At 32.8% G+C, this 60,787-nt stretch overlaps 4 protein-coding genes and 2 pseudogenes across 12 annotated transcripts; 2 read left to right on the forward strand and 4 right to left on the reverse strand.

Annotated features, from left to right (window-relative positions):
- Positions 1 to 2,672: 2,672 nt before the first annotated feature.
- On the reverse strand, positions 2,673 to 11,337 carry LOC146897189 (uncharacterized). 4 transcript variants are annotated; one of them, XM_085737285.1, is made up of 9 exons: positions 11,146 to 11,337; positions 10,061 to 10,223; positions 8,233 to 8,407; positions 7,767 to 7,810; positions 5,928 to 6,896; positions 5,191 to 5,328; positions 4,133 to 4,429; positions 3,955 to 4,011; positions 2,673 to 3,107 (listed from the first exon to the last, which is right to left on the reverse strand). In XM_085737285.1, the coding sequence occupies exons 2-9, from the start codon at positions 10,187 to 10,189 to the stop codon at positions 2,931 to 2,933; spliced, it is 1,986 nt and encodes a 661-aa protein (XP_085593411.1). In that variant the 5' UTR covers positions 10,190 to 10,223; positions 11,146 to 11,337; the 3' UTR covers positions 2,673 to 2,930. The 4 variants fall into 4 exon arrangements, with proteins under 4 accessions (XP_085593411.1, XP_085593410.1, XP_085593409.1 ...); XM_085737284.1 differs by having other exon boundaries at positions 5,928 to 6,908; XM_085737283.1 differs by having other exon boundaries at positions 7,767 to 7,825.
- Positions 11,338 to 16,487: 5,150 nt separating this feature from the next.
- On the forward strand, positions 16,488 to 19,239 carry LOC146897190 (uncharacterized; annotated as a pseudogene). The gene is made up of 7 exons (XR_015023265.1): positions 16,488 to 16,829; positions 17,293 to 17,395; positions 17,509 to 17,574; positions 17,837 to 18,010; positions 18,103 to 18,199; positions 18,586 to 18,692; positions 18,777 to 19,239. The product of XR_015023265.1 is annotated as an uncharacterized LOC146897190 (transcript).
- Positions 18,901 to 29,649, reverse strand: LOC146897191 (disease resistance protein RPV1-like; annotated as a pseudogene). Its single transcript, XR_015023266.1, has 6 exons — positions 29,038 to 29,649; positions 21,682 to 22,786; positions 21,228 to 21,539; positions 19,784 to 20,944; positions 19,488 to 19,550; positions 18,901 to 19,329 (listed from the first exon to the last, which is right to left on the reverse strand). The product of XR_015023266.1 is annotated as a disease resistance protein RPV1-like (transcript).
- Positions 29,650 to 33,583: 3,934 nt separating this feature from the next.
- LOC146897192 (putative disease resistance protein At4g11170) lies at positions 33,584 to 44,688 on the reverse strand. Its single transcript, XM_085736392.1, has 6 exons — positions 44,144 to 44,688; positions 41,099 to 41,967; positions 39,628 to 40,300; positions 35,765 to 36,872; positions 35,379 to 35,681; positions 33,584 to 35,017 (listed from the first exon to the last, which is right to left on the reverse strand). Exons 1-6 carry the CDS (start codon positions 44,671 to 44,673, stop codon positions 33,752 to 33,754), a joined length of 4,749 nt encoding a protein of 1,582 aa, XP_085592518.1. The 5' UTR covers positions 44,674 to 44,688; the 3' UTR covers positions 33,584 to 33,751.
- Positions 44,689 to 46,739: 2,051 nt separating this feature from the next.
- Positions 46,740 to 52,810, forward strand: LOC146897193 (developmentally-regulated G protein 2). 2 transcript variants are annotated; one of them, XM_085739173.1, is made up of 12 exons: positions 46,740 to 46,798; positions 46,884 to 46,960; positions 47,157 to 47,224; positions 48,711 to 48,787; positions 48,916 to 49,096; positions 49,325 to 49,381; positions 49,979 to 50,053; positions 50,172 to 50,291; positions 51,208 to 51,378; positions 51,539 to 51,652; positions 51,928 to 52,098; positions 52,430 to 52,810. In XM_085739173.1, exons 2-12 carry the CDS (start codon positions 46,891 to 46,893, stop codon positions 52,523 to 52,525), a joined length of 1,200 nt encoding a protein of 399 aa, XP_085595299.1. In that variant the 5' UTR covers positions 46,740 to 46,798; positions 46,884 to 46,890; the 3' UTR covers positions 52,526 to 52,810. The 2 variants fall into 2 exon arrangements, with proteins under 2 accessions (XP_085595299.1, XP_085595300.1); XM_085739174.1 differs by having other exon boundaries at positions 46,740 to 46,960.
- Positions 52,811 to 56,326: 3,516 nt separating this feature from the next.
- Positions 56,327 to 58,086, reverse strand: LOC146897194 (protein ELF4-LIKE 4-like). Of its 3 annotated transcripts, none has more exons than XM_085732845.1 (2): positions 57,846 to 58,086; positions 56,327 to 57,279 (listed from the first exon to the last, which is right to left on the reverse strand). In XM_085732845.1, exon 2 carries the CDS (start codon positions 57,240 to 57,242, stop codon positions 56,898 to 56,900), a length of 345 nt encoding a protein of 114 aa, XP_085588971.1. In that variant the 5' UTR covers positions 57,243 to 57,279; positions 57,846 to 58,086; the 3' UTR covers positions 56,327 to 56,897. The 3 variants fall into 3 exon arrangements, with proteins under 3 accessions (XP_085588971.1, XP_085588972.1, XP_085588973.1); XM_085732846.1 differs by lacking the exon at positions 57,846 to 58,086 and adding an exon at positions 57,437 to 57,574; XM_085732847.1 differs by lacking the exon at positions 57,846 to 58,086 and adding an exon at positions 57,372 to 57,486.
- Between the last annotated feature and the right edge of the window lie 2,701 nt (positions 58,087 to 60,787).

The raw sequence follows: 60,787 nt of genomic DNA on the forward strand, positions 1-60,787 counted from the left end.
TTCTGTATGGCGCTTTGGGCCGTCTTCCATCTTGACCAACTGAGCTAGATAAACATCCTCTATTAATATGTTATATTTTTTTTAAGGACTATGAATATGTTATATATTTTAATATCTATAACAAAATTGAATTTATTATGCATTTTTGTTTCCCAAAATTTTGAGGCGTAAATTCCTTATTTAGTTTGCTTGGTCCTTAGGTCAGCCACAATATTTAGGGCGACCACTCAACATAGTTTCTTACACAAACTTATGGTTCAAAAAATAAAACAATATTTCATTTAGAAATTGAAGGTAAAACAAGATTAAATTATTTTTTTGCAGAATACAATGCTTGAACAACAATCATTTAAATCAAAAGTTTAAACCATGATTCTCCAACAAAACACCAACTCAAATACACATTATTAACTCAAATAAATTAGAAAATGTAAAAAAAAAAAAAAAAAACTCAAATACAAATTATTTACTCAAAATTGTGAAGTCAAAATAAAAAGATCATTATAGGTAACTTACCAACAATTTAGAAAACTCGCTAAACATAAGAGGGACGTTACTGTCACTCGTTTTAAAACACTAATGCAATGCCATGTTTTCATTAAACTTAAACATAGTAATTGGCAACGAAGGAGCTGATTAGAAGATTGAAACGCACATTTTCTATCAAACAATCTACCACTAACGTCACTCAACCTAGTCCATCAAGAATCTATCAGCAATGGTCATGTCGTGCCGGTACTACCTCCTCTGAACATCACCACAAATACTTGATCTCATTAGAGGAAGATCAGAAAACAGGGCACAAATGAAGGTGGCCGGTCGGTCGTCAAACCAAATGTAACATAATAAACAATCAAAATCGATTTTGTATTGTTGTTTAGTTGTATTGTAACTGAAAAATCGAAATCACTCCAAATTCACTAGAGCTGACTTTGCTACTATTTATAATAAGATGTCGTTGTATTGTAAGCCTTCCAAAAAGCATTCGATTTTTTTCTCTTATACCTAATCAAATCAATGTTTTTACTGTTTTGTTTCAATAGGAACTAAAACTTCAAAAGGTATTTATACAACTCTCGATAAAGAGAGTATCATGGGGCAAACTAAGAGTAGTTTTTTTTTTTTTTTACATAGAAATTAAAATAAAAAATTGAAACTTTACAAAGAGTAGAGATATATTACAACCTATGAAAAAAATATTTCAAACTATTTTGTAAAGACATTAAACATAATTTTTATTTTTGAGGTAACATTAAACATAATTTACGATTCTTATTTAAAAGAACATAATTCACCACCTCCATCCGGGAAGAGTTTCTTTTCAAAAACAAATTAAACTTTTCCAACAACCTCAAACATAGACAAGTTTCCAGGAAGACCCTTTGGCTTCGATCAAGATATTGGTATCATGGGCAGTTTGCATAGGTGAATAATAAAAAAATTAGATAAAAATAAAATAAAAAAAATGTGTTAATAGATAGTAGCGATAAACAGGGTGATAGGTCAGTAGAAAAAATAGGAAACGTGGCACCATGTAGAGTATAACGGCAAAAACAACAAGAACAAGAGAAGAAGAAATGATTAACATTTTTTTTTTTAGGGAAGAAGAAGTCATTAACATTGAAATTACAGAATTATAATGAGAGAGAGAGAGAGAAAGAAGTATCTTAGATAGCATGTTGACGAAAGCATTAACATTGGAATAAAATTGATGATTGCAGTTTTTGGAGGTATGTGTGAGGAGTATGGTTTGTTTGTGTTTTTTTTTTTTTTTGTTTAAATATTATTAAAAGAAAATCTATTTTTTGTTCATAGACAAATGATAAACATCACTTAAAATTCAGACATACAACGACAATGTTTTAGGTTCGAATTCACACACTAACAATATGGGCATTATTAGTTCAACAATGATGCCACTTTGCACAAGCAAAGGAATATGCGAGCATGGACAAGTTCTCTCTCTCTCTCTCTCTCTCTCTCTCTCTCTCTCTCTCTATTTGAACTAAATGATGGTCAGTTAAGATTGGTCTTGTAACTCTTGTTAGTAAGGAGTTTACTCATATCCTTCATGAGCGCAAGTTCAACTCTTGTTACTGATTTGATGACCTCGTTGATGAATAATATATAATCTTTTAGCACTTGAACATGAATTAAAATAAGACATATCATGATTTTGGTGAACCCCGAACCCAGATTACTTAAAACTTTTTTCCACAAAAAGTGTAGATGATTTAGAGTTAACTTGCAAAATACAAAAAATATTTTTAAAAGTTATATATGTTTTCTAGTTAAATTTTTAGACTAAATTTAATTTTTCGTAGAAATTTTCTTGAGAGTAAACATTACCAAAATTAAACATTAAATCATAGGAAATTTTCTTGTTAAAAAAAAAAGAAATGGTAGAGCCTCTGGAAATGTTTAAAGATAGCTAATTTTAGATTTGCTAGTAAGCAAGAAGCTATTATTGAAAGACTCACAATCATCATGCGATTGGTATTTGTTTTTTTAACAAACGGTCACAACATGTACCTAAAGACACATGCTTAGGATTTCACTAAAAGCAAGTATTTATTAAGAAAAATTAAATTTTAATCTTTTGCGAAATAAATTGGCGCAATTTGTAATTTATAATTTCTATATATTAGCATTTCCCTAAAAAAAAAAATTACTTGTTGAAAGATGATTATAATTTTTTATAAAACACATTTTACAACCATTGAAATAACCATGATGAATAACTTAAGACATTGTATATTATACGCTTCCTCAATACTTCGAACATCTGATCAATCTCTTAATTGCCTACAACATTGCAAAACTCTATGCATCTAAAAAAGGACTGGTTTAAAGAAGCGCACAAGTTAAATACTTTTTTTTTTTGGGATTTTTTTGCAGTGTTAAGCAATTTGGTAATATTTACAACATTACTACAAGTACCCTGCTCTGTCTCCATGCATACTCCTTGCACCATTAGTTGCACCATTAGCTGTTAACTTGCTTGAACTGGAATTTGAAGGTACTTGAGAATTTATCTCTGCTAGCTCTCTCACACGTACTAAAATTGGCTCAGGAATCGGGGCGGAACCATGCTTCCGCGAATTCATCTGTCATACACAAAAAAAATGTCAACGTAATCATCAAAGATGAACTTTTAACTTCACAAATTTCTAATTGAGACTCGTAATAATTTCAAAGTTTTAAAAACTGAACCGGACGGTTCAACTGATTGAACCATGATTGGGTTGTTTAAGCGGTTCAACCGTGGTTTCGTCCCAGGTTGATGTCTGGTTCAGTTTTTAAACATTTGAGGAATTTTCATTTCTGGAAAGTAACTTGAGGACAAATTCAGGGAACGTTAGTAAGCAAGAACCAGTGGATTTGCAACCCACAAAACATGCCAAGTGAAAAGCATTGTTCAGATAAAACATGGGAATGATAAAAAGAGTTAATAGGATGATTCAGATTTTTTGATATATAAATAAACAAGAGAATCACCATATTAGTCGCTAAAAATTGTAGGCGTCGAACAATTTGGTACGTGATATGAACAAAAAAAATAATGGGAGATAGGAAATCCTCAATCATACTAGTCCTTTTGGGCATGTCAATATAGTCCCTGTAACTGTCCCGTAACAACTAAGAACTAATTTGATTGAGGATTTTTAATTACAATAATCATTTTGGAATATAATTATTTCCAGGGTCTAAATTGACCCACCCCACAATTTTAGAGAAAAACCGGTGATTCACTCGTAATATATGGGATAAGACATTAATGACATATCAAGTCTCAAGTATGCATGGTGTATGACATATCAAGTCTCAAGTATGCATGGTGTAAATATGCCAACACATTCCACGGCATGTACAAGAAGACACAAGAGTGTGTTAGAAACTAACTTAACCCACTTCAGTGAGATCAAACTGAAATTTTGTGTCATAAACTCTTACCCCCTCATCAGCAGGTGTTGGTGCAAAGCTAGCTTTGAGCAAATTCCTCCACTTGTCCTGCAAAGCAAAATATGGATTCAACGTATGCATGCAAAAAGACCAAAATCTAGCCTTATATGTTCTCTACCAGTTTTCACAAGTTCAACAGTTCACATGACAAGGATTTATTAATGAGTACCTTGAGATCAACAGAGGTACGATGTGAGTACGAAGAAAAGGAGAGCCGTTTGATCTCAGACCACCTCCCTGGTCCACACCGCGACACACCATCAACCAGTTTCAATACCTCAACAAGGGTCCATGCTCGATGATGCTTCCTCCTCATTCCACCCTTAGCAGTGGGAATATTAACTATATTGCCCTCTGTGGCATGACTTGAGGGATCTATCTTTTTAGGCCTCAATTCCTGCCTTGGATCAGTTGTGCCAATCATTACCGGATACTGCTTCTTATCTTTCTTAGACTCAGAAGTAGACTATAAGAAAGACACCAACCCACAAAATCAAAATGACTATAACATGGTTCTAAGTTGAATTAAATAGAAAAAAATAAAGGAGAGGAAATGATGCCATATCAAAGCAGTCAGTTATCTCTATTTCAAGCGTTAAGAGTCAATTAAGGCAATTCTTCTATCTGTCACGTTGACACTGAAGTAAGAATGCATATGAAAACTAACATAAACTGCATAGTCAATTAAGCTAATACTTCCATTACTTGTTATCACTTCCTATCAATACTTCTAATAGTTATAACACGTGAAAGCCACCATAAAACATCATGGTGCCGCTATTCTTTATGAATTGGCCACGGCAGTTGTGAAAAATCCGCCATGGCCGATATTTGAGAACACTGTTACCCACCACATTGAGTTCGTGTGTTTAATAAAGGAAATATACAGAAGCAAATTACAAAACATATTAGAAGCCAACGACATCTTAAACAAGTAAAAAAGAGTTGAACAAATCAATTCCTAATGCAATCTCTCAAAGGTGATGTGATATTTTCCAAATTCCTGTGGCAGGTTAAGAGTTATTAAACACTGACCACACAGACATTGTCATAAATTATAATCCTATAATTGTACTTTGTTTTTGCCTTTGTAATAATATTCATCCTTTTTATCTTAATGAATTTCTTCTTCCACAAAGACAAACATACATACGTTCTTTCATCGCAAAAAAATAAAATTAAATAACCTTATACGAATATCACTAGCAAATGCTTAGTTGGTCTTACCGTCTGATGAACCTTCACAGGCATTGAACTTGGCTTTATGAATTTGTCCTCAATTTCACTATCAGCATCAGAACCATGATTGCTAACGACTTTATTGCCTGACTTTGCAGCCTCGCCCATGCCAGTTGGATGGAATTTCTGAAACAAAATCATTATGTTTTCTGTTTGTAAGAAAATAAAAACAATTGCCAGGACTATCATATATCAGTTATTTCTGGAACATTCAAGAGACTTCTGGAAAGACACAACAGGAGTAAACCAATGCATTTCCTAGGCATGCAATCAAACATGGCAAGGCCTAAAGACAACATCAATAGGAAGCATTAGATTTGGCCTTAAAATAACCAGAGAAAAGCGTCAAAGGTCGTATGTATCTAACTCACAAAAAGACAAACAAATGCCCTAACTTTCTAATTGTGTTTATCTCATAAAACATCATGATCGTCTAGTGTTAGAATATCTTATAATGTCAATTATAACTTAGAATAATTAAGAACATTTTAGACGATCGCTTAAAATGGTTTTTAAGAACATTTTGTATTTTGAAACACATCATTACACACCATATACTATAAATATTTTTATTCTATTATGCAGTATCAGTTTGCTCTTTTCCTCCATCTCTACCTAAACTCCTGTAATTTCAACAGCTTGCATCAAGCACCAATAGGGCAAGGATAAAAACATAAAAGTAAGTCTTACTTTCATATATTTAAGCAAGAAAAGGCATTACTTACCATAAGAGATGTGATATTTTTCCGTGGACGACTTCTTCGCACCCGAGTAACACAAGGAATTTGGAAACCAGAACCTCCAAGAGAGTCTAACCTGGTGGTAAATGTTCTTGTCTCTGGATAAGCATTCCTAGCAGGCCCGGCATAACATGTTGGAGAAGCCTGTATGTGTCCCGTACTTTTATTAGAACTTGACGACCTAGGAATTTGCTCTCTAGATTCATTTTCAGAGAGCTCTTCAATATATCGCTTAGTGGGCTTACGCATTCTTTTCGCAGCTCTTTGTTCTCTCAGCTGATCCTCATCTTCTAATTCATGTTCCATATTAAGATTTTCCAGTCTTGTTTCAGAAGCAACTTGGTTATTATCAACTTCGCAACCACCCACGGCTTTTGAATCATTATACTTGATATCCCTTTGTACAGCCATATTTTCCGCAGAGGTTACAGCTGCAGCATTCACATTTCTAGAACATTCTTCTTCAAATTTTCTAGTTATTTTGTTATCTTTAACAGTGAATGTTGTCGCTGAAACATCGCATGAGTTAGTTAAACTCATAGCAATCCTCCTCCTCAACCACTGTTTGTCTTTCACAGTAGTTTCCCGACCAAAAGTGACCTTAAACAGTTCATGAAGTTCTTTGATCGACAACTTATCCAAACATATTTCTCCATCTGTCATGGAAAAATCATGCTTCAAAGCGGAATTGACAGCAGAGGCAGATGAACCACTTTCTATCACTCCTCCGGAAGGTCTGGAACACTGATCGATACTCCCAGATTGATTACTAAGACTATAATTTAAACTTGATGCTATAGAATGTGCTTCCTGGAATGGAGTTTCAGACAGAACCTTCTCATTTCTGACAGGAAATTTATCAGCAGAACACTGGCTATCTATTTGTACATGAGAATGAACAGGTGACCGAGATGACAAGCGAAGTTTCTCTTCCTGTTTAACCTTTTGCAGCATCTGTTCAATATACTAGAAGAAATTTTAGAGGTAAAGAAGGACCCTAGAAAACAAAATACTACCAATGTCAGGATATGAACACATGCAACCCAAAAACCATAACTATGCACCCATTAACCAAGAAAAATAAAAATTCACAACATGCTAGTAAGAAAATATGAGATCATTAACCACTTTCCAAATAAAACTACACATAACATTGTAAAGGATAAAAAAAAACCAATTTAAGAGACTCATAAAAAAATTTAAACCCAACCAAGCATGTATATATGTACTCTGGTCAAGGAAACAATACATGCTCCATGTGATACTTAATATAAATATATGTTTATTGAGTCCAAGATGGAAAAGTTGCAATACACGTACCATGTATTATATCCAGTAACAAATATTTGACATAGTTCTTCCAAACTATAGCATCACAAAGTAGTGAGTGTCATGTTATAATTCTTAATTAGATAAACATTACTCAGTTTGTCAAAAATGAAGTTTGGTCTAACATTGTTGACTATTTTAAACAAAAAAGACTAATGACACAAAAGAGATAAAGGACTTGTTTGAAAATTTAAATTAAGTTGAAGGACCCCCCTGATGCAGTTATGTCATTTATTTATTAATAAATAGGCTCATCACTGGCTCAATTGATCTACATTTCATAATTTAATAAGGAGGAATATCATATATAGCAATCCTTTATTATGTATCTCTGATAGAAGGCAGAGTTTTGTTAGTTTTACCAACTTTTCCCAAGCATTCAAAAGAATCGTGATACACATTTTAAAATTTATAATGCCGAAGAAACAACAAAAAGGAATCAAAGTGTAAAGAAAAGCAGACGAGATGAGATAAGAAAAAAAAATAGCCAATCACCTGAAATTTTGCATTTAGCTTCCCCAAATCTTCCTCTGCAGTGCCTAATTGTGAAACGCCTGGGTATTAGTTGGAAGAAAATAGGAGAAAATATGAGCAAGAGAAATAAGTTAGCTAACATGGAATTTTCCTAAAACTTAACAAAATTCAAAACCATATAACTAAGCATACATCACGAGTCCATCAACCAAAAATCTCAAGTGATAAGCGAGAGAAACAAAACTTCAGGCATTCAACAGCTTCACAAACAGAAAACATTGACCCAAAAGACACCAACACACAAATTTGAGTCATAAAACAACTAAAAGAAGGACATAAACAACATTCAAATCCCTGGTTTTTCAGAGATAAAACTATAGTAACAAGCAGCAAAGAAATCCCTGGAAAAATAGTTGACTCTAATGTGACCAGCACAGCACATGCTAAATGAGTAACGATTTCTGCAACTCAAAGATTGAGCATTCACCTTCCGAGCACTCCAATCGAAGCTTCCCAGAAGATGATCTTTCGATTGATATGCATTCCATACTCTGTCCAGTGTCTGCAACAACACGCATTTCACTGTTTTCATATTCAAGAAAATCCTCGACCTCCATTACTTCATCATCTGTTGCAGGCACTAACCTCCCATCACCTTCAACCTGAACATCATATCAGATATCACACAGAATTATGTACAACCCTAGATAAAAGTACAAATCACGGAACAAAAATGTAGAACCATGTAACAAAAAATTAGGGAACACAAATATAATGTAGCCAAATTACCTTTCAAATATAATTCCTTTTCACCACACAATAAATTCCATTTTCAAATTTCAACATTCCATTTTATTATCGAAAATTTGGAGACATGAATATAATGCAACCAAATTACAAAGGTGCACCATGCAATTCACTTAAATATAAAAACGCAGCAATGTTTTAAAAATCAAGAGTCAGCACAAGTTTGAAAGATCGTAACCCGAGGATCGTAGAACGAATCATAAGATCCTACTAATAAGGTAAAAATATACTAATATGTTGTTATATACACATGCATAAAAATTATCATAACATTAAACTAAGTTCATAACCATAAGTTAGAAACCATATATGTACTCTATGCAGAGGAACTAGCACAGCAACTTTGGTGTCTAAGAGAAACACGCTGAGTGGCAGACGCAGGAAACAGTGAAACAGAGGTCATGCCACCGGAAAAACAAAGCGACGACGCCGTTTCAATGGCAGTAGCAGGTGAGGAAGAAGGGAAGTGTTTTTCCTTAAACAGGGTGTGTATCGGGCAAGTAAAGATGAAGAAAACTGAGTATTTTTTTTTTATTTTAAATTTAAAACAGGAATTTTTTTTCTCTAAACCCGACCCGAACCCGTCAACATTAAAAAATTACGGCTTTCGCCAAAAACTAATCCCAGATTGGGGAATTTTTTGCAGCGATCTGACTCGTGATTTCTATGATCCTACCACCGATCCTAAAAACTACAATCTTAACATCATCGTAGCACAGAAATTCCCGTTCTAAATCGTATGATCGTGAGATTACATGATCATGCTCGCGATTACGCAAACACTGCAATACAACGATTAAAGGTAATCAATTGAATAACTAGACTATAAAAGGAAGACTGGAGCCATCAGATATTTTGTAGTAGATTGCAGGCCAATTCTGGAAGAAAAGGAAAAGAAAAAAAAAAAGGTATCAAGGCGTTATGAATGCAATCATAAATAACCGGCAAGAAAAAAAGTTATGCTGCTAAAATGACAAGCAATCATTCTAATAAAAATGTGTGGATGATTTTATTAAGTTTATTTATTTGGGCTTCTTAATTATTAGATTGGGCGGGGATGTTTTAGAGTTTAAACATTTTGTCATCAAAGTAACAAAGACAGATTGGGTGGGATGCTTTAGAGTTTAAACATTTTGTCATCGACATGATAAGACACCAACAAACAAAAAGAATATATGATTAGAACACTTCATGGACAATGATTAGGGCTTTAGTGTAGTAGATCTTCCTTTGCCACTAGTGATTTGACTATCCTCCACTGATCTACTCTCCTTACTACATAATCTACGTGTTTTCTCTCAACATGCCCAAACCAGCTAAGCCGAGATTCCACCATCTTTTCTACGATTGGTGCTACCCAGCCTCTCTCTCTCTAATGTTGTCATTTCTAATCCTATCATGTCTAGTCTTATCATCAAACAAAATAATTACAAATTTTCCCCACACCAGCACACAAAACTATATTAAAAAATTTGAAACACTGAATCAGTGAGTAACTAGATATATACCCGAACAAGTTTGTACACAACTGGATTGGAAATCCGCTTCGGTGAAGACAAAGCATGACTGCTTCTATCAATCCCACTGTCTCCAAGCTTCCCATCATCATAATCCTCAATTCCAACAACTGTTTCCATTGAATATCAACCTCATGCACCTCAAGTGCACAACCTATAAAACAAAGAAAACAAATTAACAAACAACAATCCTCTCTATTCCAACACAAGTACACAATCTGTAAAACAAAGAAAAACAAATTAACAAACAAAAATGAAAAAAAAAAACCACCAAATTAGTTCCTAACTTTGCAGTGCGCTCTCAGATAAATCCCTGACACGATGTACATCTCAGAAAGTTAGTCCTTATATTTCACAACTATCAATTTCGTCACTACCAATTATAGTCCTTACTATCAATTAGATCCTATATTTTAACAATATACAATCAATTTCATTCCTATATTTAACCACTAACTATCAATTTCGTCCCTACCATGTTGTTAGAATGACTAATATGAGTAAAATTTGACAGAATCAGATACCTTTTCGAAATATTCATAATGGCAGGGACTTATTTGATTGTACGGGACGAATTTGGTTGTTTACTCAAACAAAAATCCTCTCTGTTCCAACACATGCAACCCAAATAGCAAAAAACTCAATTTACATTGCACACATCCTAAAAATTCAAAAAATTAAAACTTTTTCAAAAAAATGAATCACACTCACACCTTAGAAACCAAAACTCCAATTATCCACAAATACAAAAACTGAAAATTAACAAACAAAATCCTCTATATTCCAACACATGCAACCCAAGTAACAAAAATAAAAAATAATTTGCATTGTACACATCCAGAAACTTATAAAAATCAAAACTTTATAAAAAATTGAATCAAACCCAACAACCCAAAAGCACCAATTAACCACAAACACAACACAAACACAAAAACATCAACACAAGCATAAAAATAAAAAAAATAGAAAACAATTTACAAATGTTAACTACTGAAACAACGAAAATGCAATAAAGGGGTTAGTGAAAACCATAATTAAAACAAACCCAGATGATAAAAATTAGAAATTGAACTAACCATAGAGGAAAGAACGAGTTGACTCAGAAGCTGAGTTGAAGAGAGAAGAAGCTTCTCACATACGTAAAAGAAAAATGAAATTGAAACTTTTTTACTGAAAAATGAATCTAAATATTATTTTTAACTGATTTAATTTATATATTTGCTACGAAAATTGAAAAAATGTGGGTTTGGTTTAGTGTAGGTGAGAGTGGCTTATTGGTTACGCTCTGTGGCGAGATTTTAGCAACGGATTTGAAATTTCAGTGAATTGTGGTTTAATTTTGAGACTTGATTCCGGGGTTTTGTTTCGTTTTTTGGACTCTCTCTGTCTTTTACATCTCACTCACTTTGCACACTTTTCAAAAAATATATAAATTGTTTCCCAGAAAAAAAATGATTTTAAAAATGATATAAACTCAAATGTTAAATAAAGTACTGAATTTTTAAAAGACACAATGAGATTTTTGACATCCAAGTTTGACAATTGAATAAAGAGGTAATAAACATTTTCACAATGGAATAAAGAGGTAATAGAAATTTTGATTTTAATTGTGTAACGATTAATTATAATAGTCACTCAATGTATCAAAATTATAAAGTAGTTTCTGACTATGATTGTGTACTATGTTAATTACAATAGTTATTGACGTTAAAATAATATTGGGTCATGTTAACTTGTGCCCTTAGGGCACATGTTAAGCAACCTAAATAGAGTAATTTTGCATTGGAAAACACAATATAACAACTTTTAAGAAGTTGAATGCACGCCTTTTGATATGTGTATTTCTATAATGAGTAACTTAACATGTGCCTTGAGGGCACAAGTTAACATTAGCCAATAATATTTCATTACCCACAATAACTCTTTTCATACACAGACCGACCAAATTGACAGTAAGTATTTATTTTTTGACAAATAGTAAGTAAGTATTTATAAAAACCGATCTGACAATACGTAAGTATATTGATTAATATGACAATATTAGCAAAACATTTTAATATCATAAACTATTTTGACTAACAAAGTGCATAATTAGATATTATTTTGGTTATCCGTTGCATATTCTTCGGAGATTAAAATGACTATTATCCTGAATAAATTTAGCTCTACAAATTTAAAATGAGTGAATTTGAACCCCTAATTTTTATCACTTTTACATTTACTAGTTTCATCAGTTAATGCACATTTTGAAACAAATTTATTGATGTGGCATCTCCATATATTTGCGTAGAAATTAACATTAAATAAAAAAATAAAAAATGAAACATATTTTAAAAAATAAAATAAAAATTATATGAGGTTCCCTTAATTCTCCTTCTTCTTCCTCCTTCCAACTCACAAGAAACCTCTATTTTTGTCACTCTGACACTATCATCTTCAAGTCAAGTACAAACCTTCTAGGTACATAACAATTTAACAACCCTTGGCTCAAGTACAATGTACAAACCTCCGAGGACAGAGCAGAGCAATATTGAAAAGGAAATTGGAAAAACAAATAGATGAAAATTGTACTACTAATAAACATCGAATTGAAGCATGAAAACAAAATTGGGAGATCCGCATACAACATTATCTCTTTATTCTTTCCATATCCATAACCAACCACGAGCAACTTACTTCAACTCCATAACAACAATATACATCCACTTGGTTCAAAATCATTTAAATGGTTTGGGCATGAGTAATAAAACTTATTTTGATACATAGTACGTTTAACTAAATGGTTGAATTTAAGTAATTAACTGATTTTTTAGTAAAAAAGTAATTGATTAATTTTAGTTAAGAACAAATTAATAAAATAAAAAAATTAGTATTAGACCAAAAATAGTGTGAGTCATAAAACTTGTTGTCCAAACTTTCCACTAGCCAAACAAGAGTAAATGGAATATTGAAAAAGTAATCCTAAAAATCTCTTATTCTTTTGGTATACGATATAGAATAAAAGTATTAGAAAATTTATTTAAAGGTATAATTAATTATTATTTTTTAATGAAACTAACGATATAACAAATCTCTTATCCCTTATACATACAATTCAGAATCAATAAAATGTCTAAATATACATGACAGGTACATACAATTCAGAATCAATAAATGCTTAAATACACATGGCCAGGGGCGGTTCTAAGGCCCGGCGAGCCCGGGTACTCGCCCGGGCTCCGGCCCAAATTTTTTACAATTTCTTATGTAAATCCCCTTGAATTTCTTATATAAACCCCTATAAATTGGGCAATTTCTTTAAATTTTTTATTATTTGCTTGCAATTTCTTCTGTAAACCCTTATAAATGTATTGCAAATTTTTTTTCGCCCGAACTTTATAAAGAAATCATGGCTCCGCCACTGCACATGACATGTCTCCTTAACGTTCTTAACAAATTTTACACGTGATATTTATTGAAATTGTTTAATCTCTTGTTACTAGCTAGTTGTTGTAACAACACCCAACATTCATCTTAAAACTTTTTTACTCATCATTCTTCCCAAAGATTCAAAAAATTCAACCTTATGAGCTTAATTTTGTGAAAAACTGCAATCAGGGGTACAAGTACAACTGCAATACTCCCTCCGGTCTCAAATGTAAGAAACAAAAAAAAAATGCACACATATTAAGAAAGTGGATTGACCACATTTAAGTCATTATAAAAAATATTATTTTTCTAATTTTACCCTTGTCTTAGAGTAGTAAAGACATTAATGAAGTGGTTTTAATGAGGGTAAACTTGGAATAATGACATTTAATAAGTTCATTTTACTATACTTTTTCTTATATTTGAGACCATCAATTTTATTTTTTTGTTTCTTACATTTGAGACCGGAGGGAGTAATCGTTTATCTGATCCACTATTTAGTTTGTTGGAGCAAGTAGTGCCTTGTCCTGAAAATATGATATATCAGTCATAATATCTAACATATTCGGATAAGTGTTATCAACAATAGATTGAACATGATTGTCTGAACTCTGTATAAGTAAATCGGGAGGAATGTGAAGTGATATATCCACGTCATTTATGAGCCCAACTTTCCCATCTCCAATTGCCAAAACCCAATCAGAGAACAATCTTCTTTCTTCAATATCAGCGTGTGATGCACCACTTAGTAGTCTCATATTTCTTCAATATCGTCTGGATTTTCCATATCACGGATGAGCCATATATTGGCCACACGTACAATCAACTTCAAATCCTTCTTCCCACTTGTCACGGCTGAAATGGAGGTGAAAATGTTTGCCATAAGAAAAAGTAATGTGCTATAAGAACATAATAGTTGTATTTTCACAACTAAGTCCCACTTATATAGTTAAGAGTTAAATGTGTTGTTGGCTATAGGATTTGGCCTTAAAGGAAGATAACACTTGTCTCGTTTTGGTTTTGAAAAAACCAAAATAACGTGCATGGACATTAAACAACAGTAGAACACTAGTTATTTGATTGGTGGTAAGTGAAAAAGCAATACAGTTTATATCTGATAAACCTATTAAAGATTGTGGCACACTTGATAAATGATTAATTGGAAAACCTGAACCATTTATGACTGTTTAAGTAACTGTTCAATTTGTCTGCACGCTTCAAAATTTAGTTTTGGTTTCTCAGGTATTGCACGCGCATTACTAACCTCAATATTGGGCCACACAATCATCAATGCTTGCACTGCAATTTTTTTAAAATATAACAACTGAGCAATAAATTCACAAAACACCTGCACCAAATGCATTAATTGAGGTGACTATGTATATTCACTACATGCAAGTAGATATGCACAAATACAATTAATGTGACTCTTGAAAATACATGCAAGCACATACACCACACACAAAATGATATTCAATACATGTAAGAAGATCTGCACAAATCCTTTCATGTTCTTTGATTTAAGATTACATCATAAGACAAATGGAGAGAATTAAAAAAGTGACATCATAATATATAATGGAAACCGACAAATTCACAAAAAAGCTATTGATCACTATTTTGTTAAACAAAGTTACTTATTTCAAATCACATTCATAGCATTATTTCCGTGATCTATACAATATGAATTGCATGAAGGCTAGTTAAAACTGAAAGCGTCTTATTAAATAACATATTTGTTTTATATCATCTTATGATGTAACATCTTCCAATTGATTTGGAATTGCTGTCTATATTTAATATGAGAATTATAATCTTGTTATGTTTGCTTTTTCGATTGGTTTGAACATCATATATTGTATTGTGTCTTGCACTCACATTATAAGATGATATGCGTGAGTTATAAAAATTTGATGACAGTAATTTTCAAATTAAGAATTCAATTATGACTATGAATTAGCGAGTCTTATGCACTGTACTGTTAATAGTTTATGACATATCCTTGTTCATTTTTTTATGGCTGCATAAGGGCTTATAGTACAATATAAATTACTGGTAAACAATCATCCATAAATTGCATTTATATTAATAGTCAAACGAAGAAACATTTCAATACCATAAATTGCATTGAAATTAAAAGATAATACATTAAACTCGAAAGATAATACCATAAATTGCATTAAAATGAAAAGATAATTCAAAAACATCTAAATGAGATATACAGCTGAGATTGAAGGAGTGATTGGCATATGAGATTAATATTAATTACGTGTTAGGGAGGGAAAATGAGGAGGGATTGGGGCTAACAGGCCAGCTTGACAAGTCCAGCTTTTATAACAAAGGATAAAGATAAAGATTAGGGAAACATTATCTAGAATAACAATGCTTTATTATATTCATTGTATGATATCTGACCATAACGCCTACTACTCCATCCCTTCCTTTTAAATTGTCACTTTTAGAGAAATATTTTGTTCCTATTTAACTGTCACTTTCAAAGTTCAATGCAACATTAAATGTTGTTTTACCAATATTACCCTTAGATATTTATTGCGAAAAGAGAAACATATGGAGTAAAATATTAAATTAATAAGGCCATTATAGTAAAAGTAAAAACAATTATATCAAAAGTAGTAACATTTATTAATTGTCTTGGTTTGTGTAAAATGTCAAAGAGTGACAATTAAAAAAGAACGGAGGTTTGTACTTTTTTTAATAAAAGTATTCATTATTCAATAAGACTTTGGTGGTGAGAATTTAGAGGATTAAGTCTTTGCAATAATTGTCAGGAAACTTAAATTATTCTATAAATGATCCATAAAAGCATCATCAAGAATTGACTGACTCAAATTAATTGGCAATGTAAAGGTAAGATCATGTCATCAATTGCAACAATCATTTATGATGTAATTGAAAAAGTAATATGATGAATAACTAAATCGTGTGGGTCTATTTAATCTAAAGGTTAAAATTAGTGGTACACCGGTGAACCACTTAATTGATGTAGAATCCACCGATAATATAATGATGAAGTCGATATTAGTTTACACAATCATCACACTTGTTGTGCTCTTTCTCCTCTCCCGTTCCTAAACCAACAACAATCCTCAACCCTTTCAACATACTGATACTGATGAGTTCAATGTTACCAACAGGATCGCCCGCCTATTCCCTGAAATCGATGTGGACCCCACTGACCAGTTCGTCTCCGTTCACGAATTGACTCAGTGGAACGTTCATCATGTCCAACAACAGATTTTGCATCGCAGCCAGAAAGAGATGGTCGTTTATGATAAGAATCGAGATGGTTTTGTTTCCTTCTCTGAGTTCGGTCTTTCCACTTCCACTTCAGGTTCTCTTTCTTCTTTCATTTTCCTTTTTTTTCTTGTTTCCAAATTATATTATGTATTTGGTTTAATCTAAGTTGAGTTTAAGTTCTAAGTTGTTTACGGCAAGCAAGGTTTTAGGGATTCTTAATTTGTGGGGTAAATTTCATAATTTTTTTAATTTGAAGGAATGTTTCATTTTTAGATTTGATGAGTAAAAATAGACTTTTCTTGAATCATCATTTTCTAAGTTTTCATTTTTTTGGTAAAAACAAAAAAAAATATCTTTTTGATCCTTGCAAGAATTAGGGAGTGAGTTGTTTTTCTTCATGTGACATAATCAATTTGGCCTTATTTTATTTATTTAAAAATTGATAATAGAATACATCATATGGTGTTTGACTTTGACTATCGCTATTTTAGTTTCTTTGTTAACCTTTATGACTGTGTATTGAATTGAATGTTGTAATTTGTATTTTCATTCAACAGAGGATGACCCTTTTGGTTATGATATGAGGCTGTTGGAAGAAGAACATTTTAATGCATCAGATGTAGATGGTGATGGTCTTCTGAACTTATCTGAATTCAATGAGTGAGTTTCTTTTTACTACTTGTCTGCACATGCACAAGCACAACTAGATACTGTGGTGAATCAATGAACGGTGGTCCTATTTATTCAAACTAATTTTTTTCAGTGTCTTGTAGTTTTCTTCACCCGGCTGACAGCAACAACCCAAAGCTTCAACAATGGTTGTGCAAGGAGGAAGTCCGGTAACTCCAATCTTGTTTGTTATTTATGACAGAATCAAAGTAAATTTGTCATCCATAGTATTTTTATTTCCTAAGAAAAATGCTCTTAAATTTTTCAATCCTCTGTTGGGCTATCCCCGCTTATTGCTTTGTGAGGGATGTATGCGCGACTAATTTGCATTTGAAAATGAATTCTTCTTTGCAATAATTTGCCTTGCCTTAGACGAAGTTACACTATTGGAATACCTTTTTAAGAGGCCAGTGCCTTTTTATTTCTTTATAGGGAAAGAGATATGGACAGAGATGGGAAAGTCAGTTTTAGAGAATTTTTCTATGGTCTCTATGATTTGGTAAGCAACTATGATGAAAAAAGTCACAATGATTCACATCATTCTGATGATTCAATGGATGCTTCAGCTAAGGTTTTGTTTTCTCAGCTTGACAAAGATTTTGACGGGTATTTACCTTTCTTTGTGGCAATATATAGTAGTTTCCTCTATAGCACAACATCCATTTTTTCTTATGGGTTTTGATTTCAATATGTTGCAGGTATTTGTCAGATATTGAACTGTTGCCTATAATTGGGAAAGTCCATCCATCTGGACATTATTATGCAACAAAACAAGCAGAATACTTAATGTCACAGGTATTGAATTTAACATTACCATAATTACACTGTAGCTGTTGACAAAGGTGTCATTCCTTTCTTACAAAGGCATCCGAACTTGTGAATGATCGTTGTTATTGCATTGCAATTCAAATTTTGAATCAGCAAGCAAATATTTTAAATTATAGATAGTATCAGATCACAAGATTCAGAAGCATTGTAAAAACTAATTTGGCGTAGAAATTGACCAAGATGAGTCAACAACGCCAAAAGTATAGTGATATGATGGCTATGAACGAATGAGCAAGCAACTATGTGAATAGGGCTGTCCAAAAAATAGCGAGTAAGATAGCTTAACAAGCACTACAACATCAGGTGGATAGCTTAATTTTATCAGTAACCTTTCTATGCTGCTATGATAACAGGCACAAATTGACAATGATGGGCTCCTTAATTTGACTGAGATGATTGATAATGCATATACATTATTTGTTTCTATTTTCCCGGACGAGTTCTTTTAAGTACATGTTAGGTAAGGGAAGTTCTCTAGTCATCTATCTCAATCTACATTCAGTGAAGATTTTTCATCTAATATTTCTGTAATCTTCAATTGCAGGAAATTTTGGCAAATGAGTCTAGATTTGAATCCTATCATTGCAATTTTTTCGCAATATCAGGTGACAATGAGTCAGTTTTGAGTTGAATGGCACAAAGTTCATCGTAGCAGCAGGGAGCTGGGACCAACATCGGAGGTCATACAATAATGGACAAAAACTGGATCTTCAATTGGTGTTGCTAATAGGTGTGGAATGCTCATGAAATCAGTAAAGTAGTTGGCGCTGTCAGCTGTGCTAAACTCACGTTGGGCAATGATTATGAGCAGGTGCAGCGAGTAGGATTTCAAGTCAGCATATCTTGTAATTTTGATAGCTCTTTTCTTAGCTTGTGCTTCGACTAGAGCCTAGTAATGTATTTCTTTGCATCTTAAAAAAACATATCAGTGGGAATATTTTTTATGGATAAAAATATATACGATAGTTTTCTTGTCTTGATAATAAAACTTTATTTTGAAGTATGAATATTGATCACAAGTATTGCGAAGTTCCTTAGTCTGGTTGAATCTATCGGCATGGCATAAAAAACACAATACCTTGATCTAAGAAGGCCAACTACAATACAATTGATGAATGAAACAAATACCTCCTAAAATTATACAGATGATATTGTTCCTAAGGCATTACTAAAATGACATGCTAACAACTAACATTTTCTTTTTGAACGGCAAAATGATAATTTATTGAAAAAATGAGAGAAGTACAAATGGTACCTGACCCATAACCGGGGAGAAGTACAAGGGGTACTCACCCCAAAAGGAACCAACAACAACCTCCTAAAACAGCATACACAGAAGTAAAAACTCATTAGCAGCACAGAGAATAGTAATATTACTATACTATCAAAGTAAAACCTCATCAACGGCACATAAAGCATTCTTTATGACTAACCCTAGGATAAAACCTCATTAGCGGCACATAAAGCATTCTTTATGACTAACCCTAGGAAAACTGTAAGTATATAAATTTCATTTCTCATTAAAAAAAATGAGATACATGGACCTTCAGCAACAATTTCCATTTGTTGAATGAAATTGAGATACTGTGAGATGTTTATTGGGCTGACCCCAAGCCCTCTCAACGACATTACTGGCACGTACCCTAATGTTGGCGTTCCTGATTCTGCTGTAACTTTAATTTTGAACTTCGCCTGATTTTTCACCCGGCTATTAAGATAGCGAGACAAACCTTGGTCACACATCAGATACACATGGTCTGATTTAATTTCTTGACTAGGCTTATTCAAGTATACTTGAATATTTTCAGCTTCACTGCCAACACTAATATTAAATCTCAAAATGAAACCCTCTGATTCAACTTGTGGAACAATAAAGCAAAATATGAAGGCCAATTGATCAGAGGAATGATTCACAAAAGAGAGATCAATAACCATGTAATTACGTGTTGTTCTATACACCAACCATTTTGGAACACTGCTTCCTGGATACACATATGTGCCTTGAGCATCATAATCACGATCACTGGATGTAGATATTTGCTTGTGTGCAAATTTCATCATGCTAATTTGTGCATTCAATTCTATTGCTTTAAGAGAATGCTCAACTAGTTTCACACAATTCCAGAAAGAAACCTTTGTCTTGTTTTCCTTTAACACTTGAAGAGCCCTTGAAGGGAAAGTTACGTTCTCTAATGATACACAGCCGGTGGCATCTAGAGTTATCAACGATGAAGGAAGCTTTGGTAGATTTTGAAGCTTCCTACAATGTCGTAATTCTAGATGTCTCAGACTTGAAAGGCGCCTGATGCTTTTAGGCAAGTTCTCAATGAAACTGTGTGAAAGAAGCAACTTTTCAAGTTTGGTTTGAAGTCCAATTGATGATGGCAGTTGTTTGATACCTGTGTGCTCTAAATTTAACAATACCATTTCCTTTGAGGTTACTGAGAACTCTTTTAGTTTGACGCAACCAGCAAGCGATAGATAACGAAGGGAGCTTAAATGAATGCTGCTTTTGAGGCTTGTGAGGGAAAAACATCCACCTAGATCCAATTTCTCGAGCTTGTTCAGAGAAAATACTGATGGGTGTATACTAGTCAGCCGTCCACACATGCGAAGATCAACTATTGCAAGATTTTTAGCCTTTGACAAGTTTGGAAGCTCCGTCAGTTGTGAGGATAACCTCAATATTAGAAACTTCAAATTCACAACATCCTGTAGTAAACACAAAGCATATATTAATGTCACCATAGATATCAAATTAAAAGTGGTTAAATTTAGGATATCTTAATTGAATTATAATTTAGAAAGCAAATATACTGATTTTGCTTTTGATTCTTTTTTGTCTGTGTAAAAGAGTTTAACTGAGACATTCAATCATATTTAGTGGTATAAACATGTTTTAAGTATAGGAATGGACAAGCAAATGCGTAACACTCTGTATCAAATTTAATATATACATACATGTATTATTTTATGCTCATTCATATTTTATTACCTTCTCTTCATGCCAAAGTTTTTTGACTTGGCTGTTTTGCAAGTTCAACACAACAAGTTTCTCCCCATTAAACTTAGATGGTAAAGACTCTAGGGGGTAACATGCCCAACGAAGATATCTGAGTTCATTCGGCAAAGATTTAAGCCCTTGAGGAAGATTCAAGCTTCGAGGAATTTGGAAAAACACATAGTATCCTTTAGTATAGATATCCAGATATTGTAGCTTGTTCATCTTAGCAAAGACCTTGGAATTTAACTGCAGATCCTTAATTATTGAAAAGTCGGCAGCTATGCTTCGAATAGCCTCACTCCCCTGCAGCAAGTAAATTAGCAGTAGAAAATTATCAAACATCATTGTGAGCAACTTTTCGTACAAAAATATTTAAATCGTAAAACTAGATTGAAATACAAATATAACTATATATTTAGATTTTTCATATACTATATATACATACCTTGTTATGTTTTAGTACTTGGTAAGTGTCATAATCAACTAGTCGACTTTGATTTCCAGGATCATCAATGGATTCTTCGCGAACAAATTCCCAAGCTGTTTCTTGTATAATGGTGTGCATGGATACAACATTATCTGGAGAAATATTTATAAGAGCTTTATTTTTTAGACTTTCTAACTCTACACCCACCGGATAACCTTGATCTTTTGTCAACAGTTTTATGTCGTCAACATTGAGATGCAATCCGCCTATGAAACATGCAATGTCTAAAAACATCCTCTTCTCATGACGATTAAGATCATTGTAACTCAATCTGATAATTTCATGAAATTTTTTAATCGGAACTTTTTTAACCCTCTCTAATTGGTCTTCCCATTCTTTTTTATCTTTTCCACGCAGCTTACGACCCAAAATTTCAAGAATGAGTGGAATTCCTTTGGCATACTTGACCATCCTCTTGGACAAGTCATAGTACTCTATTTGATATGTATGATTTTGTTCAAAGGCATTCAAATTGAAAAGCCTAAGAGAGTCATCAAAGTTTAATGGCCTAACCTCATATATATCATTGACAAAAACCCCTTTGGCAAGTACTTGCTTATCGACGGTTGTTATGATGATTCTACTACCTTTTCCAAACCAATCAAGTGTTCCAATTAAAACATCTAGTTGCTCTTGATCACTCACATCATCAAGAACAACAAGAACCTTCATAGTCCGAAGCCTCACAAAATCACGATAGGGCAATCTATGTGGTGTGTTGATTATCAAATCTCGTTCCCCTAATAAAGTAGAAAAAAGCTCTTTCTTTAAACGTATTATTCCATGTCTTCTACATTCCTCTCTTACATTAGCCTTAAAGTAACAACCATTATATTCCGAACATAGCATGCTATATACTTCTTCTGCAATAGTTGTCTTTCCAATACCACCCATACCCCAAATTCCAATAGCACGAACATCTTGTGACTCTACTTGTAACAATGATTCTACACGTGAAATTTGTTTGCCAATTCCAATAAGTCCTTTTGAATTGACAAGATGCACATGATCCAACCTCTTCAAAACAAATTTAACTATTTCTTCAACAAGTTCGGCATCATTCCTATAGAATAAAAAAAAATGAAGAGAACAATGTATCAAATTGAATTACATTTCTTTGGATGTAAAGCAAAAACGAGAAAGGCCACTTTCCATAACTTTTTTGGTGGTGGCCAGAGTTCGAACCCCGGACATTGTCCATACCAACTGAAGTAAACTCACGAGAACAAGAAAAAAAAACTTCCATAACTAACATATATTTAATATTATCATTTAGGTGTTTGTTTTTAAAAACTTAAAACATGTTTTGTCAAATTCCTATAAATGTTTTTGTTCTCAAGCTTTATGTCATGCTTCTATTCTTATTAGTAATGTATTTCCTAATCATGTTCTCAATAAAACTCCCTATGAAATGATATATCAATCTGGGCTCCGTTCTTTTTTAAAGTAAATATACATCCTCTCTTCTTTTCTCAATTCAGTTCCTTCTTTAGTTTCTTAGAGTGCAAGAAACATCTCTTCCTATAAATCTCCAGATATTTCCAATGCTATAATAACAAAAGAACTTATATCTAACAACATAATCACCCTTCCTCTCCATCTCTTTAAGTTCACGAAGACCAAGCTATAATTGGAAGGTCCAATTAGGGCTGGCAATGAACCAAACCAACTCGACAATAGTTCGGAGCTCGGTTCGACAATTAACTCGTTGAGTTTGGTTCATGAACCAAATGAGCTGAACTTAAGCTGAAAATTAAGTTCGTTAAATAAATGAGCCGAACTTGAGTTGTATATAGTTCGACTCGGTTGGTTCATGAACCGACTCGGTAATATATATATTAGGTTTGTAAAAATTAATAAAGTATAATCTCAAATAATAAAAGATAAAATATGTAAGTTACTACAAGCTTCCTCTAGGATTTATGTATGTACTTGTTTTTAGAGGACTTATCACTAGTTTAATTAACAATAATTATAATAAAAGAGAGAAAGAAGAAAAAAGAAAGAAAAAGAAGCTAATGACATAGTCGTGTAGGCTTTTAACCAAGTGTAACAAAATTAGTCCCACATCGGTTACTTTAAACACATTAGAGAGGAGAAATCCTTATAAAAGAGAGCTCATGTATGCTAATAGCGCTACAGTGGTACTACTTTCTTACTTAGTGGTGCTAAGACGTCCACATTTTCTCATATTAGTTCAATTTTTGTTTTTCTAAAAAAACAAATTAAAAGGTCAAGATGATTTTTTTTGACAAAAATAGGAAAAAAAAACTTTTGAATTATGTAAACGAGTTGACCCTATTGAGCCGAATCGAGTTGTTCGCGAACTTTAAACGAGTCGAACTCGAGTCAAAAAAATGGTTTGTATCGAACTCGAGTCAAAAAAATGGTTCGTATCGAACTCGAGTCGAGTTTCGAGCCGAGTCAATTCTTATCGAGTCAAGTCGAGCCCAGATGAGTTCGACTCGACTCATTTCCAGCCCTAGGTCCAATAGACATAGAAAATCTATAACTTATTTGAAAGACTTCCCCTACAATATATATGTTGTCTTAAATACAATTCTCGTGATTCTAATGTCTTATATTATTTGACTCATGCCTCATCCTATGATAATACTGTATTTCTCTTGCTCATTTTTATTTTATCTCTACTATCACTAATTAGAATGTTGTTCAACATGAAAGCTCAATAACTGAATTGAATACAGTTGAAATTTATTCTATTGTTTGTTTTGTGTGCAGGTTGTTCTACCATCCTTATTTATTAATTTTGTTAGTCTGCAGCAACTTAACTTAATTTTTTCCCTCCACTAATCCCTTATTAGGTTTGCAACAACTCTATCCAAAAAATTTGGCTCTAAATTTGCATCATATATGTTTTTCATTTCTCTCTAATAACCATGAATATTTTTCAAAGCAAAAATTTAGAGCCCGTTTGTTATAGCTTTTTTTAGGAAAAAATCATTTTTTTAAATAAAATAATCACTTTTAAGAATATTGCATTCGTTTGTTACAAATTTTTAAAAAAATCAGAATCTAAAAAAAATCTAAAAACAACTTCAAATGAGAAGCTGTTCAGAGCAGCTTCTAAAAAAATAGATTTTTTTTAGAGGAGGGAGAAAATATGGATCTAAAAATTGAACTAATTTTGTAACAAAAAAATCGCTTTTATATAGCTGTATCCAAACAAACTAAATTATTTTAAAAAAAAAAGTGATTTGTACACCGCTAAACAAACGCAAAATAGATTCTGATTTTTCAAAAAATCTCTAAAAAATAATCTATAAATTATTTTATGTCAAAATCACTTTTATTTTAATCCGTAACAAACGGGCCCTTAATAGATATCTTAATCCTTATCCTTATTATTTATTATTTTTATTAGGTCTGCAACAACTTAACCTATTGTACACTTATTTAATACGTTTACAAATAGAATACCCTAATTTCCATGCAAACTCGGCTACCCTAAATAATTTGTTAGGAACCATGAACTACATTAATTTTTGATGTTTAACTATAAAAGTAATCCTTATTTATTAATCTTATATAATAAAGCTTAACCCCTAAAGCTATTTCTAACCCTAATATTTTTCCCCCATTTCTCCTTCCACTTTTCTGAGCCATTGGATCTTGCACATTTAGGCGCCATTCAATTTTAGTCATTGACCATCTTACATAATTAATGCCAGCCGAATTTTGTTATCAAGTTTGCTATAATTTTGGCCATATCCGAAATTTGTTATCAATTCACTTAAATCCGAAATTTGTTTTGCTATAGTTTTGGCCAGCCGAATCCTTATTTATAATTTTGTCCATATCCGAAATTTGTTATCAATTCACTTAAATCCGAAATTTGTTTTGCTATAGTTTTGGCCAGCCGAATCCTTATTTATAATTTTGTCCATATCCGAAATTTGTTATCAATTCACTTAAATCCGAAATTTGTTTTGCAATAGTTTTGGCCAGCCGAATCCTTATTTATAATTTTGGCCATATCCGAAATTTGTTATCAATTCACTTAAATCCGAAATTTGTTTTGCTATAGTTTTGGCCAGCTGAATCCTTATTTATAATTTTGGCCATATCCGAAATCTTATATAATAAAGCTTAACCCCTAAAGCTATTTCTAACCCTAATATTTTCCCCCCATTTCTCCCTCCACTTTTCTGAGCCATTGAATCTTGCACATTTAGGCGCCATTCGATTTTAGCCATTAATCATCTTACTTAATTAATGTCAGCCGAATTTTGTTATTAAGTTTGCTATAATTTTGGCCATATCCGAAATTTGTTATCAATTCACTTAAATCCGAAATTTTTTTTGCTATAGTTTTGGCCAGCCGAATCCTTATTTATAATTTTGTCCATATCCGAAATTTGTTATCAATTCACTTAAATCCGAAATTTGTTTTGCTATAGTTTTGGCCAGCCGAATCCTTATTTATAATTTTGTCCATATCCGAAATTTGTTATCAATTCACTTAAATCCGAAATTTGTTTTGCTATAGTTTTGGCCAGCCGAATCCTTATTTATAATTTTGTTAAGTCTGCAACAACTAAACCTAATATTTTCCCTCTTAATACTAACCCTAATTTTTTTAGGTTTTGTTATTTTTACGTTTGGTTACATCCCTCAAATATTTTAACAAGCAACAAATTTTACTACTAGGAAGGGATTTATAATTTATGCAAATTTGTTTCTGTCATATCTAATTGTTTTGGATTTTTTCGTTCTTCTATTCTTATATAGTTTATGTATAAGTTATTCAACTTACCATCAATCTAATTTATTCGGCCATAATTATGTTAGTTGTTTTGGGAGTTCAAAATATTACTATAACAAGCCGTGGTAGGATGATTTACAGTAGGATACTTGACGTATGATAATTTACAAGGAAAATTATCATTAAAACTAAGTGCACAATATAAATGACATAAATATAGAATCATGACAGATATTTTAAACTTACATACAGAACTGATTGGAATCAAAATACATTTGCTTTGTTTCAGTAATTTATAATTTGTGTGGTGTTTTTGCCAAAATCTCTTTCGTTAAAAAATTATGGATTGCTGCTCAATGTCGCTAAAAATATTTTGAATCAATTGCACAATCTGCTTTTATAGTTCTATTTAAAATTATGACATTAAAATTATAAGTTGGGATCGTTACTTATAAAATTTTGCTTTTGTCTACTGATGAGTCATAAATTAGTCTATTTTAATGCTTTATTTAGTTTAGTTTTATTTAGATTTGATTTTATTTTATTGCATATTTATTTCCTTTTTGAATATTTTACTTTAAATTGCTTTTTATTTTATTTTAGGAACGAATATATGGTGGAAGGTGTCTTGGAGCAAAAGAAAGAGGACTGGAGCAAATACAGTACAAGAATACGAAGATACGAGACAAAAATATGTCTCTACCAAGTCAGAAGCTTGGCACGGCCCGTGCCAACATGTGGCACGGCCGTGCCACCCTCCAGGATACTCTTTTGCTGCTTTTCTTCAAGCCCAAGTTACTCTGTTGTAGTTTTATTGCTTTGCCCTTATAGTTGCTTAGATTTTAAGTCAATTGTAAAGCTATAAATAGAGTAGCACTCCATCATAAACATTCATCTTTTGTTCTTGGAATAAAAGTTCACTTTTATATTATTATTCTTTTATTGTTTTCTCTCTTCTTCCCCCATGTCTACGATGAACGTTAGCGAGTAGATTTCTCTTGTCTTGGGATTATTGGATAAGTCTAATGACATAATCCTAATCGAACCAAGCTTTAACCCTAATTTTATGTAATCGTAATTTCTAATTTAGATTCACCGTTATAACATGAATTAACAATTATCAAACTGTAGAAGCGAAAGTGGAGGGTTTGATAATTGTTAATCCATCATCCCAAACATCAATTCATAAAGCGAGAGCGGAGCTTTGATGTTGGAACAAGTGAGTCTAGACAATAATTGCAAATACAGCGAAATAGTCTTTGCAATTATTGAGACACAAGTAGTTTCAATCCTTATAAGCATCTTCTAGAAATCAAGTCAGCGAAATAGGCTTGGTTACTAGGAGTAAACTCTCACCGGACTTTCATCGGAAAGGTGAGGGGCTAAGGGAAACCGGTCTTTAGAAATTAAGGTGTAAACCATGAAATTAGAAGTTAAAGTCTTGTCTAGTGAAGGGTTTGTTATTATGACGAACCAATGATCCCAAGACTCTTTTATTATTATTGTTATTTACCTTCAGCAATTAACCTACTATTTTATAATTTTTCTTCTCTTCTAATCATTCTCTAAAAGTTAATTGAATTCACAACTCCCTAGCGGAACGATACTCTTCTTACTACTATTACTTCGATAGACCGTGCACTTGCGGTTTGGCCTATCATCTACTACATTTATAATGTCCTAAAAATATTATTAACAGATGACAATGAGGACTGTATTAACACCACTTCAAATGTAGTGTATAAGGAGATTTTCCAAAATGTGTGAACAACCATTGTATGTTCTTAATTCTTTTATTATCTATGTAATGGATCATATCACAATATATTAACTTCTCCATTTTTTATGACCCGGGCGGTAGCACGGGTAAAAGTTCTAGTTTTGTTAAGTTGCAGCAACTTAACCTAATTTTTTTCCCTCCACTAATCCCTTATTAGGTTTGCAACAACTCTATCCTAAAATTTTGGCTCTAAATTTGCATCATATATGTTTTTCATTTCTTTCTCTAATAACCGTGAATATTTTTCAAAGCAAAAATTTAATAGATATCTTAATCATTATCCTTATTATTTATTAATTTTATTAGGTCTGCAACAACTTAACCTATTGTACACTTATTTAATACGTTTACAAATAGAGTACCCTAATTTCCATGCAAACTCGGCTACCCTAAATAATTTGTTAGGAACCATGAACTACATTAATTTTTGATGTTTAACTATAAAAGTAATAAATAAAATTGTCTCGTGCAACAATATAATTTTGTATTCTTTTTATCTTTTTTCTTTATAATTTTTTTTATTATCATTTGATTGTAATATTGTATCTCTAATAATCTAATTTGTGTTTATTGATCGATCCATGATCTTACAGGTTAAATATTATTTATTGGTCTCTATTATAGTCGAGAAGACCCGTGCGTCGCACGGGTCAAAAGTCTGGTGTGTTTGTATATATATATACAGGGAGTGACTCTCATAAGAACATTTCACTATTGTGAAAAATAACCTGCCGCACAAAAATATTAAACGTTCCCTCAAAAAAAAAATATTAAACGTGCATCAATTGGAAATTAAAACAAAACTTACAATTTTTTTGATGTATGAAACCCATTGATATTTGCAGATTTCTTCAAAGCAGATCTCCACCGTTGCACCACGGTCGAATCGTACTTTTGTTCATGTTCTGCAAATGCATCTGCATAAGTTCCATTTTGATGCCTCACAATTGTAGGGTCAACTTTGTAGAAAACAGGCAGTAAAATCTGTCCATCTTTATCTCTACACTCAACAATTTTGACTAGCTCATCCAAACACCATGATGAAGAAGCATAGTTTTGAGAGAATATGACTAATGAAATTGATGATGTTTCAATTGCTTCAAAAAGTGATTGTGATATTTCATTTCCCTTTGTAAGCTTATAGTCTACAAAGTAAACAATTTTCTTTTGAGAAAAAGCTTTAATCAAATGTGGAAGAAAAACTTCACGGATATCTGGACCCCGAAAGCTAACAAAGACATCATACTTGTGAATTTGAGGAACAGAAGATTGAAATTTCAATGTATAGGGAAAATTTGTGTCTGATTTTGTGTTTGCCACTTCACCCTTCAATTTCCAGATAAACAAAAGACAAACAAAAAATGCACGATTAATGTGCATTGTTGATCTTCCTTTGTCTCTCTACTCTACATAAGATTGCCATAACAAAATACAATTAATTAAAGAGAGAATTACAAAGAAATTAATGAAAATAAAATAAAATTACAACCACATTATTGCTTACATATCAGTTTCCTTGAATGTTCCACTTATTGGATGACTTGAATTATAAAATTACAACCACATTATTGCTTACATCAGTTTCCTTGAATGTTCCACTTATTGGATGACTTGAATTGTATGCATCATGTATATGGACATATTATTTATATATATATATATATATATATATATATATATATATATATATATATATATATATATATATATATATAAGATTTGACTATTCTTTGACATTGGAAAATTTAACAACTCTTTGTCGTGTGTTCGTACGAAATTTACTAAGTACAGATTGCTAAAGGAAAATATATTTATACAAAAATAATATACTAATATGATGTACTACTACTAAAATATAAAATATTTAAAATCATTTTAAATTAATGGAAATTATGTGTTAATAATTTAGAGATTATATACAACTTGAATTGTCACATGGATAAATTTTTTTATTTTATAATATTTATATCCTATTAATTATATTATTATCTTGTTCATCTCAAACACATATATACTCTAAAAGAATGAGGATTTTTTTTAAACTTTTTTCATGTTGTTGATTGAATAATATTATTTACGTGACTTGACTATATATCAATCGCATACTCGTTTCCAATAGTCTATACGCGTCCTTACGGAAAAAAACAAATTTACTAACTAATCAAGGATATATTGTTGTAAGGTATTGTTCCAATCAAGTATGGACAAAATATAATGAGAAAAAAGCAACGGATTCACATGGAAGCTGAAATTCCCAGAAAGAAAGAGAGAAAGAACAACTTCTAGAAATTATTTTAGGAGATATGGAGGAGCTCGAGAATCGAATTAATTAACTCTCACCGGATGTGTAACTTACTTAGTTGAACTAAGACCATCCCCAATGGTGGTGTCTTTACCAATTAAGACACCGTACCTAATAGGTACCCCCATTGGGGAATTTTTTTTTGGGGGTCTCTTAAGACCCGGGGTCTTATTTAAGACCCCCAACTTTAAACGGGACCCGCACGCTTTTAATATTAAAAAATTGAAATGTAGTGATATAAAGTTATTGATAGTTGATTAGTGGGTCCCATTTAAGAGCTTTGTGTGAGATCTAGGTTGGAGGGATTGAGTGCTTATTAGGTACTACTATTAAAAAATGATAAAAGAGTGATGTGTACGTGTGAGACCCATTTAAGTACCCAAAAATGGGTGTGTCCATTGTGGATGCTCTAAGAGCATCTCCAATGCTAGAACCAAAATTTGGTTCTTCAATCATTTTTTGTGGGCCCATGAATGACACGTAAGATTTAAGAACCATTACTCATTTTTACTCCAATGCAAGAACCATATTTGTGTTCTTATATTACTTTTTAGGGTCCCATATATTTCTATTTATTTTTTAATATTACAAAAATAAGAGATATATATATATATATATATATATATATATATATATATATATAAACACATGCATATATTACAAAAATATTACAAATTTAACTTATTAAATATTAAATAAAAAGATAAATACATAATATTACATAAAGGAATAGAGCATAAATACTCATTTTAATAAAAATATGGGTTGATTTTTTATTTGAATGGGTGGGTAGGCTGAAAAATTATGTGCCAAATTCATTTTGGCTCTGTTTGGTAAAAAGAAGCCATAAGCTAGCTGATAGCTGAAAAGCTAGCTGATAGCTGGTAGCTGATAGCTGATAGCTTATAGCTGAAAAGCTTGCTAATTAAAAATAATGTGTTTGGTAAAATTAGCTGTTATAAATATAAAATGACCTAAGAGTACATGACAATTTAATTTAAAAAAAAATCAAAATTATGTCAAAAAAAATATAACCTTTGAAAATATTTATTCATCAAAATCTATGAAAGTCACGTATTGTCTTTGGTCCCTTCTTCATACATGAAATTAAACATTCTATAATGCTAAATTTGAAAAAGAATAAATTCGATCATATACATTTAAGTGACTAAATTATCATTTCACAAATCTAAAGAACTATACTAGACTTTGTGTATCTTAAAAACATTGATTTAAAAGAGAAAAAAAAATGACAAAAATTTACTTGCTTTAAGAAATTTGGCCGAAGAGGAAAACAATGAAACGTGAGTGAGTGGTGAGTAGTGGGATAGTTGCTTTTGTTTACAGAAGGGTACAAAAGTAATAAAAATAAAATAATAAGGTTATTATTGGAAGAAAATGTAAAAAGCTATCAGCTATAAGCTAAAAACTACTTGAAATAGCTTCTCAAAAAAAGCTATAAGCTCGTGAAAAAAGCTTGTTACCAAACACATCACGTTTTCATCCAACGAGCTTATAAGCTAGTCCAACAAGCTATAAGCTAGCTTTTTTTGTTTACCAAACACAGCCTTTGTTAAAACAAAAACACCTTTTAGTTCTAGAATAATCCAAACTACCCTCATCTCCCCATTCCCCTGTTATTCCCCTGTTACCACTACCTCATTCTCTCGTCTCTCTTGTTACCACTATTTTCCATCGGCTATCTTCCTTCCTTTTTTTTTTTTTTTTGGATAATTCTCTTTTTATTCTTTGAACAATTCTCAAAATTGAATGGAGAAAACTCAGGCAGAAGGTAAAAAAAAGCTCAAAACCCAGATTGAAGGGTAATCTCAGATTTAAAGGAAATTTTTTAGAATTGAACTGTGAAGATTCAATTGGTTGTCTAATTTGGGAATTTGTAAATTGATTTTCGGATTTGGAATTTTAATTGTTTGAGTTGGTGTTTTGATTTGTATGTTTAGAACAGGTTGTGTATTTTCTCTCACTTTCTCTCCCTTTTTTTCATGTGCTTTTTCTGACAGCTTTTGGCTAGAACGTGTTCTCCACAAAGAACGGTTCTCCAACATGGATTCCACATCATCCATCTCCAGTGGTAAAGAAAGCAAGAACTTGTTTTTGAGTTTGAAGAACCGTGTGTGGAACTAGCGCTGGAGTTGCTCTAAGAGATTAAAAGAAGTCTAGTAAATAGACTTACACTTAATAAGTGTGAAGAAATATATAATTTAGGAATTCGAACCATGACTCCTACGTATTAATATCCATAAAACTACAAGATGAACAAATATGAGACACCATATGTGACATATTTGTGTAATTCAAACGGAATATCTTATGTAACTCAAACGAACAAATATGAGACACCATATGTGTCCGTATAAGTACCGTTTATACGGACACATGTTGTATTTGTGTCAAAAATATGTGTTCATATAAGTAAGAAAAAAAATGCATTTTAAAATCTTTTTCCAATCCTAATCGAATACACAGTTTTCTTTTCAATTGTATACTCTGAACAATGCTACTTTTCAGATTTTTTCTTCTCATTATTCTACATTGATAGTGATATATCTTACCTTATAAGTCAAGCGACACAGAATCCATTTAGAATGAAAAGTGCACGTGTATTCTGAATGATTTAGCCCTTTATATAGTATTTTGGTTCGGCAGTTTGTTATGGGGTCGCACATTTATTAGATACAAAAAGCTCGATGTATGCCATGGCGCTCTCTCAAACCTAATGTATTAATCTTTTGGGTTGAGCTCTTGTCATGGGCATAAGTCATAAGTAATAACATAGTCTTGGCGCGTGAAAGTTGATTAGTCTTGTAACTGCCTGAGCCTAACCATAGGTCCTGAGGTTGATATGTGCGCCGTCTTGTTATCATGGTGCTTGAGGCCTTTTATTTCAGCCATCGTTTGGATTGTGTCTAGCTTATTTTTTTTGCTAAGTTGGTGCGCACATCACGTATTTTATCGGGATGCCCTTGCTTAATTACCAAGCTGGGCGATTGTGTCTAGCTTATAGAACAATGATGACCAATGCTAACCAAATGACATGTAAAGAATATTTTTATTCCTCCAAAAAAGCTTTATAGCAGTACAGATAATTATATACTCAAATTTATGTATACTGAATCATGCCTCTCTACAAATTTTGTAATGATGCAATACAAAGTACAAACAGGATCTACTATTCAAAGTATGATTTCATGTTCCAAAATTAAAACAGGCAATTATCATAACAACTGAACTGTTTAGCATTTTCAATTTCTAGAAACTTTGATCCCTCTTCCACTGAACACGTATTATTTGGAACAACACTTGCATCACCAAATTCCAATTGCTGTTTAAACATGTCATACTGTGAAGGGGTTACTAGGCTAACCCCAAACCCTCTTAACTGCACTGGCACATACGGTGATGTCGGTGTTCTTGATGCTACTCTAACCTGAATTCTGATCTTCGACTGATCATTGACTCGGCTAGCTAGGTAATGAGAGCATCTTGGATTATACACTAGATACACATGATCCGATTCAATTCCATGACGTGGTCTGTCTAAATACATTTTGATACCTTCATCTTCACCATCACTGATTTTGAATTTCAAAGTCGAACCCTCTGATGAGATGGTTGGAATGACGAAGCCGAAAACGAAGCCCAACTTTGAGAAATAAGGAGCAGAAAAAAGATCAATAGTTATGTAATCATGTCTAGTTGTACTATATTCCAACCACTCTGGAATTTTGCTACCTGGATACACATACATGCCTTGATTGTGATCATGATCACGATCACGGTCCCATGTAATATGTTGGTGTGAAAAGTTCATCATGTTGATTTGAGCATTCAACTCAATAGCCTTGAGAGAAGGCTCATTTAATTTAAGGCAATTCCAGAAGGTAACCTTTTTCTTCTTTTCCTTCAGTTGTTCACTAGCAGTTGAACGGAACGCTACATTCTCTAGTGATACACAACCATCAGCATCTAGTGTTTCTAACGATGGAGGAAGCTCTGGTAGAGTTTGAAGCTCACTGCAATGGTGCAAGTCCAGATGTTTCAGCCTTGTAAGATTCTTGATGCTTTTTGGCAAGCTTTCAATGTGAGTGTGTCCTAGATATAACTTTTCAAGTTTGGTTTGAAGTCCAATTGATGAAGGTAATTCTTTGATACTAGTGAGTTCTAAATCTAATTCTTTTATATTCTCTGAGGTCACTGAGAATTCCTTCAGGGCTGTGCAGTTATAGAGAGAGAGATAACTAAGGGAACTTAAATGAGTATTGCTTTGAAGGCTTGTAAGGGAAATGCATCCACTCAGATCCAGTTTCTCAAGATTTTTGAGAGAAAAAACAGATGGATGGACACTAGTCAACCCTACACAAGATTGGAGGTCCAATACTGCAAGACTTGTGGCCTTTGAAAAGTCTGGTAGCTCGGTTAGGAGTGTGGATGAAGAGAGTATAAGTACATTCAAATTCACAATATCCTGTTACAGTTAGAACCAACCAAGACAAGACTTGTGAGTTGTGAGCCAATTCAATCTCAATTAAACTGAATACTAATGCTAGAATATACATTGTTTAAATATGTTTTTATTCTTTCAGAATATCAATTTTGCTTTTAATCCCCTTTTTTTGTCTTCCATTTTTAAATATGGCAACTTTGGTCTTTATTTATAGTGAACTAAGCCACCCAGAGAGCATATAAAAAAGCTATTGAGTTTTGGTGGTAGAAATAATTGCTGCAATTTGATATATTTTGCATCCAGAGAACATATAAAAAAAGCTACATGTATTTATATATAAGGGATTGAAATGTGATGATTTTTTCAAAAATATATTGCTTACCTTCACTCCATGCCAAAGTTTTTTCAGTCGGCTATAAGGCAGGTTCAATGTAACAAGGTTTTCTGCAGAAAACTTGGATGGCAAGAATGCCAAAGGGTAATACTCCCAACGAAGATATCTCAGTTCATTAGGCAAGGATTCAAGCCCTTGAGGAAGAGACAAACTCCCTTCATTTTGAGACCCCTTCGTATAAATATCCAAAAATTTCAATTTGCTCATCTTGGCAAATGCTTGAGGGCTCAACTCCAGCTCCTTAATTTCAGATAGTCTGATGGCCATACTTCTGATGGCCTCACTTCCCTGCTAAATAGTAGGAAATTTTCAAACACCAATCAATATAAGAAACATTTCCAACAATAATCAAGTCTTGTACGAAAAATATTTACCTTGTCATCTTTCAATACATGATAAATGTCATCAGGATCTAATAGTCGGCTTCGGCTTCCAGGTTCTTCAACAGATTCTTGGCGAACAATCTCCCTAGCTGTTTCTTGTATAATGTCATGCATTGATACAATGCTTTGTTGAGAAATAGTTACAAGAGCTTTATCTTTTAGCCTTTCCAATCTAGTGCTTACTGAATAATAACGATCTTTCAATAGAAGATTTATGAGTTCAAGTTTCAACTTCAATCCATCAAAAAAGCAGGCAATGTCTAAGAATATAATCTTTTCATAATAATCAAGATTAGTGTATATCAATCTAAAAACATCATGGACATTTTCAATCTGCTCTATTTTCAGATTCCTTGATTGGCTTTCCCATATGGCTTTATCTTTCCCACGAAGAAGGTTAGCTAAAGCTTTAAGAACTAGTGGAACACCTGCGGTATAATCCACCATTTTCTTTGATAGCTTATAGTACTCCATTTCAAGATGCTTCTGTTTGTTAAAGGCATGCAAGTTGAAAAGCTGAAAAGATTCAGCAGAGTCCAATGGCTCAACCTCGTATATATCATCAACTTTTCCAGCAAGTACTTGCTTATCTCTAGCAGTTATGATGATTCTACTTCCTGGTCCTAACCAATCAACTGTTCCAACCAAAACTTCTAGTTGTTCTGCATCTTTGACATCATCAAGAACAATAAGAACCTTCATGCGGCTAAGCCTTTTCTTAACCAAAGGAGGTAATCCATTTATCATGTCATCTTTCAAATCTTCATCCTCTAATAGAGTGGATAAAAGCTTTTTTCTTAACCTCAAACTGTTTGTGCCATATCTTTCTGATTCTTCTCTTACATTAGTCATAAAACAACAAGTTTCGTATTCAGAACGTAGTCTTCGAAATAATTCTTCAGCAATAGTTGTTTTACCAATACCAGGCATACCCCAAATTCCAAGAACACGAACATCTTCTGACTCTAAATGTAACAATGATTCTATAGGTGAAATTTGCTTTTCAATTCCTACAAGTCCTTTTGACTTACCTTGGTCCACTTGATTCAACTTCATCAACACACTTTTAACTATTTCTTCAACAAGCTTAGCATCATCCCTGTACAACAAAGAGAAGAGAAAATGTATAAACTTCAATCAAATTATATTTATTTTAACACAAGAGAAGAGAAAATGTATAAACTTCAATCAAATTATATTTATTTTAACACCTTATTTTGAATGTATAATTACAAAGATGATTTTTTTATATATTATTTATGCATTCATCCTTTCAAATATCTTTAACTTTATTATTTATGACTTGCATCCCATTGTGGCAGAAATGAAGGTTTCAGAATTGATTATTCCTGAAACCAAAGCTTGGAATTCTTCTTCAATTCTCAATACTTTGACGTGGTTGCTGCGAATAAAATTCTCCAGGTGCCTATGTTTAAGTATGTTTAGGAGGGCAGAAGATGTTGGAAGGTAGCAAAGGAATATCAATTCTCAGTTAAGAGTGCTTATCATTTGTGTAAACCAGTTGCTCGACATTAACCATCGTAAAATCCGTTAAAATTGCTTATCATTTTTGTGTAAAGCAGTTGCTCAACACAATCCATCTTAAAATGGAAGGAGATTGAGACAGAATTTGGAAATTGAAGGTGCCTCTTAAAGTTAAAATCTGATTTAGAGGATGTGTAGACACTGTCTACCTCATATAGTAAGACTTTGTCGAAGAGGTGTTGATTGCTAACCAAATTGTGTGCTATATGAAGGTAATGTTGAATACAGTATGCATTTATTTTTCTACTTCCATTCGGCTGAGGATTGCTGGTGAAGTTTGGGATGATAAACATGAATCTGCAGACCTTGTAGTTAGTTGCGGCCAGCACCTGCTGCAAGATGGGTGCAGAGCACAGGTTTTTCGGCAGAAACAGACGCACATTACAGCAGATGGGGTGTGTGATAAGTGGTCCAAGTTTTGATCCAATCGTTTAAAATGCAACGTTGCCGTGCTTTTTCATATACTCCTAATTGTGTTGGAATTGTGATGGTCATTTGGAATGACGAGGGAGGTTTTCACCCATATTGTCGGTTGATGATGGTTTTTACTTTTATGAATTGAATGATAGAAAGAATTCATTGATTGAACTAAGAGTTTATATCTCATATTTATATACAATTAGGCATGCACTATAAGCTATAGTGCACTAACAGCTAATTACTCAAATACATCGACTAAGGCTGTTAACTTGCAGTGCAAGTAAAGCTTGTAACTAGTTGGTTAACTGCATTTGTTCATGATGCAAGTTGTCTCATGTCAGTTATCTGTTGGGTTCATGATTTTCATCGCGAGAGCAACCAGTCTGTAACCATTGTCCCATGCGAACTGCAGTGCAGGGATATCCCCCACACCTCTGCCAAAAGAACCGAGCAACTGCCCAAATTGCGCATAAAAACCTACTAGTCACATTCCACTGAAAGACACCACCATAAGCAGCCTGATGTTCATCCTGAAAAACCTCCATGTATTTTTTTACAACCGCTTTGAGAGAATTTAAACTTTGGACCTTGAAATGTTATATATATAATTATGTTAATTTAGTGTGAATATATATAAATTATATTTTGATTTTTGAGAGGTAATTTCTTGTAGTGTTTTAGTTAGTCATTATATATTTCGAAAAGTATTATAGGTCTGAATTTGGTGAAGTGCAATGTATATTGGATCAAACTTCTATACAAATATAATATATTTTGTGATTCGTGGTAATTATGTGTAATCCAGCTATAGGACCTTTTTTTTTTGGAGTGATGTACCACCTAAAATTTAGATTATGGGAGACATATTCCATACAAATTTAGAGAGAACAACCAATCAATGTCGTTATATATATGGTGCAATATTTAATATAACGTGGAATCGTACGTAATCTACCAATAAAGTATTATATGACTTCCAACAGATTGCTGCCGACTCCCTAAAAAAATATTTTGCTGCCAGAGTGATACGCACGCATGCAGCATCTGGGGAAATATTCTCAACCGTATACTATTCATGTACGGTCAACCTTTTCATTGGATAACTAGACAAGAAACTAAGTACAAACAACTAACTAAGGATGCTTTGCGTTATTGGTTTTGAGACAAAAAATTATTTACACCTTAGCAAAAATTACATGTGGTTCGGTTTTGATAACTATTATAAAAAAATCTGATTCAAGTGTAAAAATAAAAATTACATGCGGTTAAGTTTGGATATAAAGAAATAAGTATTAAAATTTATTGTTGTAGTTTAGTTCGGAAGTTATCCAAATTTTGATTTGATTTGCGCGGTTTTTACAAAGCAAAATCTAAATACATTTCAAAAAATATTTGATTATTTTGCAATTTTTGACTTTTTGAATCGGTTTGTGATTTTAATTTAAATCGGTTTGGATTTGAGCACCTCTCTAGTAACTATAGAGTGTTGGGGTAAAACAAACACCCTAGAAGTAAGAGTTTGATCTCGCCATCAATATAATAAAAAAACTAACAATTCGGTTAAAAATAAAAATATAAAGTCCCAACACATTAGAGATAGAATCCAAAGAAATCAGGTTTGGTCATAAATCACTGATAAGGTAGTTTAATAACAACTTAGATCGGTCAAACAACGTCCTTGTTTAGTTTGCATATTGTAGAACTTTGGAGAAGCAGAAAAACAGATGACGAGACACATGTCTCTTTTAATTTGTTCAATCATATATTTTAATCTAATGATTGAGATTAATTAATCTAATGCTCACATAAAATAAGTTTTGTCAAAAAAAAAGGTTAATATGAATCAAATAGTGGGAAAATATTAAAATTTATGGTAAAAGAAGACTTACGAAAAATGTGATGAATCAAACCCAGAAATATTGGCAGATTGCTTCAAAGCAGATCTCCAACTTAGCACCTTGTAAGAACTATAATTTAGTTCATGTTGAGCAAAAGCATCTCTATAAATCCCATTTTGGTACCTTACAACTGTGGGCTCTACTTGGTAGAAAACCGGCATTAAAATCCTACCATATTTTTCTCTACACTCAACTATTTTCACAAGCTCCTCCATACACCAATATGAAGATGCAAAGTTTGGAGAGAATATGACCAATGAAATGAATGATTTTTCAATTGCTCTTTGAATTGCTGATAATTCATCTCCTGTTTTAAGCTTTTTGTCCGAAAACACAACGATTCGCTTTCGCGACAAAGCGTCGAGGACATGGCTAAGGAAATGTTTGCGAATGTCACTACCTCTGAAGCTAACAAAGACATCATATTTTATCTGAGGAGCAGGTGTAGAAGTAGAAGGAGAAAATATCACAGGACATGTAGAATAGTATTGGTTGTTTGGAATTGGAATTATGCTTGCAATTGCATCTACACGTTTTGGTTTTGAAATAAGCAAGAGTGTGACATAAACAAAAAATAAACTTATGATTCTCATGGATGGAGGAGCACAAGATATCTCCACAAAAACAAAAATCTTTGTTGATTGAGTATATATGTGGTTGCTATCTTATGACCATAATGTTTATACTCTTTTAATTCAACAAAAAAAAAAAAAAATCATATTCATTTATAAAAAATATTATTCATTTGGACTTTTCATCCAACACATTATAGTTTTGAAGCTAATTTTGTCTCATTATTGAATTGAATATATGAATCAATGCTTTGTCAATCTTTACAAGATTTACTTTATTATTTGTGTGAATTCACACCTATTATATGTAATGGGACAAATAATAAAATGACATTAGGTGTAACTGTTTAAGTTGTTTAATTTTTTTTCTTATATTTCTGACCATAATGTTTACCACTCTCTTAGATTAGAAAAACTTTCAATTAGTTGGTGATGAGAATGGTGGACTAAGTCTTTGCATTAATTTTGTCAAGAACAAGAAACTTAACTGGTCATTGGTCATGAAATTATTCAATTTTTATCTTATACTCACCCATTTAAAAACTTAATTACTAGTATTTGAGTGGACTAAGTCTTCCCAATATGAGAGAATGATCTCACACAAGTGAGTTAAGTTAATTAGTTTCTAATACAATCTTGCGTCTTTCTTCTGGTGAATTACCATTTTTTCTCTAAAATGATGGGGTTGATCAGTTTAGACCTTCAAATTAATGAAATTCCAAAATGATCATTGTGATTGCACGGAACATTTCAAACAAAAATGCACAACAAGGACACGAACATTGCATGTGAAACAACTGAAAATTGAAAGAAAAAAAAAATTGTCATTAATTAAATCAAATTCTACACCAACAAAAACATACATTAAACATAATTTTCTTATTTTCAAGAATAAATCATCTTCAAGACCATCAATAGAACTTGTATGGGCACGTAAACGCACAAGCAAAACACAGTTAAGTTGACTAAAACTGCGAAAAAGTCAACGCAAAAGTAAAACACATTATATGTCACTAAACCTATGAAAATTGTTAATGCAAGTTTATAAATTACATCAATCAATATATTCATGAGCCATTTCAATGTGTCGAGTGATATAGAATTTGAGATATTTGAACCTTCATGAGCCATTTCCATGTGTTGAGTGATCTTAAGACATTGTGAGATGCTTATTGGTCGAAAAGAGTCATCGAAGTTTAATGCTTTAACTTCGTATCTATCATTATCAACAACCATTTTGGCAACTACTTGTTTATCTTTAGTAGTTACAACGATTCTACTACCTGTTCCAAACCAATCAAGTGTTCCAATTAAAGTTTCTAGTTGTTGTGGATCATTGACATCATCAAGAACAATAAGAACCTTCATACGACGAATCCTCCTCTCAACAAAATAGGGCAATCCATGTAGTGTGTCGAATTTCAAATCTTGTTCTCCTAATAGAGTAGAAAAAAGATCTTTCTTTAAATACATATTTACATGTCCTCCCCATTCTTCTCTTATATTAGCCTTAAAGTAACAACCTTCAAATTTAGAACATAGCCTCTTATATACTTCTTCTGCAATAATTGTCTTTCCTATACCACTTATCCCCCAAATTCCAATAGCACGAACATCTTGTGACTCTACTTGCAACAATGATTCTACATGTGAAATTTGTTTTTCAGTTCCATCAAGTCCTTTGGAATTAACTATACGCACATGATCCAACTTCTTCAACACACTTTTAACTATTTCATCAATAAGTTCAGCCTCATACCTATGGAATAAAAAAAGAGAAAATTAATCAAATTGAATTACATTTACTTGGACGTAAAGAAAGAGTCAAATTCAATATAAATATAGACACACGCGCATATATATGGGCTGCAACATACTACTAAGCAACAAGAAGATGGAAACAGCAATGGTTTTGAATCCAAACAACTAAGGAAGTAAAAACAGAATTAACGACTTCTACTTATAAACTAGAATCTCATCAAGGAGAGATTTGAAATAGGCGTTAGGAAAATAATTTACAGCAACAACAAAATCAGTTTAAAAAAATAACCTCTTTTAAACCCAAATTAAGAGCCCATTTGATGCCAATTATAAGCATAGAAACTTTAAGCATAAATTGCAAATGATATCTTCAATTAACTTGTCATTACAGAAGAATTAGCACAAGACATGGCAAGACCAAAGCCAGTAAAAGAGTCAATTACAATCAAAAAACAAAGTCTATAACCATCAAAGTTGATAACATGGTCAGAAATCACACGGGAAAACCCTAATTGAGCCCAACGAGACTTATACAAAACTTGCACGTATAAATCCCAAGTAAGATTATCGACTTGTCATGAAGAGAAACAAAAAAAATAACTCACTATTGCCACTAAGTTTCAGGTAAATCCGCTTGATAGGGGTGTAGGAATGACAGGTTAGATCAAGTTATGCATGTACCTTAGGTCCCAACATTATATGAGGTCAGTTTTTTAACGCCTTAATTCGATTCTCAACCTCAGTAACAATGTAAAAATGCATTCCTTTAAAAAGAAACGATGCGACTTGCGAGAGTATGAAAAAGGAGTATCTCAAGAGGCTTATTTATAGAAGACCAAGTCTTAGTGTTTCACGTACACGCCAACAAGAAGATAGTTGTTTAACACTCAATTAACTATGGCACTAAAATTACAATTAGCAAAATCCCATCAGCCACCGATTAGAAAGTACTTCCTCGTGAATGAAATATAAGTAAAAAGTCAAATGTATTTCGTTAGACTCAGATTAAATACATTTGATTTTCTCTTATATCAAAGACCCCAGAGAGTAGCTTTGATTAGCCTGCTCCTATATGACACGACAATTATAAAATTATTTCAGTGAAAATGACGAGTTTTGTTTGTGCCTTAAACTCTCACATTTAAAGGATGAAAAACTGAGCATGTGAAGATGGGTCGCAAGGTATTGTTTTCTAGAGTTTTTCACGCATTTCAGGGTTGTGGCGTACGCTCACGAATGACACAGCAAGCGAGGTGTTCCCTGTCTTTGCTGGTTGGTTGCTAGGCGCATGACTCGGGATATGTACCTATAAAATCAGCTTTTTCTCATTCTTTTGTGGCTAATCTCATGACACCAAAGGAAGGAAGGAACTCTTTTTGGGTTAAGAAACGCAATTCAAACACCTTGGTTAGTAAGATCTTATTAGTGGCAGGATCAAAGATTTCTCTCTTGTTTTCTCTTAGGATCTCTACGAGGGTTTCAATGGCCTGATGAATTGGTAAAATTATTGATTGTTGTTTGTGACCTTTTGGATCTCATTTCTTGTAACCTCATGTATCACTCACATTTTATAGAGGACTGGGGAGTTACTCTCTCCCACCAGAAATAGGTCATATTAGGTTGAATTGGGTAAACAAGCATCGATGTGTTTTACTTCATATTTCTTAGGCAACAAACTCAATAAGAGTAATATTATATCCTCATCGTCAAAATTTACTTCAATAGTTTTAGATCAATAAATTTGTTGAATTATGTAAGTTGTTCCACTAAAGATTTCGACTCTACCATCTTAAATGAGTAAAGTTGTTGTTTCAGACATAGCCTATGATCCAATGACTTGGCCAAGTACACCAGTTCTAACTTGTGTACTTGGCCAAAACCTTATCATCCTCAACACCTTATCTCTAAGGCACAGTATAATAACATTTTGTACCTTATCTATCATCATTGTTTTCTCTATACATTTCAGTTGAATCAAGATTGTTTCTATCTTCACTTTCTACAACCTAGAATCATTGTTTCTGAAAAATTCATGGCTATCTCATTTAGTACCCATGATACACACTTGAAAGATTTGTGCAGTTCACATAAATGGGGCCACTTATGATGAATTCAACAAGAAAAGTGAAACAAATAATAAAGGCAACAAAAGAATAGAGTAAAACAAAACTTACAAAAATTGTGATGAATGAAACCCTGAGATATCTGCAGATTTCTTCAAAGCAGATCTCCATTGTTTCACTCTACTAGAATTATACTTTTTGTCATGTTCAACAAATTCATGTGCATAAGTTCCCTTCTGATGCCTCACAATTGTAGGATCAACTTTGTAGAAAACAGGCAATAAAATCTGTCCATTGTTCTCTCTACACTCAACAATTTTAACTAGCTCATCCAAACACCATGATGAAGAAGCGTAGTTTTGAGAGAATATGACCAAAGAAATCAACGATGTTTCAATAGCTTCAAGAAGTGATTGTGCTATTTCATCTCCTTTTCTAAGCTTATTGTCTACAAAGAAAACAATTTTCTTTCGAGATAAAGCTTCAACCAAATGGCTAAGAAAACCTTCACGGATGTCTAGACCTCTAAAGCTAACAAAGACATCATGCTTGTCACTTTGAGGAACAGAACATTGAAATTCAGATGTTAAACAGATAAACAAGAGATAAACAAAAAATACTACAAGATTATTATTGTGCATTGTGGTTCTTCCTTTGTCTCTCTAATCAAATAAGATAAGATGATATAATTAATTAATTTGATGTCAAACAGCCATATTTGACTGCTATTGTTTACATGAATTTTTCCACCAATTGGACGACTTGTATATATAAAGACAGAATATTATTGGACGACTTGTGTGGATTACGTGTCTTTGCAATCATGTTGTCAAAAAGAGTCATTGTAATAATACTAGTTTACATCTATGTACACATTGTGCTCAAAGAATAATAAATACTTAATAACAGTTTTGCTACTCATATTTTCACTCATTCTTATAATAGGTCCCCCTTTTTTTTAAGGTTTAACTAAAATAAATAATGACATGGATAATAACATATTATGATTTAATCCAAATCAACATTGTTACTTCATCATTGTAATTCCAAGTTATTAATAATAAATGGGACATATCAATGTCCTTCCCCTAAAAATAAAAGGACATATATATCAATGTTCCTGCTTGCTTACTTAGTTGATAGGGACATTGGTTATACCTTACATTGTTTTTTATGGAGAACTGATCGATATGGGAAATGTTCTAGTCCAAAAAAAAAAAATCAAGCTGCAAAACAATTGTTGCTGCTTCTAATTTCCTTGGGTTTCTAAGAAATTCTTTCAGGTATTTCATTAAGCATCTGAATCTTTCAAGGGTGAGTTGATCGCTAGCTGTATATGTGGAACTGGATAATCAAGATGTTGGGAAGCAAGTTTTAGCTCACTTTGGCAGTATAAAATGGAATCTATCATTTACCTTGCAAAAAAATTAATTGCCAAGATGAGGTGGAAAACAAATGATCCTATGAAATTGGATGTTGAGGCTACAATTAATTTAACCTTGCTCCAAGGGTATTATAACACAAATTAAGTTGTAATTGTAATAAATTGGCTTACTTTAAGTACGTATGAATTTAAATTTATGTGATTTTACTCTTTTAGTCTTAAATGTTGTATTTAATCTTGATCTTGTGTCTCATTTGCAATCAATCAAGTTTTCTAAAATCCATTATTCTTGTCTCATAATAATGAGACGAATTCAGATGTGTGTGCATACACACTAAGACTCATATCCACACTCTCTAAACATGAGACTTACCCATCATAATCATAGTAGTAGGTAGTTATGTTCTCATGCCTAATATAAACCGGTTAACTTTCGTAGTTAACTTTATTTGGAACAAACTTTTGATGTTAACTTCAAAAAATATAGACAACTGTTCGAAAACATTTAAAATAAACACCATAATAGTTACCATCTAATTTGTTAAATTCTAGTATGTTCTCCTTCATCCATCAAAGGATGTTGATTTAGAATCAATTTTGACCTAATCACTCATCTCAATTCTTTTTCACCTTCCGTTTTATTTAAGGGAAATGTTAACGAGTGCCCCCGGGGCACTCTTTAAGCACCTAAAGTAGTAAGATTTTATGAAAGTTTGTGCATTTATTGCACTGGAAATTGAAGTCTTTACTTTTTTTTAAAGAATAATTTCTTCATTAGAAATGCTTAAAGAGTGTTCCAGGGGCACTCGTTAACAAGACTCTTTATTTAAATATAAGTGATCTCCACGTATATATTAGTTTTTCTTTTGTAATTCCATTGTCTTAATGCAACGTTGTTTTGTTAGTAGGCATTGTGTGGAATTTTTTTTGTTTTTCTGTCTTGTTACGATGTTTGTTCGGTTGAGATTGTCATATCAGCTCTTATCCAATACATATCTAATCAATAATTTTGATATCGTCAATATTACAGATCAGAAGACATGAATATTTCAAACACTTGAATATAATCATATTACTTGCGACACTAGAACCTAAATTTTGGATCACTTGATTATTTTTACATTTTAGAACTTAAATTTTACAAAGCATAAATAATAGGAAAATTAATTTTCAAAAAGCATGAGTAGGTGGAGTCTAAGAAACAAAACGGGTGTGCAAATAGCAATCTGATGCACACGTATATTGAGAGCCTAAAAAGGTCCTGTTGGTAAAGGAATATCAAATCTGGGCCTTGAAACTGAGTTTTCCTTCTACAATCTCCTCACAGAACCCTCTCTCTCTCTCTCTCTCTCTCTCTCATCGTGTTGAGACTGTAATTCCCGGTGAGTTAGCTTCATTTTGTGAAAAACTCTCACCACTGTGTTCATCTTCGTTGGTTCATAATCTCTATCTTGTTGTTGATTTCAGCGACAAAATGGGTATCATTGAAAAGATCAAAGAAATCGAAGCCGAGATGGCTCGGACTCAGAAAAACAAAGCCACTGGTACTTCGTACTCACAATAACCTTAGAATTAGAACTCCCAAAAATGTTTTTTTTGTTTGTTAGATTTTTTTTTTTCATTTTTGAAATCACTTTGGTTTATACATTTAATTGAATTAATTGGGTATGTATTAATTTTTTGCTTAGGTTTGTAATCTATGTTTAAATTTAATTAATTTTTTTGCTTTTTAATGTCTAGAGTATCATCTTGGGCAGTTGAAGGCTAAGATAGCTAAACTAAGGACACAATTATTGGAGCCTCCAAAGGTATGACAAATAATTTTTTTATATAATTTTTGATTAATTTACTCTTAAGATCAGCATAGTAAATAAACTGTAGAACCATCACGAAAATAAATTTAAGTGTAGCAAAGATTAGGATGTTGTGTTGGATGTGTTGTAAGACTAGATGAGATAGAATTAGAAATGACAACGTTAGAGATAGAGTTAGGGTAGCCGGTTAGCACCTATTGTAGAAAATATGGTAAAAACTTCGCTTAGGTGTTTTAGACATCTTGAGAAAAGACGTGTGGATATAGTAAGGAAAGTAGATCAAATGGAAGATGGTCAAATTATTAGAGACATAGGAAGACCTAGAAAAATCATACGAGAAACTATTACAAAGATCTAGAGATTAATGAGTTGGATAAACATATGATATATTTGATAGAACATTATGGTGTTGTCTGATTCATTTAGTCGACCCCACTTAGTGGGATAGGGCTTGGTTTTTGTTATTGTTGTTGTTGTTGTTGTGTTCTTAAGTTCAATATTTTGGCAACCTGTGTAATGACTTGATTGTAACGCCCCGTTTTCATAGTTTCTATATGATAATGCAATTAACAGTGATTAGGAGGTCTGTTTGAACATTTGTAGATATAGAACAATGTTGTCAAATGAGAAATGCAGAAAATAGTGGTCCAAATTCCACAATGGCTGCTATTTGATAACACGTTGTACTAAATAACATATCATTGAACAATAGCGATTTGTTCAAATTCTTCTAGGCAATAGTGTATAGCCTCTATTTGACAATGCTGATTTTGAAAGGAGGTAATATTCTTTTTCCTACAATTTGTGTTGACAGAACAATATTTACTCAGACCCTAAGCTTTATTGCTACAGTTTACTATTGTTTGAGCTACTGAAAAATATACATCCTTTCATTTTGCTTCATTAATCATTAGCATTCATATTCCCAAGAGAGAACAACATATGCCTATGGAGGGCCCATTTGCTTCACTTGTGGTGTTGGTTAACCTAATCATAATTTTTTAGTAAAGGATTTGTCTTTAATTCTTGTGTCAGGTTTGGTCTACTTGTTTGAAGGCATTACATTGATGTTCTGTTTTTTGTGTGGTCATGGTGTTTATGAACAGATAAGATTATGATGCCAGATTCTTTGATAAAAAAAAAAAAACTTCTACTTATTTTTGGGTTTTGGGGTGATTCTTCTTGGCTTCTATTTTTAATAACACATCAGCGAGCTGAAATGCTGTTTCTTTTTGTTCACTTCAGTTTTTATTTGCTTTACGAGGATTTCTTATTATTGTGTTTGTAATCCTTGTAGTTGTCCTAATAAATTATCATCCTACTACATTCTAATGTAATTATTGATATTCATGAATTTGGGTAGTAAATATTTCGTGTGTGTTTTTCCTTTGTTTAGCATGCCTTGGTTTCTAAATTATTTGTCAGCCACAGCATTCTATCCTTCTCTTCATACTTTACCTGTTATCAATTGATGCTATAGGGTTCTAGTGGCGGTGGAGACGGATTTGAAGTTACGAAATTTGGCCATGGACGTGTTTCACTGATCGGGTTTCCAAGGTCTGTCTCCCATAATAATATTTTCCCAATTTATGTACCTACTATTAATATCTAAGTTGTTTAAAGTTGTATTGGGATTTGTTTCCTCGATTGTAGCGCTTCTCATGTTTTGCCTTTTCATTTGCCAGTGTGGGAAAGTCCACTCTTTTGACATTATTAACAGGCACTCATTCAGAGGCTGCATCTTATGAGTTCACAACTTTGACCTGCATTCCTGGAATTATACACTACAATGATACTAAAATTCAGTTGCTTGATCTTCCTGGAATTATTGAGGGTGCTTCTGAAGGCAAGGGACGTGGAAGACAGGTAAAACTAAAATTCCTTGTTTATATCATCCCAGTAATTGCTTTTATGGTATTTTTGGCCCCTATGAATTGATAATCAGCTTGCAAATAATGCTGTTGTATTTCCTAATACATCAGAGGTAGCACTGTCTGGAATATGATGCTTGGATTTTTTAATTTACTGCTTTGGGAAACATGCTTTTGTTATATAAACACTGAAAGGATTTTTGTTGGGTGAATGTTTTCTCAGGTTATTGCTGTTGCTAAATCTTCAGACATAGTATTGATGGTTCTTGATGCCTCCAAAGTAAGTGCAATTTGGCATTTTCTGAAGTAGTCTTTCCACTCTTTTTGTTGTTAGTATTGCTAAGAAATAAAATAATATTTTGGCTGTTGCAGTAAATTATTCAGACTATGGATAATATTAATACATATTCCATGATAGTGCTGACTCATTAAACATTATCGTTAAAGACACCCTATCAAACAGACCTTGGAATAAAACTGGTTGTTTTTTCATTGTGTAATATTTTTATGATATATCTTCAGTTTTTCTTTGTAAATATAAACTCACTTTTGTAACTCGTCTATCCGATTATATAAGATCATCATATTACTGGATAATGTTTCTAACTTGATCACAGCAAATTCAGTGAATGTGAGCTCAGCATGTTGCTTTTCTCCCGTTCCTTTCATTTCTTTAATCATTTTTATTGTTTCAGACCAGTGAATATATTGTTATACCATAATGCTCTTGAATCTGCTCTTTCTTTGTTGATCTTTTTTTTTTTTCCTAAATCCATGTTGCCTGTGGAGTTGGGTAAACTACTTGTGGGATTTATTTAATTTTAAATTGCTAAACTTTCAATTTCCTTGCCATGACTGTTTTTTCTTAATGTGCCAGAGTGAGGGCCATAGGCAAATATTGACCAAGGAGCTGGAAGCTGTCGGCTTGCGGTTAAACAAGAGACCACCTCAGGTAAGTTTGTGTGTGAAGGGATATTTTTGGATACATGACATGAAACCTATATTTTATGTGGGTTCTAGTTGGATTTATATGTTGTTTCTCATTAATTTGGAACTTTATATCTATGCAGATATATTTTAAAAAGAAAAAAACGGGGGGCATTTCGTTCAACAGCACTATGCCTTTAACTCATGTGGATGAGAAGCTTTGTTATCAAATTCTACACGAGTACAAAATTCACAATGCAGAGGTATATAGCAAACTTTAAAATGATGTCTGTTGTAATTCAGTTCTACATGTAGAACATGGCTGTTTTTTGATATGAGCATGCTGTGTTTTCCTTTAGGACACCTCTGATAAAACCTTGAGCTGTTAAACTGAAGCCCGATAATGATTTTATATCTATAACACGGGTTTCCACACAATGACCTTGTATTAAAATTTAGTTTTACTAAAAATAACAGCAGCAGCAATGATCATATTCCGAATCACTTTGTCATGGAGGCTTTGACGCGATGTCAAAGTTCCACACCCCAAAATGCTGAAACTAATTGGTAGAGACCGTATAATGATTTTGTCTCGCTATCAACTGTGATAGCACTGAATCTTTTTCATTGGCAAGTGATTATTTGCTCGGTTATTGCTTTTTTTTCTGAAATGAGTAGAATAATTATTTCTGATAAAGAATCAAAAAACCTGAAGTTGCTTTGCTGCCTGAAAATATTAATGAACTCTTGGCTGTGATTTCATTTTGTTTATCCGAGACTTCTTTGCGAACTAACAGTTAGTCACTTTTTTTAATGTATATAACTATTTAACTTATAATACAGTTTAATACTTGATATCACTTGTTTTTTTCACCAATGTCTTTCCAAGTAAACGTAAACTTCCATATCGAATGAAAACTGTGATTATGAATAGCAGACTGCCCCTTTTTGTATAGTGTAGAAGTGTTGGGTTTGTCATCATGATATAATTGACTTTTGCCAGTGATAGAACCATACCGTCTTGATGAATTATGTAATTTTCCTTACTACATTTACCATAGTATATGGGTTTCTTTCTTTCTTCTATTCTACATTACCTACCATATGGGTTTCTTTCTTTCATCTATTCTATATTACCTACCTACATCAAAAGAGCTAACTGACAACTTCAATTTTCAGATCCTTTTCCGTGAGGATGCGACAGTGGATGATTTCATAGATGTCATTGAAGGAAACCGTAAATACATGAAGTGTGTATATGTCTACAACAAGATAGATGTTGTTGGTATTGATGATGTGGACAGATTATCCCGTCAACCTAACTCTATTGTCATTAGCTGCAATTTGAAGGTAGCTGCATATTTTCACTTTTCAGTGTCAACAGAATAATACTAGATACAATAAAGTTTTACCGATTAATTCTTCTTTAATATTCTATAAATTATAGCCAATTTTTTTCCTACCGTTTTTGTACGTCAGTAACACAAGTTTTCTGTTTTAATGTAAACAGCTGAATTTAGACAGACTACTTGCAAGGATGTGGGATGAAATGGGTCTAGTTAGAGTTTATACAAAACCACAAGGGCAGCAGCCTGATTTCGGTGATCCAGTGGTTCTTTCAGCTGTACGTTGCATTATGATTGTTATTTTTAGGGTCATGCTAACTTGTGCCCTTAGGGCACATGTTTTGCATTCCACTAATGGTAAAAAATTATTGCAAAAAATTAATATTCAACATTTTGAGCAATAAATTAACACAATTTCCATTACATAATTTCTATTAGTGGAATTCTTAACATGTGCCATAAGGGCACAAGTAAGCTATAAGCGTTTAATTAAGTTTATCCAAACAGGGCCTTAATCTTTTAATTCATCATTTTCTCTGGCATATTGTTTTAGGATAGAGGTGGCTCCAGTGTAGAAGACTTCTGCAACCACATACATAGAAGTTTGGTGAAGGATGTGAAGTATGTTCTGGTCTGGGGTACAAGTGCTAGGCACTATCCACAACATTGTGGCCTTAGCCATGTTCTTTGTGATGAGGATGTTGTTCAGATTGTTAAGAAAAAGGTTAGAAATCTACCCTTCATCTTGTTTTGTGTTGTCTAACTGGTTGGCGTGCAGTGTTGTTAAATAGTGCCTATATCGTAGCAGAATTTAAAGTTAAACAAATTGTTACGTGATACAGTATAATAAATACATAATGCTGTCAAATAGTTGCTATAGCGGCGCTATAGCATCGTTGCATAGCAGAATTTAAACAAACCGCTATTTTCCGCTATCCACGATTAACAACACTTGGTGCATCGTTGTTCAAATTCTATGCTCTTTACTTGTTGTGCTTGTTGAACACATGTATATTTGCAATGATGAGAGATTTTATATGAATTATATCATGCAGGAAACAGATGAGGGAGGAAGAGGTCGATTCAAGTCGCATTCCGACGCTCCTGCTCGGATATGTGACAGACAGAAGAAGGCCCCGCTTAAACAATAAGTATATGACACTGCCAATGATTTCATTTTATTGGCATGTGGATGCAAAAAAAGAGTGGAGGTTGGTGATATATTCAGAAGCATAAGTTGTCTTTTTTTGGTTCCTCTTCCAACATAGGATTGAATGTTCATCCTTTTTGCACTTTACAAAGTGGAGCACCTATGTTTTCATCACCCATGTGTTGTAATTTTTTCATCCTTTCGACAATAGCTTTTATTAATCTATGAAGTCTGCACAATGAGTTGAGAAATAGAAAGTAAAGGAAACATGAACTGCATCTTGAAATTTTTAGTCATTATTTGTGATTGCCTTTCGCTTTATCTGCTAAGAAGTAGCTCTCTTTGTTAAGGATCAACAAAGAATCAACCCTCTGGCATTTTCAAGTTGCCATCAATATCCAATGCTCACAAGGTTGTTAAAATCGTGAGTTAACTCGTGGAATTGTACTATTATGCGTCTTTAGATGGCAAATTCGAGTTAACTTGATTATTTACCTCTCCCTCTCTGTTATTGTTACAATAGAGCATTACTTACAATAGAGCACTCCTTATATCATCAAAATAAAGAGCACTCCTTATATCACCAAAATGAACCACAACAACGAGAAAAAAAAAACATTGAAATCGGAATCAGAAACAAGAGCAAACGAAATTACTATGAAAGAGACGGATCGAAACAAAAGAAAACGATGATTTAAGAACTGTGAAACCCTAGAAATTGGGGAAAAATGATGACGACGAAATCTATCCAAATTGCGAACAGAATTGAGATACGGATCGTAAACGAAAACGATCGAAATCAAAGCGAAGACAATCGGATAGAAAAAAAAACGAAATTGAAATGCAGTGTGAGAAGAAACTGAACCGATCAAAAAATGGATCATGAAAGTGAAATCGAAGCAAAGATGAAATGGAATCAGGAATTGGATTTCGATAGAGAATTGAGAAAGAAAATCGAAAGCTTGAAATCCAGAAAATGAATCAGAAAGAAAAGGAACGAGAACAGGAAAGTGTAACTAACGTGAGAAAAATAGATTTTCTCGGGAAAATGATGAGAGAGAGAAAGAAAAGAAAAAAAATTGAGAAAATTGAATTTTCTCAAAGAAAATGCAGCGGAAAATATCCTTCAAGGTGGATACCAAGTTTGCTCTGATACCATGTTAGGAAACATGGCATCCATGGAAGGAAAGAGAGAAATATAGAAAAGCTTTTTGTATTGATAGAAAAATGGATATTACACAATGAGAAAGTTATTTACAATGTAACACCTTAAGCCTATATATAGGCACTAACTAACTAGTCTCTAATACTTGCTTTTCCTTGTTTGGAGCTGCACGTTGATGGAAAATGCTTGGGTGGTGACTTTAGTGTATTTTGATGAGAGAATGATAGATGAAAGATTCAAAATAAATTATTTGGATGAGAGAGAAAATTTGTTAAGAAAGATAGAGACAAAGTCACCATTGTCATCAAAACACAAAATCACCCAAGTGAAATCCCACGTTGGTTCGCAGGTAGTGGTAAATATCCTAGTTAAAGAAGAGAGGAGTTTCCCTCCAGGTGAAGTTTGTGGCAGAAGATCCAACGGTGAAGGTTTATCGTAGCTATTGTGAAATCAATATGTGTTGTTGCTCTAGCCAATTTAGATTGTGGTTTGGGTTCTACTTTGATTTTCAATGAGTCATGTCTAACTCAAATTAATCATTTATTTTTAGCTGATGTTGTCGGGGTTAGTGTACCGGTTGATCGTTGTGTCATTTTTTTTTTCTCCGGACTTAGACCCTCTTTTAAGAAAAAGAAATGTAAGTAATGCTCTATTGTAACAATAACAGAGAGGGAGAGGTAAATAATCATGGATTTAGAGTCTTCCCTTAATCATGGATGCTATATTGTTCTTTTTGTGTGTGTGTGTGTGTGAACGAACGAACACACCATATTGTTCATTATAGTTCTTCCTTTAACCACTATGTTATATTATTCATTCACTACTGCTAAAAGTAGTAACAATCAAATAAAACTAAAACCAATAGGGGCAAAAGTACCAAAACTTATTTAATTAGTGAAACTATACAAAATCGAAATCCTATTTAAACTAAACGTCCTTTTCTCTATGAAGCTCAGCAGTAGCTCACTTTCTTTTTCTTTTTTAACCTTATGTAAAGCTCTTTATCCTACAAAATGTGTAAGTGGATGGATCCTAGGCTCCAAACTATAATAAAGACTTGACTAAGAATATCATATCCCCCATCCCACAAAGTCAATTATTGCAACTTTTTCATGGTTAGGCAAAATGCCACCTTCCATTATTTTATTCCATCAATCACTCTCATGTCGTTTAAAATTGTTAGATTTTTTTATTCTAAAGAGATTAATGATGAAACTCACGCAAAATGCTTAATAGTGAGAAATTGTGAATTTGTATCCGTACCTTAACATATCAAATATTTATGCAATCTTTTATCATCTGAGTTGTACTTAAGTGATCATATTAATTAATTAAGTTATCACACACAAAAGCCGGGTATTGTTGTTGTTGTTGGGTAATTGTCTAACTTTGTAGTAATCTAAAGAGACAGAATTTAATTCCATTATAAATTGTATGTCCATGTCAAATAATCACAATTATATTTCATGTGATTAGTAACAAAGATTGGTCCTAAAACTATGGTCGCTTTCTTAACACAAGAATCTAAAAAAAAATATGTAATATAAACCACTAGTATTTTTTTCCATTGTTTGGATTTTAAGAGGTCGTCATACTTGTTTGGTTAAGATTCTTCCTCGATGCAAACGAGATAATTGTGCTTCCCAACATACTGTTTATGCTTCTAAAGACACTTTTCTATCCAAACAAGTCTTTCTTATTTTCAATGAGATTGTATTTGAAGTCCTTCAAATTCAAAACCACGAGACAATTGTCGAAACTAACGTGTATCCAAACATGCACTAAAACAAATTGTTAGTCATGAATCAAATCTAACTATTGAGTATGGACCACTTAATCTCTCGGTCTCTCTAAATAATTTGACATAAAAATTCTTTAATCGCCCTCTACTGAGGCCTTGTTTGGATGGACAATTTAATTACGTACTTATCATACTATATAAGTTATTTTTATAATAAAAGATAAAATAAAGTCGCATTGTTTTTAGACAAACATCGTTTTTCTAAAGATAAAAACCGATATTTCTCCACATATATTCAGATCGCATAAGATGAGGTTCAGCCAAGTTAATGTAGCACTTTGCAGAATCTTTTGACATAGATCATCCCAATCAAATACTGCTATAATGAAGAAAAACATCTCAAAAAGACATCAATTAATTTAAACGTGTCAGAATGATAAAAGACTAACATATAGCAGTAAATGTTGGTTAAAGACCACAATCATCAATAAATGATACTACTAACATTTACTCCCTCCGGTCCTTAATATAAGAAGAAAATCCAAAAAACATCAAAACCAATGTCAGCATTAATTGTTGTAACTTTTTAAACATTTTTACAAATATACCCTTATAGAATGTTGTGAAACATTAAATACATCAACTAATATTAAAAAGACAAATATTAAATGAGGGATAAAAAAGTCTTTTAAGCAATTACTATCCTTAAAAGTTGTGACATTTGCTTATAAATAGAACCAAAACTTTTTTTGAAAATTTTCTTATATTAAGGACCGGAGGGAGTATTCAAAAGCAAGTGGTAGTTATTGGATCTCAATCTGATACAAAACCAAAAGGGAAAAAAAAAAAAACAGTAACTCACCAACATATCAAATCAAATAGGCAGAGAAACTAAATAATCCACAAGTTAAATCTTGGAAATTTGATTAACTGGTCCATGAATATGTTTCATTTCATGATACACTAACAGTGTTACAGGAAATCACAACTGTGAAAACCTTAAATTGATGCTACATTAATTAGATTATCAACTAAAGCTCTATGCCTTTTTAAACATACAAGAATAAACCATCAATTAGTCTCAAAAGTATCACATTATCTCCAATTTAGTCCTTAATGTATATAAATATAATAAACAATCCTCAAAGTATTTAAAATTCGTCACTTCAGTCCCTGCTATTAGGGACTAAAATGACAGATTTTAATATACTTTACGGACTAAGGTAACGGATTTCATATACTTCAGGAACTACTTATGGTATTTACATACTTTAGAACTAAATTTGTGAGAGCCATAGTTTAGAGACTAAATTGATGGTTTAATCATACATAAAACCAATATGGATGGACTTGGACTTGGCACAGAAGAAACCTTGAAGAAAGTCTCACCAGAAAAACTCATTCCTTTCAGTATCAGAATAAATTTCTTCACTTCACTGCCTCATATGAAACCTCAAATTGAACCTGTTAACTTGATCTAATTCTCTTCTGGTTAACTTTTCCATCAGATTTGAGAGTTCCACTTGAATCTCCTTCAGACGAAGCTTCCCGCGACTTGGTAAACGAACTCGAAAGATCAGCATAAAGATCAACCACTCTTCTGATATTACTATTCAGCTCTTTAATCAAACCAACATTTCTACTCAGATTATCAGGAATCCTAGACTCATGATTTTGGTTTATCTGGTTGATTAAAAGCCGGTTTTGATTCAAAATATCTTGTGCTTGTACTAAGCTCTTCTGAAATACCTGTAAAACTCTACTATCTACTTGACTTGTATCACCTAATTCTCCAAATATATCACCTTCCATTTCTCAATTACAATTTGAATTCACTCAACAAATAATCCTGCAAAAAATATATAAAATTAACAACAAAACAATAAAATCATGATCAATAACAAAAAGAAAACAAGACAAATATATAAAGAAGAAACTAACTGAATAAGATGCTTGATCTATCAGATTATAGCAGAAAATCAAAAAGTTAAAACACATGCTTTTACCCTATTCTTTCTTCTATCTACCAAGCAACCAAGAAAAAGGTACAAAGGTTTTGCATAATTTTTCTCTCACTGACTTAAAGTAAGATCCTTTTCAACAAGAAAGAACCTTTTTTTTTTCTTTTACTGTTCCCAATGAAATCAAGATTGAATGAAGCAGAAAACAAAACAGTGAAACACAAAAAAACACAAAACAACAATAGTTGGAATCCCAAAAGCCAAGTCAATCAATACCATAAAAAAATCTTAACTTTCAATAAAAATAAGACAAACCCATTAATAAAAATTGCACCTTTTTATCGCCCCAAAAAAATAAAAATAAAACATGGGTCAATTCCAAAATCAAAATTATAGAAAATTGAATCATGAATTAAACAAACAAACCCAGAAAACAAAATTGAAAAAATTTTACCTTGATAAAGTGAAGAAGTATCTCAATGGAGTATTTTATTAGAAAAAAAAAATTAGATTTTTATGAAGGAAGACCCTGAAATGATGGAGAAAAAAACAAGATTAGATTATGATAGTACATATGATATGTGAAAAGTGAAAACCTCGTTTATATCTATGATTTATGATCTATGAGACGCAGGTTATATGCAGTTGTGTTGTGGGCACAGCACAGACAGACATAATACTTAAGAGGGACAGACAGATTCATTCTCTATTGCAACTTGTCTATATTCAATTTCAACACCAAAATCAACACCATTTATGTCATTTTACAATGTCTTGCTGTCATTTCTTGTTTTTATTGGGATTTGGATTCCACAAATAAATGTGATTTTAGCAAGTGTTCTAAATCATGATATGTATGTCCCCGTAAGTTTAACTCAATCGGTAAAAACAATTCATAATATATGCAATGTTCTGAGTTCAAACATCGGTCACCACAAAAAAAAAGTGTTATGTATTTAAATGATAAGATTAAATATCAAACATGATCGCGTTAGACATTCGTGTAAAAGTTAGATGAACTATAAATTTAGGTGTAAAAATCCATTTTTGAATCAAAAGTTTTAAATTTTAACTTCAAGTTGATATGCGTCCTCTGAGTTACCACACCCTCTTGCACAAAGCTGGTTAATAGCCGTGAGCACACCTCTCCGAATTAAGTTGTCATTTGTTGGAATACGATTACGAAGTAGCCTCCACACGAAGAGACAAACTTTCGAAGGACCTCTTTATGTCAAATGAGATGAGAATTGACGTCTATGATTTGTTCATCCACTGAAATTAAAAAGTTGTAAGCAGTACTGACATTATACTTTTTTGAAGTATGCAAAGACCATAGCCAACTGTCATTCACATCTTCGTGCAAAACAATAGAATTCAGTAAGGAACAACACTCTCCTAACTGATCCTCCTCCAAAGCCTACAACCTTCTCCGCCATCTCCAAGTCTCACCACCCTTACCCCAACATAACTGATTCATTTCAGCCACTGTTGCCATATTATTAACAAAAAGTTAAAAAAAAGGCCGTTAAATCTATCTTTTAAGAACCCGCCATCTAACCAAGGATCTCACCAAAATAAAGTCGACGCCTTAAGTTATCATCAATCCACCTTCCTACTCCCACGCCTACACCATGTCTAATACTAATTATATTATTCCACCAAACTGAACCTCCTCCACCATCCTCACGAATAGAACCCCATTCCTCTCCATATCTAGCTAATAAAACTTTATACCACAAACTCCCACGCTCCTCCTTCAGTCTACAACATTATTTACCTAACAGAGCCATTTTGAACTCCCTTAACCGCCGAATCCCCAACCCTTCATTCTCCTTTTTAGAACAAATAGAAACCCAATTTATCCTAGAAATTTTCCTAACATCCTCACTTCCCCTAGGGAAAAAAACAATTAAAAATAGATTCAATAGGGAAAATGATACATGTGGGAGCCTTGAAGATAGAAAAATAGAGACCGGAAGAGAGGACATAACAAACTTCAGAAGAATCAATCAACCGCACATAGATAGGTTTCTGCTCTTCCAATCTGACAATCTAGATTTAATACGATCAAGCAAGGGTTTCCATAAAATCAATTTGCTAGCGTCGCCTCCAATGGGAAGCCCTAAATAAAGGAGAGGTAAATGACCCATTTTGCAATTCAAGACTGAAGCAGCCTCAGTCAACTAAGAATCATCCACGTTAACACCAACCAACATAATTTTATTGAAATTAACCTTGAGACCCGAAATCAATTCGGATAAAATGAGCATTGCTTTCAGTGATCTGACATTCTCCCAACTCTTGACTCCCAACAAAAGAGTATCATCAGCAAATTATAAATGAGAGACAAAAATATTTTTGGAGTGACCAACCGGATAACCTGAGAAGATCCCTGCCTCCACGACCGCTTTCATCAAAATATTGAGGTCTTCAACATCTATTAAAACCGCTTTCATCAAAATATTGAGGTCTTTGATGACACTAGGTCATACATCACTTTTGCTGTGATTTATTTGTATTTTTAGTCAAGTTCAGGTGGTAATTGCATGGGTTATGAGCTATAAGGAAGTGAAATTCAATTGCATGAGTACATAAAGCATCGTACTACGATATCCAACATCGTACTACGATTTGGAGTTGCTTTGAAGAGCCTTAGCCAATGGAAATATCGTAGTACGATCTTCAAGCATCGTACTACGATTTGGAGGAGCGTCAGCATTGAATGAAAGCATCGTACTACGATATTTACATCGTAGTACGATTTGGGCGTGATCTAATTTTTTCCTATAAATACCTGAATGTTTTCTGGGCCAAGGGTTCGAAAATTTTACGAAGAAAGCTGGAATTGGAGTCTGAAGCATTGAGCCAACGGTGGGAGACCATCAAAAACTCATAGTCAGTCATTAATTGAATGTAATGAATTCTTCTTTATCAATTGTTATTTGTGCTTTAGCCATGAGTAGCTAGATCTATTGTGATTAGGTCAAGAGATGATTCTGTACTAGCTCATTTGATGTAACCTGAAACTTTTACGTTTATGAATTTCAATCTCGTTTATTCAGCATATTTTGTTCTCATTGGTTTTATGATCCTGACCAGATATAATTGATCTAAGAGATTTTATGACTACTGACACTAGCGTTTATCTCGGAAATATTTATGTTGTTCTTTCTAACGGACAATCTAGGGATAGAGCGTTGTTAGATCGTGATCATTGAATTAACGAATCGATTAGCCTTTGATGATTATAGGTTCACCTAAGGGATTAGGGAATTATAATTAGATAAGAGGACTTAGGATCAAGGGATTGACCTAAGTTAAAGTGTTAATTTGTCGTTGACTTTGTGAAATTCGTAAAGTTAAGATTTCAGGTTACTTAATGGGTGATGTATAGAT

Source organism: Medicago sativa, chromosome 8, assembly GCF_051527215.1.
Source record: "Medicago sativa cultivar Bolivia chromosome 8, Bolivia_mono, whole genome shotgun sequence".
NCBI classification, from domain to species: Eukaryota; Viridiplantae; Streptophyta; class Magnoliopsida; order Fabales; family Fabaceae; genus Medicago; species Medicago sativa.

Bases quoted from the DNA above. Each gene is read 5' to 3' on its own strand.
- LOC146897189 (XM_085737282.1), bottom strand. From the start codon at position 10,189: ATGGAAACAGTTGTTGGAATTGAGGATTATGATGATGGGAAGCTTGGA. The intron at 8,408-10,060 runs GTATATATCTAG...TATGATGTTCAG, and splicing joins TTGTGTACAAACTTGTTCGG to GTTGAAGGTGATGGGAGGTT. The intron at 7,826-8,232 runs GTGAATGCTCAA...ACTAATACCCAG, and splicing joins TCGATTGGAGTGCTCGGAAG to GCGTTTCACAATTAGGCACT.
- LOC146897192 (XM_085736392.1), bottom strand. From the start codon at position 44,673: ATGCACAATAATAATCTTGTAGTATTTTTTGTTTATCTCTTGTTTATC. The intron at 41,968-44,143 runs GTAAGTTTTGTT...TTTATTCCATAG, and splicing joins TTTCATTCATCACAATTTTT to GTATGAGGCTGAACTTATTG. The intron at 40,301-41,098 runs CTTGAAAATAAG...TATGGTCATAAG, and splicing joins GGTCTTGAAGATGATTTATT to ATAGCAACCACATATATACT.
- LOC146897193 (XM_085739174.1), top strand. From the start codon at position 46,891: ATGGGTATCATTGAAAAGATCAAAGAAATCGAAGCCGAGATGGCTCGG. The intron at 50,054-50,171 runs GTAAGTTTGTGT...ATATCTATGCAG, and splicing joins TAAACAAGAGACCACCTCAG to ATATATTTTAAAAAGAAAAA. The intron at 51,653-51,927 runs GTACGTTGCATT...ATATTGTTTTAG, and splicing joins ATCCAGTGGTTCTTTCAGCT to GATAGAGGTGGCTCCAGTGT.
- LOC146897194 (XM_085732845.1), bottom strand. From the start codon at position 57,242: ATGGAAGGTGATATATTTGGAGAATTAGGTGATACAAGTCAAGTAGAT.